At 35.7% G+C, this 72,089-nt stretch overlaps 1 protein-coding gene and 1 long non-coding RNA gene across 3 annotated transcripts; both read right to left on the bottom strand.

Annotated features, from left to right (window-relative positions):
• Positions 1 to 42,815: 42,815 nt before the first annotated feature.
• Positions 42,816 to 63,914, bottom strand: LOC131078556 (GTP-binding nuclear protein Ran1A). Its single transcript, XM_058016281.2, has 8 exons — positions 63,757 to 63,914; positions 60,168 to 60,234; positions 48,968 to 49,024; positions 48,252 to 48,369; positions 43,791 to 43,880; positions 43,504 to 43,683; positions 43,295 to 43,372; positions 42,816 to 43,208 (listed from the first exon to the last, which is right to left on the bottom strand). The coding sequence occupies exons 1-8, from the start codon at positions 63,757 to 63,759 to the stop codon at positions 43,136 to 43,138; spliced, it is 666 nt and encodes a 221-aa protein (XP_057872264.1). The 5' UTR covers positions 63,760 to 63,914; the 3' UTR covers positions 42,816 to 43,135.
• LOC131078557 (uncharacterized) lies at positions 49,704 to 60,161 on the bottom strand. Of its 2 annotated transcripts, XR_009113797.2 has the most exons (3): positions 51,018 to 54,910; positions 50,238 to 50,918; positions 49,704 to 50,104 (listed from the first exon to the last, which is right to left on the bottom strand). It is a non-coding gene; the product is annotated as an uncharacterized LOC131078557 (long non-coding RNA). The 2 variants fall into 2 exon arrangements; XR_009113796.2 differs by having other exon boundaries at positions 50,238 to 60,161.
• Positions 63,915 to 72,089: the final 8,175 nt, after the last annotated feature.

The raw sequence follows: 72,089 nt of genomic DNA, 5'->3' as shown, positions 1-72,089 counted from the left end.
TGGTTTTTTTATGATTTTTTTGATGTTTTTAATTTTTTGACTTTTTCGTGCATTAGACTGCTCAAGTGTAGTATTTCTTCAAATGGATGTTGTTGGTTGGTTCGTCAAGCACATCTCCTTCCAAAGTTGTTAATTGATAGGCACCTAATCCATAGGTTGATATGATAACATAGGGACCTAACCAGTTAGGTTCAAATTTCCCTTTCTTTTCCTGATCCTGTTGATTTCTGGGATTTTCTTTGAGTACTAGATCTTCGATTTTAAAAATTCTAGGAATGACCTTGTGATTGTAGCTTTGGCACATTTGTTGATGATATTCTTTGAGGTGAGTATATGCATGTTGACTTTTTTCATCTAGGAGTTCTATCTCTTGCAATCAGTTGACTCAATACTCTTCATCCGAAATGAGGCCTTTCAAAGATACTCTAAGAGATGGGATTTCTACCTCCAGGGGTAAAATTGCTTCTGATCCAATGAATATGGTGTTGCTCTTGTAGGTGTGCGGATGCTAGTTCTGTATACCCAAAGTGCTAGATTAAGTTGTACATGTCAATCTTTTCCTACATCATTCATTGTTTTCTTGAGGATTTTCAATATTGTTTTGTTGGATGCTTCGGCTTGACCATTCCCCTATGGGTAGTAAGATGTAAAGAAATGATGTTGGATTTTGAATTGTTCACATAGTTCTCGCACATCTTGGTTTTTGAAAGGTCATCCATTATCTGTGATGATGGAACTTGAAATGCCATATCTACAGATCAGATAATTAAGAATGAAAGAGGCAATTTGTTTTCCAGTCACTATGGTCATGGGGACTGCTTCAATCCATTTGGTAAAGTATTATGTTGCAGTGATAATGAACTTATGCCCATTTGAAGATGAAGGGTGCATTTTGCCAACTAAGTTCAGTCCCCACTGGCAAAAAGGCCATGATGTTGTGAATGGCTACAGTTCCTGTGATGTTGCATGTATAAGATTTCCATGGATTTGGCATTTAGGACATTTCTTTGAAAAATGATAAGAATCTCTTTCCATTATCGGCCAGTAATATCCCATTCTTAGAAGTTTTTTAGCAAGAGTAGGACCACTTTAATGTGTGCCACAAATATCTTCGTGAAGCTCTTGTAAAGCCGAGTCAGATTCGTTACGATCAAGGCAACAAAGAAGAGTATCATCTAGACCTCGATGGTAAAGAGTGTCAGGAGTGAGGGTATAATAGGCAGCTTGCTGGATAAAGTTACATTTTTGGTTTCGAGATAGGTCAATGGGTAGGATATTGTTTTTAAGATAGTCATATATGGGTCCATATAATGGAGAGTTAGAACCGGTTAAGGCATAGATAACATGGGATGTAGAATGGTCATAGGCTGGGGAGAACAGTTGCTCTACCAGAAACTCATAACGACTCTATTGTTCTGGAATTTGTAGCAGTGAAGCAATAGTAGCCATTGCATCGGCTGCTTTGTTGTCCAACCTCGGTATTTGTTCGAAGGTAATGTGTACAAAATATTATTTGAAATTATCCACCATTCGTTTGTATGGTAGCAATTTGTCATCTTTCATCTAATAGTCATTGTTGATCTGATTTATGACTAGTTGTGAATCTCCATAGACTTTCAATTCTATGATTCTCCATTTTGCGGCCATTTTGATTCCTGTCACCAGTGCCTCATATTCAGCAATGTTATTTGTGCATGGAAACATGAGTCTATATGATCTTGGTATGGTGTGTCCGTCAGGAGTGATGAACAAAATGCCAACACCTGAGCCATGTTGAGTGTAGGATCCATAAAAGTATAGGGTCCATTTCTTGGTGGTCATAGTAAGAACATCCCTATCTGGAAATTCAATCTCCATTGGTTGTTTATCTGATAGTGGTGCATTGGCCAATTGGTCTGCAATCACTTGTCCTTTGATAGCTCGATGCTCTGTGTAGTGGATATCAAATTCGTTGAAAATCATTACCCATTTAGCCAATCTGCCTGTGAGAGCTGCTTTGTTGAGCAAGTATTTGAGAGGGTCTATTTTTGCTACTAGCTTGATTGTGTGAGCTAGCATGTAGTGTCGAAACTTTTGAGAAGCAAATACCACTGTGAGACAAGCCTTCTCAATGAATGTATAATTGAGCTCGTATCCATTCAAAGTTCTACTGATGTAATAGATGGCTCTTTCTTTGCCTTCCTGATTTTCTTGTGCTAACAGTGCCCCCAGTGATATGTTTGTTGTTGATATGTAGAGAATAAGTGGCTTCCCTACTATTGGTGGTACTAGAACTGGTGGGTTCATTAGATATTGCTTGATTTGATAGAATGATTCTACACATTTAGCTTCCCATCTGAAGGGTACATTCTTATGTAGCAAATGATTGAATGGTAGACTTTTATCTGCTAGTTGAGCGATGAATCATCTGATTGATTGGAGCCATCCTTGCAATGATCTAAGTTGGTTGATGTTTTTAGGTGGTGGCATCTCCATGATGGCTTGTACCTTTGTTGGATCTACTTCAATGCCCTTTTCTAAGACTATGTAGCCTAATAACTTGCCTAATGTTACCCCGAAGACACACTTCTTAGGGTTGAGCTTGACTTGAAATTTTTCCAATCTGTCAAAAATTTTCTCTAAGATGCCCAGATGTTCTGCTCGAGTAAATGATTTAGCTAGTAAATCATCCACATAGTCCTCTATGAAGGTATGCATTATGTCATGAAATATTTTTGTCATCACTCGTTGATAAGTTGCCCCAGCATTCTTTAAGCCAAACCACATGATGTTCCAACAATACGTTCCCCAAGGACAGGTAAATGTTGTTTTATCTTGATCCTCTGGAGCTATCTTGATTTGATTATAGCCAGAAAAACCATCCATTAGTGATAACATTGCATGGCTTGCTATGAGGTCTACAATTATGTCGATATTGGGCAAAGGAAATTCATCCTTTGGACAGGCTTTGTTGACATCTCTAAAATCGATGCATATCTTGATACTAAGATCTAGTTTTGAAACTAGCACAATGTTGGAAATCCATTCAGCATAGTCTATAGGTCGAATAAATCCGACGTCTAATAGTTTCTTTAGCTCAGCCATGACCATAAGTGCCACATGTGGATTCATTTTTCTCAGTTTTTGCTTAACTGGCTTGGTTGCTAGAGCAATAGACAAGTGATGCATGATTAGATGTGGATCAATCCAGGGCATATATGCGTATGACCAAGAAAACTTGATTTTCTTTGCTTTGAAGAATTTAATAAACTCTTGTTTTTCTTCTTCTATCAGAGATCCTGCTAGGTGTATGTTTTTGGATGTTTATGTTCTACCGATGTTGATTGATTGAGTGGGCTCAATCAATATGGGTGACCGCTCTTGATAATGTTCAGGAAGAGTGTCAAGTATCTCATCTTTAGGTGCCTCAAGAAGGTTTTCACCTACAGATGCGTCCTTTGTTTTTTACTTTTTTGTGATCTAGTGCCGCCATTGACTAGTTTTCAGTAGTGGATCCTTTATTTCTTTCATTTTTGTGACTGAAAGACTTGGTACTCCCCTGATTGCAGATGTCATTACTTTATTCACTGGTAGTCTTTTTTTGGGTTAATGGTACATAAGTAATGGACAATGGACTCATCATTTGGGAATATTGGTATGTCATGTTTTTCAAGTTCATCCCAATCTATGAGGTCAGGAAAGATGAGTGGTAAAGAGTCATTAGGTGGGTCAAGTTCAGCCAATGTAAGTGTCGGGATGGAGGTATCATCGAGGTTGGTCGGGACATTGAATAATTTAATGATGTTGTCAAGGTCTTCGATGGTATCATCTTCCGTGTAAACTTGTTCATAATGTCGTTGCTCGTTTTCCTTGGCATCATAGATATTTTGTGGACCAAATTCAAGTAGTCTTGGTTCTGTGCCTTGTCCTTCTTGAGAAAGGGGTATATGACTAGTGTTTTCAGCAATATCCTCAGTAACGTTGGAACAACTACCCCATTCATATTCATTTGAATCAGTTTCTGAGGTATTATCGCAGATACTTTTAGTGTTGTGGACTAGTATGTTGTAGGGTGAAAACAGGTCCTTGATGATTGATACTAGGGTGAACTCACAAAGTTGGTTCCCACTTTTTGGTACATCCTGATTTTTGCTGAAATCATACATTTTTTGGAAAATATAATTATTTAAGCTTTAAGAGGTCCCATTTGAAGTAATTAATTGAAGAGAGTTAGATCAAAGGCTCTTAGATCAAAATTTCTTGGATAGAACCTCTCTACTTCTAAATCATACTTGCAATGGAGTCTCCTTTGCATCTATCAAATGCTGATAAAAAACCAACTTTACATTAGCTTTTGAGGGGTCAAACGAATTCATTTAGAAGTTTTATTTTCTTGAGGATTTAGTCCTTATTATAAGCTTTCCAAATAGTATAATTTTTAATATATTTAAGTTTATTAATATATTTTTATTTTATTTTTTATGAATGTACGTTTTTCACCGAACATGAACTTCTTTGTTCAATGCATTGGGAAAAATAGCAAACTAATTCAAACAAATTCTGAAAAATATCTACGCTTGAGGTATTGATGTCTTCTTTCTAACAAAAAAAATAAAACTCAATTTTGATATATATAGAGCAAGTTACGTGTTCAAACGTACACCTATATCTAAATTATAATTAGCCGGACTTCAAAACTTAATAAAATAAAAAATATTCAACATATCACTATCAAACCAACTGCATGCCCTGGGTATTGATGTTACAAACCAAAATTTAAAAGAGATAAGTTTTTATCATTTATAGAAAAAAATTTATACGTTTCGGGATGCACATCACTCTTAAAAAATGTTGTTTTCTGTAAAAAACTACTTTTGAGGGAGATGGAAAAATCAATAAAATTTTATTCAGAAAAATTTGAAAAAAATATATTTAGAATCTACAAAAAGGATGTTACAAATCACTAGTTTACATCATCTTCAAATTCTTAACGATTTAAAAGTTATAGGTGTCGGAAAGTGAAGGTTTTTTGCAAAATGTTCATCTAAGTGTCAAAGTTGGTCAAAAAGTGGGAACCAGTATTGTGAGTTCACCCACTAGTATGACAGTCTTCTTAGATTCGGTATCAGATCCTACTTCTACTCATTGCATCTGCTCATATACTATCTCTCCTTGGGGAGTCATGATATTGTTCGAGGGTGATTCTTCTTTGTTTGAAATAGGTTCCTAAACATGATGTACCTCTGCACAAGGTGCTTCTGCCTTTTGAATGACTACTTTCTCTTGGTGTTTCTCTTTTTCTTGGGATTCACGTTCCTTTCAGATTGTTTCTGTTGATTCAAATAATGCCTCCTGCCATGAGTTTTCCTTGTATTTATTCTTTGCCTTCCACTAAGGTTTCTGGTATTTGCTTGGTGTCTTCTTTGGTGGTAGAGTGTGTTCATAGCCCAATCTTGTTTTGTCTTTACAAAATTGTGAAGGAGGATCCAATGGTTCTTTGACACCTTCTTGACACTTGTCGATAGGTCCTTTGCCATTGTATCCCATTTATTGCATCATTAGGTAGCCTTTTCCATATATTTGTGTTAGTATAGCCACCTCCATTAAAGCTTCTTTGCCTTCTTATTCATCTTTGTACAGCCAACTAAGGATGTCCTTCTCTTCTGATTCATGTGCTAATATGCCTAGTTGAATAAACTTGTCACCAAACTTGGTGATGGGTTGTGTTGTTTGATGTGTTGATGTTGTAGGTATCCCATGAAATTTAGGTGACACTGGTAAGTTGACTAAACACAAGGGTTCCAAAGAGTACTCTCCCATGCCTTGTTCTTTGATTTTCATCTTCTGTTTGAAATCCATAGATAAAGACTTAGGCTTTTCTTGTCAAGGATTTGATGCTAAAGAGATTTGTTTTTCTCTGTTATGTGGAACCAAACTGTCTTGGGTTTCCCCCATAGCATTACAATGTTGAAAAGGGTTAAAATCTGCTGAAATAGAGATTTCTTATCCATTGTATGGGAACTTAACACACTGGTGATAAGTTGAAGGTACTGCTTGCATCTCATGTATCCAAGGTCGGCCTAATAAGATATTGTATGTGAGGTCTATGTCTAAGACTTGGCACATAGTGTCCTTTTGTATTGGTCCCACTTGAATCGGCAACACCACTGTTCCTTTGGATGATCTTTCCTCATCATCATATGCCTTGATAGTGATCTTTTTACATGGATCAATAGACTCCTCAGAGAAGCCTAATGCAGGGATAAGTTTTAAGGTACATATATTGAGTCCAACTCCTCCATCTATTAATACTCTTTTGACTCAATGTTTGTAGACCAAGACTTTAATGTGGAGTGGAGTATTGTGTGGATGGCTCAATGAAATATTATCATGCTCAGAAAAGGTGAGATTATGAGGCCCCGTCATGTGAGCCACCATGGCTTCGAATTTGTCAGCATCTAGATCTTGAGGTACATTTGTTTCTAATAGCGCCTGTTCCAAGATATCTTTGTGCTTTGGTGAAAGTTTCAGCAACTTGAGTATACATATTTGAGTAGGAGTTTTGCGCAGTTGACTGACCAGATCATATTGAATTTTGGGTATGGGGTTTGGTGTTGATGTATGTCTCTTCAGGACATATTTTGAGCTCTTGTGGTTACATTGACTGATTCATAGTTGCATTTATAATTGATTGTAATAACATTTACTTGATTTTCATCAGTTGATATATGATTGATGGTGCTATTATATATGTGATTGATACGAGCTCCCCGTGTATCTTTTGAGGTGGAAGCTCCATCCTTGTTGTAGTTTGGAAGAGGATTCTTGAAGACTCCATGGTCACCATTTGTCTTGAGACCATCAACTGCTAAATCGCCTCTATCAATCATGTCTTGAACAATGTTTTTCAATCTCATGCAATCATTTGTTTGATGTTCTCTGTTTCGGTGAAAATCACAAAAGTGTGAGTCATTCCACCAAGGTGGTTTGACCTGTGGTTCAAAGTTGTTGACTGCTGGTAAGGATATAATTTTGTTTGCTAGTAGCTCTCTGAATGCGAACTCCAATGATTGCCCTAATGGTGTGTAATTTCATTTAGGAGAATTGTTGGTGTTACCTTGTGAGTTTGTGTTGGGTCCTCGATTGGTGTTATTGTTTTGAGCATTGTTAGTGTTGTTTGTGTTAAGATTATCTTGATTGGTATTGGGTACATAAGGGTTAGTGACTCGGTTAGCACCCTTTTGATACTTGGTAGTCTGAGGATTACCTGATAAAGCCAACACTGGTCATTTGGACTTTATATCATTAGCTTTGTTGCATGAATTTGTTCCTTCTTTGAATAATTTCAATGTTCCTTTCTTGACACATGCCTCCTCTACTTGGATGCCATTTTCAATTAATTTGGCAAAAGATGGTATGCATTAGAGTTTGAGTATGTAACTCATCTCACTATTCAAATTATCGATGAAAATTTCTATCTTTTCCTTTTCAGGCACATCTTGAGGATATCTCAAAACCATTCATCACCAACGTTGAAGGAATACCATGAATGTTTCGTTGTTCTTTTATTTGGTATTGCAGACATCTACCATGGTGATGGCATGTTGAATGTTGTAGGAATATTGAGTGATAAATTTGTTGACTAACTCGTCAAAAGATCTGATAGGAGGTGTTATTTTGGACAACCATTCCATTATTTGCCCTCCCAAGCTTCTTGGGAATAATCTCATTAAATAGGTGTCATCATGAGCAAATTCCAGGCTCATGGTATAAAATTCTTGAACATGATCACGTGGATCACTTTTCCCATCATACTTGTTGAATTTGGGAATGTCTGAATTTGGGGGAAAAGGCACCATGTTTAGCCTTTTGTCAAAAGGATAAGGACAAATTTCATTCAAGGAATACCGTACTGTTGACCCTTGTTGCATGTCTTGCATTTGTTTTTGTAGTAGTTGTATTTGCTGTGTGAGAGCAACCAAGGGTTCTTTTGTTTGTCGAGGGAAGAGTTCTTCCTTCTCATTGTGTCTAGTTTGAAATGGCGTGTGTAGCAGTATGCTTTGTTCAGGGATGTTTTGCTCAGGTATGTTTTGCTCCAGTATGTTTTGTTCAAGGTCACATGTGTCTTCTTCTCTTTGTTATTCTTGATAAGTATAGAGTTGAGAACTTGTTCTAAATGTGTTTAAATCAAAATCTTCGGGGATCCTTACTCCTTTGCTTGCAAGCATGAGTAGATATTATTCTTTGTCAACCTCTATGAGTCTTTCCATGAGTCTTCGGAATGAGGCACTTTCTTGGCATTCCTGAAGGAGTTCTTCAGTGATCTCTGTTTCTTTCAGATTTGGATGGTCGAAGGGGTTGATAATCATCACCCCATATTGGATTCAAGTTGTGTTTCTCTTTGTTTGTTGTGTTGAGAGCGAGTGATAGCGGGCATCTAATAGAAACTTTCTGGTGACGAAGGGAATGAATTCCTCTTTTGTGTCTTGTTCAGGTGTTGGTGGCTCTACTTGAGGTGTGTTGTAGGTGATGCAAACTTCTGGGAAGAAAGCCAAATTGATTTTTCCTTTGTGATTCAAGCGTTGGATTAATGTCGCCTTTTGACAGAATGCTCTACTCTTCAATGGTTCCTTGTCAAACTCGTTTGTTTTGTCTTGAAGATACAAACACATATGACGGAGGAATGTTCGATGAGATTTGAAGAGTTGGTGATTGATGTACAAAAACCTATTCCTTTTGGCAAGTTTCAGAGAACTGGGTTGTTGTTTCCTCCACTTAGTGTTATGATAAATACTCTTTCTTCTTAGAATATGAGGATTAGTCATGCACAAGCGACCAATGGTTTCCTTTGATTTGTTTTAGATTTAGATATATTGCTTGAAAACTTATGTTTTACTTTTATCAAATGAAGGTTTAGATGCCCCCTCACAACAAAGTGCGTCAAATGTTATGGAATAAGAGTTTTCCCGATATGGAAACTTGATTTGATAACTTTGAGTTTAAAACAAGTATGTTTTGGGATGAAATATGTGTGATTTGAAAGACCTTTTGATACTAGCAATGGGGTTACCTGATTCTAATAGGAGAGATGTGTTTTATCTTTTGACTAGTTTTTAGATTCTGACAACTTTGTTTCAAGGAGAAATTGTCATGGGAGCAGTTTTGATACTCTGATTTTTGATTTTTTGTTTGATGGAGTTCAAGTGAGAAAAAAGGGGTTTCCTAAACTGTTTTTAGAATTTTCAAAAATAGCTCCTGTTTTGCCCCCTGTTTTCTTAGTTTCGGCTATGCGCTAAGCCAGAAACCCAATGTGCTACCAAATATTCACAATGCGCTAGAAAATGGTCTCCACATGCTAAGCTACCTTTCTGACGCACTAACTTGGACTGTTTGACTTTGGTTTGGTTTGAAAATGTTGCGCCAATATGTCCTATAAATGTGCTAACTGATGACTTCAACGCGCTAATGTTTGATCTTCACACGCTAAGTTGTTGCTTCTATGTGCTAGGTTGTTTTCAGAAAGCGCTAAGGTTTGAACTGCTAATTTGGGGATTGATTATACACTAAAGTTCAGAAGCAATGTGCTATGTTGAAGCTTGCATGCGCTAGATGATGGTACCAAAGCACTAAGATGTTGCTCTTACGTGCTAAACTACCCTGGTAGTTTTGACTTGGTGGTTTTCTTGTGATTTTTAAATTTTTGTCTTAATGATGATGGATTATTTTTTGAAGTAATAAATGAAAGCACAGCACCAAAGAGATAACCATTTTGCCTAGTCTAAACAATGAGTGTATATTCTACGAGGATGTGTTCAAATCCCCAGTGTTTCAACAGATTTTGATACAAATAAAACAATTCAATCAGACTCTTTATTCAAGGGTCATTGACAATACCATATCTCACTAATCTCGACACTCCATCAGCTCAAACAGCCTTGTCACCCCCTAAAGGGTGCCCATTTTTTTGCCTTTTGCCAGAAATTAACTCAAAGTGAATTGCTCCACAATTAAGTAGTTATCTTGGGAGATATATGGTGAGTAATCTTGGGGGTGGATTCTTCCCCACCCTTGCACTATGATACTACAAATGTTTGGATACTGACTTGGCTCAAGGTTTCTAATGCTAAAGTTCGTAATCAGGCTTCCTATTCGCCCGTCAATGATAAACTCTTTTAGGAGGCTTCCCAACCTTTAGAACAAAGGCTTTACCTATCGTAAAGATACTGGGGGAAGGCTAATCGCTGCGCACAACCGTTGAAAAAGAGTTTTTTTGCTTTCCACTTTTGATTATAGTGGGTTGGAACACTTGGCTTCAAAGTCGTTCCCCACTTAGGTCATTCCCCTCACACTGGCCAAAGAATGGCTTTAAGAGTTGTTCAACTCCTCGGGAGGGCAGGCCTACTAAAGGATTTAATGCTATAAACACTGAAAGCATAAGAGTGGTCTAGCTTTTTGATCACCCAATTAAGGGGAGAGCATATACTTTTCACTTTCACAGCAAAGCAAACAAGTGTTCTTTTTAACCTTTTATCACAATGATTTGGTAAAGCCTACGTGGAGATATTTCTCCACATAAACATGGTGTTTATTTTATTTCCTCAAATCAGTGATTGCTTATTCTAGTAAAGAAACCTAGTCAACAAAGCAAAACTTCGATTTTGGTCAACAAAATAAATCGACAAAGGGGAAGAACTTCCCTCTTTAACTTTGAATAAATTGGACAAGTGTGGATCTTTTACCTTGCAAAAATTAAAGTTGATCCTTTTAGACACCAAAGGATGGTGAGGTTGTTTTTAAAGCCTTTTGCAAAATGAAAGATGGTTTGGTTCTTTTTGGATGCCTCAAATGGAAATTTTCTCCTAAGCAAGAAAATATTTTTGTTGTGGTTCTTTTTAATTGCCCAAAATAAGGTGTGAGTTCAATTTTAATTTAAACAAGAAATGAAAGAAATTTAAAATTTTAACTAACTTAGCTAAGTTAGTAAAAACTTCAAACTACTTTAAATCTAGCTTTAATAAAAATAAGCTCCAAACCTACAATTAAATTGTCAGTTTACCTGTAAAACAACAATTAAATCAGTTAGCAAAATACTGGTTTTGTGGACTTTCACAAGTCTAATTCTGATCTTGGTTGCAAATTATTTTTTGTTCTCTATCTATGATGCACTACAGAATATGTTGTATGCGCTACAGAATGCCCCGGATGTGCTATCAGACAAACCCTATGCGCTAAACTGATTTCCAAAAGCACTAGACTATTAAATTCCCATGCTGAAAGCTACAGAAAAAAAAATTTAAAATTTTATGCACTAAGGGAGGGTTTCTACGCACTAGGAAATGAGTTCAATGCGCCGAACAGTATACCGGATGCACCAAGACAGATTCCCTACGTGTCGATTCTCGTTTCCCGCATACCTGCAAAGTTTATTAGATTCAAAAACTGATTTGATTAATGGGGTTATGCCCCACGGTGGGCACCAGAAATGTATGCAGGAAAAGCGGTTCAATGAAACTTAAAATACAAAAATATTCAGAGACTTGCCCACACACCCATGGAACTCTTGGTGCAAGTTATGGAGCTATAAGGAATATCTCAACTCCCCAGGGTGTGTTATGTGGTTCTCTATCTCACAAGGTCCCTCAAGCTAATGTCTTTGCTCTCAAATCATTGAGCAAAGTGACTTAGGGATGACAAATGCAAGAATGAGGGATGTTTTTGATTAAGTTTAGCATGAATGCATCCTATTTATGCATGATTCTAACAAATGAGTTAAACTAGATGATAAGATGACAAGGTTAGTAAAAATACTATCCTAACATGATATACTAGGCTAAGATAATAGAAATACTCTAAAATGTTTATTAGATTAATTCCTATAGCAAAGAGAGGCTAAATGCTTGCTAAAATTGAGTATAAGTATGATGCTAAAGACTTGTATCATAAAAATGAGGGAATGAGGGCTCTATTTATAGAAGAAACAGGGCAATGGATGGTCAGGATTGAAGGATTTTATTAAGGGTCAAGATTGAAAGATATCAATCCATGTTTGCAATTCTCACCAATGAAATGGTCACAATTATCAACATATGACTGGTTGAGAGGGGGTGTAAGAAGCATTAAATGCTTGATAAGACCTCAGGGTTACTTTAGGAGGTAAGGGTTAAGGTTACGTTAAGGTTATCCATTGGATAAAGCTTTTACCCAAAGGATAAACTCTTGTGTAAGGGTTAAAGGGATAACCATGGTCAAAGCAATGAATGCTTGATGAGACCCCTAGGTTAGATGAGGGTTGAGTTAGGCAAAATGTCTCTAACCATAACACAAAGGGTTAGTTAACCATTAATGGTTTGAAGACTTTGGGGACAAATTTGTAAGAGTCCTTCCAAATTTGGGGGTATTCAACAAGTTAGCTTGTTGAAGGCATAAAGGCTTTAATGCCTTTGGAAGACTTTATTCCAAATTTGAGAAGTGACCTCCTCAAATTTAGGGAAAAGGAATAAATGAAGTGTTTAGCTTAATTGATTAGGATTAGATGGATTCTAGAAGAATTTAGAAAGGGGTTAGGAGGCAAGTGGGAGATGTAGGAAAATGCAAGTGGGTGAGGGATAATAGGATTTAATTAAAATAAATTGTTTTATTTCAATTTGGTTCCAAGTTGGGGATTTAAATAAATTAGATTTATTTAATTGGGGTGAACTATTTAATTAAATGTAAATTTAATTAAAAGTAGAGAGAAGGGATTTAATTAAATAAAATGATTTATTCAATTAAATGATATAAAGGGCTTAAGTGAATTTAAATAAATAAATTGAATAATTTATTTAATTAAATAGAAGAATGTGGATTATTTAATTAAATTTGATTTAACTAAATAGAGGATTGAGAATAAAATGAACATTAAATATTTATTTAGGAATATGGTCATTTTTATACGTCTACAGTATCCTTTCACCCCAACTCCATAGCCAATGAAGATACATTTCACAACTTTGTTATCCAACTTAGATCTATTAACATCAGGCACATGAGCATATGCCTCTGCACCAAAAACATGAAGGTGTCTTAAAGAAGGTTTCTTACCAGACCATGCTTCCATAGGTGTTTTGTCAACCAATGTTGAAGTAGGAGAGCGATTCAGTAGGTAACATGTTGTAGCAACTGCTTCAGCCCAGAATTTTTGTTCCAGCCCAGCTCCGCTCAACATGCTTCTTTCTTTCTCCATTAGAGATCAATTCAGCCTTTCAGCAACTCCATTTTTTTGTGGAGTGTAAGGTATAGTCTTATGTCTCTTAATTCCATGATCAACACAGTACTTGTCGAAATCTACACTACAGTATTCACCATCATTGTCTGTTCTTAAACATTTAATCCTTCTCCCAGTCTGATTTTCAACAAGGTTCTTAAACTCCTTAAATCGACTGAACACTTCTGATTTACTTTTAAGAAAGTACACAAATGTCCTTCTTGAATAATCATCTACAAAAGATACATAGTACTTAGACTTAGATAGAGAAGGAATATCCACTAGACAAAACACATCAGAGTGAACATAATCCAGAATATTAGAAGATTTATGAGAACTGGAATAAAACTGAACACGGTTATGTTTTCCATATATGCAGTGTTCGTAGAAATCGAACTCAAAACTACAATCATCTAGACCTTCAACCAGATTCTTATTCTTCAAATCTTTTAAACCTTTTTCACCTATGTGGCATAACCTATTATGCCAGAGCATTGTTTTCTCAGCATGAAGTTTAGCTTCCAATGAATTAGCATTATGCATCATTACAGTTGTCTTAACAGACTTTTCAGAGTTTACATTACAATATATAGGTTTAGTATTTAACTTATACAATGTACCAATGTGATCACCCTTTGCCAATACAATGGAACCCCTATTCATCTTGCAACCACCATATACAAAAGTAACTTGTACTCAAGCATCATTAAGTTTACTTACAGACAGAAGGTTTCTTGCCAAACTTGGTATATAAGAACTCCATTGATCCCCTTCACTCTACCATCTGGGAATTGAATTTTAATTTTGCCTCTCCCTACAATCTCTAACATAGAATCACTATCCAAGTATACCTTTCCACCAACATACGGTTCATACTTTAAGAACCACTCCTTGTGGGAGGTCATGTGAAAAGATGCGCCAGAATCTACTAGCCAGGTGTCATTTGAGGTAGGCACTATCAGGGTTGCTACAAATGCATCTGCATCACTCTGAGAAGATTCGGTGTCAAAATACTTCTTCTTCTTCTTCTCATCCTTGCAATCCTTTCAGATATGCCCTTTCTGCGCACAGTTCCAGCACTTCACCTTTGACTTCTTGCCTAGAGATTTTGATCTCTCTTGAGACTTGGACTTGGACTTCTTTCCTTTCTTCTTGTCTTTGTCCTTTGGTCTACCTCGAACAGAGAGTGCATCTTTTATCATCTCAGAAGACTTCTTTCTCATTTCTTCTGACAAAAGAGTATTAACCATAGTATTCATCTTAAACTGGGTTGTAGTACTACCGATATCCATCACTAAGTGATTCCAAGAGTCAGGCAATGAACATAATAGCAGCATGCAACATTCTTCCTCCTGAATGGACACACCAATAGAAGTCAACTATGCAAGAACCATGTTGAATGAATTCAAGTGGTTTGTCAATGGTGTTCCTGCATCCATCTTCAAAGAGTACAACTTCTTCCTCAAGAAAAGTTTATTCACCAAGGACTTGCCTTGATAAATATCTCCCAACTTATTCTAGAGAAGATGTGTAGTTTTATCTTCATGGATGTTTAAAAGAATAGAATCAGCAAGACATAGCCTGATTACACCCCTTACCTTCCGGATGACTAATTCCCAATCCTCTTGCTTCATGCCTGTAGGTTTCTGCCAAGACATAACAATCCAAAGGTCTTGGTCGACCAACAAGTCTTCCATCTTGAGTTTCCATAGTTTGAAATTGGAACCATTAAATTTCTCCATGTCTATTTGCCCTGAGGTACTTGCCATCTTAACCTATAAAACAAACAAGTAGACACTTTGCAAGACTCCCACTGAAACAAAACTGACACAAAAAACCAACCCTACCCAACAAGGATAACAAAAAGGACCAAGCTCTAATACCACTTGTAAGGAAAGCACAGTGCGGAAGCGCCTTCCTAATGTCAATTAACAGGGAAGATCATGCAAGAAATGCAGTTTAAAACTTTTACAGGACATTAAGAACAACATAGATAAAACACATAGAATCAACATAGAGACAGAACACCAAGAATTACGTGGGAAAACCCTTTCAGGAAAAAACCCACCACCAATAGTTTGACACTTTATTTCCAGTAAATAAATTTACAATAAAGTTTCAGCCTGCAACTATAGGTATTCATTCTCAGATTCACGAATTGGACACTACAATCGGCTACCAGATATCAGTCACCCACCATAGTTATCCAATGGCTACATATAACAGATTGTCGACAGTTCATTTGAGCAACTTCATCAACGGTTTGAAGTCTAACCCTCTACGTCAGTTTGCATTCATGATGGTTCGTATTCACATACACCAACAAGACCATCTTTAATGTCCAAGTGTTCAGCTTTTAGACTTTGATTTGATGATATCAAACCCGATCGCCAAAGGCGACCTCATCAGGCATCGGCATAGAAAACAAATAGTTCTTCTGATCTCCAATGACACTTCGATCTCTCTCTGCGCTCTGCCACATGACACCACCTGATTGGTTTTGGGGCCTCTACCCTGGCATCTTAGCACGGCCTCACTAACCGCCCAGAATTCTTCTTTGTCGCTAGGTTGCGATGGAAAGTCTAACGAGCAATTTCCCATCACGACCTAGCAACCACCATTTGACTTTCTATGATCTTGTCAGCCTTTAACTCACCATAGCCGCTCTCCTGTCGGGTCCCACCACTTGGTCACCATGTCACGAGGGATATACTAATGATCAGTTTCCCATCGCGACCTAATGACTACCATTGGATCAACTTTGATCTGCGCGGTCTTTAACTCGCCTTAGCCACTCTCCTGTTGGGTCCCACCACTTGGTCGCCATGTCACGACGGATATACTTACGAGCAGTTTCCCATCGCAACGTAACGACCACCATTGGATCAACCTTTATCTGCTCGGTCTTTAACTCGCTTCCTTTTGCATGTGCTTTGTCGCCAAGCCATGGGGAATAACTTTCGATCATCTTCCCATCGCGGTATAGCGACAACCGTTGGATCTTTTCGCTCGACCGTCAGATCTACTCAACTTGCTCATCTGATAGCTGATCACAAGAAGAGGGCTTCTTCGGGATAGGTTACTCTGATCAGTCTAAAATACAAGTCAAGTTAATTTGAGGCACATTTCCAACAGACACAATGTTTACCCAATGAATCTTGAGTGTGCTAGGCGATGCTTGATGATACTTGATAATGCTCTATAATGCTTGATAGCACTTCATAATGCATTCTAATTAATGATGAATGTGTTGATTCATATATTTGGAGGAGAATTTGATGAATGGTTAGGATTAAATCTTGGTCCTTGAATATAATCCATGATTTTGGATGGTTAATCAAGAGATGTGGCATATTACATAGGAGAGTTGCATAGTATATTAATTTTTAATTAAAATAATTAACTCAATGTAACTAGATCTAATTAAGGAGTTAACTAAGTGCATGAGAGAATCAAGGGGAGTTGATTGTTGCATGGATGAGTGGAAGTGAATTTCGTTGATGAGTGGGACTAGAAGCGATGACTTGAGTTCAACTAGATGACTCAAAATTAATTAATTAATTATATTGATTATACAAATAAGGTAAAAAGTAATATTAAATTAATTTATTAATGGATAATGTTTGGATATTTTTAATTAAGTGAATAAGTAATAATTATGAATAACTAAGTTATTAAATCAATGAATAGTATCAATTAAATAACTTGGTAATTATTTAATTAAATTAGTAACTGTTAGCAACCCTAGGTGATAAGCTGATGGCATGTGTGTATTGGGTGATAAATGATTAAATTAGATGATTAAATGAAACAAATACCTAGGTAATTAGGTAACAATGTGGTTAAATGGATGATAAGAGGACCTAGGAGATGATTGGATGAATTGTGTGATATATGTGAAGTGGATGAAACAAGTGATAAGGTGAAATTTTTAAATGTATATTTTGCCCCTAATTGAAATCATGTTTGAAGTAACATCATCTTGAAGAAAAGAAAAGTAGCTAAGATTAGGTAGATTAGGTATGAAGTAATAATGTATATCTTGTAGGGGGAATGATGAGATGATGATACCCCTCATGCCAAAAGTTGCACAAGCAGGCACTTGAATGATAAATGATGAAAAATATGAGCAAATAAATGCAAGAAAAAAGAGTAGATGAAATGGATACAATAAATGATCCATCATGTTGGCATATGAAGAGAAACATTTTTTTTATATTGGCATATGAAGAGCAGCCTAGTTTTGATGTAGCAATAGATTTTATGGGCTAGGGTATTCTCTATCTAAAGACTTATTATGTATGCAAAAAAATTGTATAGTTTAACATTTGCCTTATTTGGATTTGGCCTACAATCATAAGAGTTTTCCTCTAATATCATTTTTCATTGCAAGGAACACAAAGAGTCTCATATGTTCTACTTTTTATGCACTCTTAAAAAGGTTTTAATTGTTTTACCCTACTGTTGAAACCCCAAAATCTACTAATAATACTTAGTACCCGTGGCATGTCAGTCATCACCAAGATTTTGTATTAGAGATAGTTGAAGATTGAAGCTACAGAATTTCTGTTCTTCCTAGTATAAGATCTCACATACCATATCCAATATGTCCTAAATCCTATGTGAATAACCCATAGTAGACCCAAGAAAGATCAGTAAAATAACTTTCATTAAGCAGCATTTCATGTATATATCGGGATAGCTAACCCGATCCAATAAATCAATACTAAATATGGCTATCGGTATAGTTATACCGAATGTGATAATTGAGACACCTATCAGAATAATCACCAGGGCGGAGTAGCAATACTTTGTAAAGTCGATAGAATAAAGTTATCTCGACACACATTTTGGGATAAATCATGTCGATGCAAATCCTGTCGCAATTATATATAAGATCAGGATAAGTTAAAAAGGCTATCCAGATGGTGTATGGTATCCCGATGAAAGAAAGTATAAATGAATGTATCATGCAAGCTCATCGGAATAGCTTATGAAGTCAGGATAGCACATCAATAGTGTTCCAATCATTAAGACTATCTCGATAATTAATAGATGGAATAATGATGGGAGAACTATCCTGATTATGAACTTACGAATTGAGAAATCAATATCGAGATAACTCGTAGCAAATTCAAAGACCACGCCTTCATCAGGATGACTTATGAAGTCAGGAAGACAGTTTTTAGATATGCCAATAATGAAAGTAATACTGATAAGCATCATCCAAGATGTTTTCGGCATAGGTAACTCGAAGATCAAAATCAAGAGAGTGGTCACTTATTGGTATAACCCAGGCTGAAATGACATGAAAGGAAGACAGATATAAATATCACCATATTTATCCATAGCGAATAAATTGTCAGAAAGGCGCCAAACTTAGAAGCATTGATAGGAAGAGTTAAACCGATGTCACATGTCGTCGGAATAATTTAAATTTTGAAAAGCTTCCCCAATTGATTTATAGATTGGAACATTTATTATTGCACGAATGACATTCTCTAAGAAATACATCCAAGAAATTTTCGCACCAGAATTGCAGACACACAGAGATGACATTGGAGTGGACAAGAGAATATAGTGAAAGTAACAAGTAAGTATCCTGAGCGATTTCCCTATGATTGCTTCAAGAAATTCATTGAATTGCTTGTAAAATGGAGAGTTCTAGTGGTTTTAGGAATAGGCAAAGAGGTGAAACAAGCAAGGGTAAAGGGAAAAAATAAAAAACTGAGGAAACAAGTGCAATAACTTGGGTGGAAGAAACAAAATTAAATCAGGATCTGTTAGACCAATTGCCTGGCTCCACTCCCAAACCCAAGAGGTCTGCAGAATGGAAGTTAGAAGACAACTATGGTGATGTAGGATATGTGTACACAACCACCAGAGGCTATGAGTTATTTATGTTTCATTATCATAGGCATGAAAAGCCTGAACCAATTTGCAACCGGTGGAAATTGAACATGGGAAAACTAGTTGTTCCCAATATATATGTTAATGTGGATCTTCTAAAACTGTTAGCACAAAACTATGACTCCAAAAAGAGGGCAATATGTGACCGGAATGGAAAGCCTTGTTTCTTTATATCAAGAGAGGCAATCTCTGAAGTTTTCAACCTGCTTGGGATTTATGATTATCCCATTGTACTCGTGAATTCGGTTGAAGAATACAAAAGGTTAGATACCACTTATGCAGCATGGAGATTGCCCTTTCACTTGCTTAATCCCGATGCACCATTGGAAACAGGGGAAGGTCTGGCATTTCATGTGAATTTGTTTAAAAAATATTTTAAGTATACATACTACTCGATTGGTCAGGTCTTACGGTTGAATACTCCAAATTTTATGAGAGTAGAATCCATGATCATTGCAGTAGATATTCAGTCTCTGAAAGCCAGCAAATTTGATTATGCTACATTTGTAGCTGGGCAACTTGAGATGGGACTTACGACTATCCAGAAGGATTTGTCCAAAATTCACTTCACACATTACTCTTTGTTGATACATATGGTGTCATTTTATGGCCAAGAATTGGATCTTTGGCCAGATGAAATAAGGATAAGGTGTAATGATGACAACCAGTCTCTGTCGATTCAATTATGGACCTTAATATGGAACTGCAGATTTGTTAGATCCAGTTACATTCATTTTGAAGAATATTTTGTTAAAACTCTGTACAAGTTTTATGATCAAGCTTACAATTTTGCACTCTCAGAGGATGTTAAAAGATTCTTAAGGCCTGTAGACTTAAGAGGGCTTGAAACTGTTAAGCACAACTGGGGTGATTGGTGTAGACACCCAAAATTGTCATGTCTAATTAAATAAATATTTTATTTATTTAATTATCTAAGCTTAATTCTTCTATTAATTAAATAAATCTTTATTTATTTAATTAATTCATTTATCCTCTTCTAGCCTTATTTCTCATTTAAATAAATACATTTATTTATTTAAATTATCATTTTCCTAAATTAAATAAATATTTTTATTTATTTAATTGATCCCACTTCTTCTATTAATTAAATAAATCTTTATTTATTTAATTAATTCATTAGCCTTTTCTACCCATGACACATGTCATTCATCTCTTAATTCATACACTACCTACCCCTCTCATTATTTTTATTATTTCTTTTACCTACCCTCTAATCATAGCCGACCTCATTTTACACCTCTCAATCTTATCCCTCCATTTCATATAGTGTCTTCTATATAAGGAGATACTTCCTTCATTATCAAACCCTAATCATTCTATGCATTCTAATCAATCATCCTAATGACTTGATCAATTGACTACACTACGATCCTACTTGCAACCACATTCCATTCTTTGTTGAGCTCTTGTGCACATAAAATCTGAGAGCAAATATATCAAGGAAGATCAATGGAGATAGGAAGAATGGAGATCAAAACCCTATTGGACATGTGATGGTATAATCTTTGTGATTTCATGTGATTTGCATTGTCTTAGGTAATCTTCATATGTTATGGTGGATCTTTGTTGTTGTTAGGCTAGGGTTTTTATGGTTGGATTCATTTAGCCTTTCAATATTGTTGTTATTGTTATCCATTTTCACCATACACAATTGGTATTACTTTTCTGATATAACCATGATTAGAATTTATGGCTTTGAAGGGTCTTCATTATTGTTTCCCAAGACGGTGTCTGACAGAATAGCATATTTAGAAATCATATGGCAAATGGGGGACTCAAATCATATGCATTTAGGTTCGCATGACAAACAATCCTTTTTGCCTGAGACCTTGTGTTGTAGAATTCATTGTTAATGGGAGACAAGGTCAAGAACTCACATGGAGCAAATTGCTCCATTATAATATGAAGTCGGGAGCCCCAAGGAAGAACTTTGACCCTGAAGGATTATCCATTCAATGAGAAAAAAATAGAAACTTGGTGATTATGAGCATATCTCATACTTGAGAGATGACAAGTAATAAGAAACATGGATGAAAAGGAGGTTGAATTAGCCATCAAAGACCATAACAGCGAGGTTGAGAAAAAGGCAAGGGAGAAGCAAACTATTGATGTATCATCTTCAAACGATGAGGAATCATCAGAAGGGGATGAGGTTTCATCTAAGAAGTTCTCCAAGGTGTTGATTGAAGAGCAAGTGTCACCTGTTAGGGATCCTGATGATGGAATTCTAGTAAAAGAAGATCCGAGGCAATTGGCCTCTAAGGATTTTATATCTAATGATAATTTTATAAAGTCTCCTGAATTCATGTCCTTTTTGTACAAAGTAAAAGGAAAAGCAATTAGAGAAAATGTTGGATAGGTAAATACCTCTAATGAAAAACAATTGTTAGCTACTTTAGAGAATGAAATAGAATAGGAAATGGCTTGAGTGACTCCTGACTGAGGGAGAAAAATACTTGAAGATGCAGGTATTCTAATCCCAGCTGGGATATGAATTCAGCTTTAGTATTTGATAATTTCCTTCATGATATTGATGCAAAGCATAAGCTATCTCTAGAGGGTGTGACCCAAGTGTACATGGGGTCATTATACAACCCTGACAAGCATTCTATGTTGGTCTGGTCATTGTATCCTCCAAATAAGAAACCAATGGTGATTGATACATAGAAGGCCTTTGGACATATCATGACCTTGAAGGTTGGTGAGACAGACCCCATAGTTACAGTCGATTTAGGGGTGAGCATTGCCAAACTAAATAAGGTTCAAATTCATTTTTTATTGAAAGAGAATCAGTCTAGTAAACTTGAAAGTATCAGGTTGAATAAAGAAATTGATCACCTAAAAGAAATGTTAAAGCAAAAGGAGTCGCAAAAATTGTTAATGCAAGGTGAGATCTCACAGCCTCAAACCAAGGCTAGTAAATTAAGAGAAGAGAATTATCAACTCCAAGCCCAATTAAGAAAAGCTAAAAGTGAAACCATGCCAGTGCTTATCTAGAAGAGGTTTACTAATTTGATGACATGGATGGACAAATATTGGGATATATACAATAAAAATCAGACTGTTATCGAAGAGCATGAAAGGCTAGATAAATGACTGCATGAGCGATTCCAAGATTTATAGGGTGGCGATGAAGCAAATCCTGATACAGTGTAGAATTGCGAAAAGATAAGGAAGGCTCAGAAAAGGTATCTGGAAGAATTGAAAGCAAAGGGAGCTAATTTCCTCAATGACAGGTCAAACAACATCCCACCCCTACTCAATAAAGATGGAGAAAAAAAGGAAAAGATGGATTAGATTTGTGAATGCCAACATGGACTCAAGAATGCGATAAAAGTTGTTGAAGATGAAGATGTTGATAAGGTGGCAAATCACATAGAAAGAACGGTGTTGATTGAGGTAGAGACTCAAGATACAATCCATGATTGTGACACCTGATACAATGAGAAATATTTGGGACATTTAACAAGTGTGCATTTATATTTAACTAGATGATTAGTTATAAGTATTTAGTTTATCTCCAAAAGGACTTCTTTCAAAGGGTGTGACCCTCTGATATATTATAAAATACTCAATGTAATCATTTGAAATTCAAGTTATATATAAGTTTCATATAGATAGATACAGTTAGAAGTTTCAAGCAGTTTCTATGTTTCAAAAACAAGACTTTATTTCAGATTAATACAAAGAAATCAATGTTTTTATTTGCGAATGTGTTATGGGTTCTTTAATTTTCAAATCAGTTCTTTGTTATTATTATCTATGGTTGATCATTTCTACTCTAAATCTCTGTGTGAAGAAATTATGTGATGTTGCAAGGTTGGATTATCAAGATACATCTAAGCATCATTTTGTCTGTTGTGTCTTGTTTAATTGGTCTTTCAAAAGGAAAGTTAAATTCAATTAAACTAACTATGAAAAATATCATATAGTTATATAACATTGGAGGTTGGGTAGTTGACAAATCCATCTAGAGGGGGATTTAAAAATTGTCTTTCAGAGTTATACATAAGATTTGCAGCTAGATGACTCTATTGCCGAAAGGAAGTAAGGCACTGGTCTTTTAAAAACATTTATTCAAAAATAAACAACACATTTCACTTTATTTAAAATTACCATAGGAGATAGAAGTAGAGAGTAGGAGTAGGAATTTACTCTACACGAGATTATGACTATACAAAAGGAGCATAATGAATCAGTAATTAAATTTAACAAGAGATTTAATAAAGTTTTGAACAAAATCCCACAACATATGAAGCCAGTGAATGAAGTAAGCATCCTTCATTATATGAATGCATTTGATAGCAAGACTAACTATGAGTTTAGATCAAGGAACCCATCTACCCTACAAGAGGCCCTAAAGATTGAAATCACCATAGAAAATAACAGAAAGGTTGCTAGTAGAATTGGGAAGAGAGATGACACAAGGTTGTATAACCCAAAAGCCCCTAGACAGAACAAGGAGGAAGACAAATTTGATAAATTATTGAGTGCTTTGAAATATTTATCTATGAAATTAGGTAAACCTAATAGACCATAGTTTTATAAACAGGATAGACCAAAGCTCCATGATATGCCTTACAACACAAATTGGAAGGATGGAAAACCAGAAGTTCCAAAACAAAACTCTAATAAGGATTTACCTGTTCCACTTAGCAAGGGAAAATACATGATAGAGGATAATCCTTGGTGTAATGCATGCAATTTACCACATTCTCCATTACAATGGGTTGTGGCTCAAAGTTTGCAAAGTGAAGAAACAGCATATGATCAATATGACACTAATCAATCAATAAATATAGTATTGATTCAACCTTTTAATGGGGTGAATGATTATGACTCATTCGATGATGATTATGAATATAATATAATGATAGAAGGTATAATCATCAATATTGCATGCAACAAGTATTTTCAGATCATGATGAAGAGGAGGTCCTGAGGTTAAGAAAGCCTACGAAAGAAGAACAAGAGGCGTTGACCATCACAGTTGTGGCTCAAGCAAGGAGCAATTACAATCTAAGAAACAGAGTTGTGAATTTAGATCAAAGAAAACCTGCAGGATTGTTTATAAAAGAAGGTAACACGAAAAATAAATCATCAACCACAGCAATAGTCGAGCCACGGGATGGAAATGTGGTCAAAACAAAAGAAAATAGCACTAAATTAGTCAAGCCACCAAAGAATGAACACATTGAGAAGATTGAGTCAAACACTTCATATTTCAACATCTCTAACGTAGTATCACAGATGAAGGTTCCAGTTCCTCTCTTGGAGATGATGAAATTCCCTAAATACAGAGAAAAAACTATGAAGATGATATCTGCAGTTCCCAAAGACTCATATAAGGAACAAAGCCACCAGGGTTAGACAGAGGAGCAAGAAGAAGAGGTTGCACTTGTGGTATACTTGGGAACCACGATAACAAAATATCCTTTGTAAATAGACCCCTTTTATATGACATTGATGATTAACAATAGATTGGTAAGAAATTGTATGCTAGATTCAGGAGCTACTATGAATATTATGCCTTTTGAAATAATAAAAGAATTGGGAATGTGGGTAGATAATACTTATGGAAATTCTTATGTCATGGAAAATAGGTTTATCCCAGTGGTGGGTGTCATGAAGAACATAGAATTCAAAATTGTTGCTTGCCTTGAGGCTTCATACAGAACAGATATAACAGTGGTGGATGTTTCACCTAACTATGGGATGCTATTATCTAGACAACGATCAGGCCTGGTGGGAGGTCATGTTCAATTAGACCTATCATATGATATCATACTAATGAATGTAAAGGAAGTAAGAGTAGAGAGGGAATCAAGATCCTCTTACATTATTGAAAACATAGACCCTAACCAAATAACCTATTTCTGTCACTCATACATGGAAAATTTTACAGTCCAATTAAGAAAGCTTGAGATGAAAAATGCAGACCCCATTAGCTTTGGTGCTCATGAAAGCATGAATCAGATATGGCGGATGTATTTTGATGGAGATTGCAGCAAGGAGGGAAATGGGGTAGGAGTTGTTTTTATTTCACCAAAAGGAAGAACAATAAAATATTCATTCCTTTTATCATTTTATTGCACCAACAATATAGCAGAATATGTGGCTCTTTTGCTAGGACTAAATTTGGCATCCAAATATGGGATAAAGCTCCTTAGTGTTTACGGAGATTCAAAATTGATCATTTCACAGGTCAAATCCAAGTATACCACTAAGAACACCAGACTAAAGAGATATAGGAATGAAGTTTGGGATACTATTGAATGTTTTGATGCCTTTTCAATAGAGTGGGTTGATAGATCCCAAACTATTATGGCAAATTTTCTAGCTAACGTATCCATCAAACAAGATGATATAATGTGTTAGTGTGTATCCAAGGTGGAGGTTAAAACTGATAGTTCTGATACTTAATGTTAAGTACAGATGCCAAGCTAATAAGATGAGAGGGGGGGTGAATCATACAAACTTAATCTTCCATAAAAACATCAGATTTAACCTCGGTAACATATACTTCAGCAATATAACCAAAACTGCTAAACATGCAAACTCAAAAGCATATAAACATCATAATCCTCATAACACCAGATTTAACGTGGAAACCCAAATAGGGAAAAACCACTGTGGGATTTCGGACCCACTAAGAAATACACTCTTCTAGAGTAAGCTCGATTAAAAGCAAATCTTGTTAAAGATTACAAACACATTGCTAGATGTGACCCGGTTAAGGGATTTCCCTCATATCTGTTAGGATCTTCACCTTGTTAGAGGTGACTTTGTTAAAGAATTTCAATCACTCAATCAGAATGTCACCTTGCTAGAGGGTTTTACAAATAAGACTGTTAAGTCCACTTGGTTAAGAGATTTTTTGTCACTTCACAAAATAACAGTAATAAAAATCTATCTGCAACTTCACATCTAAAATGCTAAAGCAGATTCTTATTTGCTCAATACAATAGGACTAATCTTGTCCATCTGTTGGGCTCTATACTCTGTTATTCAAACAAGTCTTCAAGCTTTTGTGCTCGGTAATCACTATGTAGCATCCCTGTGCATACACTTGCCCGCATACATTGTTTATCAACAGTTCCTTATTTATAAACAATTCGCCAACCGCTTAATCTCCTTGATCACATTTCCCATGATCAATCATAGCCATCAGATCTTCAAACTTTGACCAGGTTCAATGTATCCTTCGATCTGAAAATGTTTTACCCCGCCTTGGAACTTGCATACATTTCTTGGAACTTGTGCTAGGGTATTGCGGTTCAATCTAAGTTGTAGATCTTCCTGTCGATTTTCCTTTGCCATAGATTCTTTAACAAACTTCATTCACGGCATACCAATCATTTAATCATAGCCAGCTCATCAACTTCCTTCATTAAATAATACTTTTATTCATTCAATGCATTTTGTTACTCTCAGTTGCAACTCGATAAATACAAACTTCACTCGGTAGACATACCGCCTTCATTAACCGATAGTGATAACCTTAGGGTTTACCGACTAGGTTCCTTAGGGTTTACCGACTAGGTTCTTTGCTCGGTAACATAGTATAGTATTAACCTTACAATCAACAACATATGTATGATATCAAAACATTCTAAACATCATGATCTCATCATTGTCTAACTCGGTAATAGTTGTCCATTGAATAACTTATTTCTCCCCTTATTCATCACATTCTTTCTGTGTCTTTTACCGACATCTTTATACTCATCAAATCATACTTCTCAAGATATGGCAACATCATACTGAATTAGAAAATCAATTTCTTGACATCAATGACAAAATAATAATATTAAGACAATAAACATCCTTAATCAGTTATATCCATAATCATTAACAACCTTCTCAATATCCTTATTGAAATGCCAACAATCTCTCCTTGTCTGTTATAATGCCAACAATCTCCCCCTTTGGCATTGATGGCAAAACCAATTGATTTGACCTAATTGATTCGAATTGCTGTGAGATTTTGAAATGCTGAAATGCTCTCCCCCTGTCATCAGAATTCTCCCCCATAGATTAGTATCCACTCCTTGTCTCCAGTCTTGCTTTTCTTCAGTCTTCTCCCCCTTTGACAACAATGCCAAAAAGTAAAGAACTAAAACATAATTTCTTCCTATATGAAGTGATTTTCTGCTGTTATGCGTCAACTTAGTCTCGATAAGAGCATTTATGTCTTCAATTCTTGTTCCCTGTATTGTTTCCTGCACACCTTTAGAAAACATCTTCAAGTGTGTAAATCAGCATCAACTCCTAAAAGATATTCTGTAGAGTCATCCAATTGATGCTTTCACCGAACTCTGTCAATGAATGGAAGATAGGGGTAGGACCCCTAACTTACTTCTGAGATACTCAAAAGTGTCCCTTGGCAGTGGCTTGGTGAAGATATCTGCTATTTGTTCCTTTGTGCTAACATACTCCAACACCACTTTCTTCTCTTGAGCTTCTTCTCTAAGATAATGATATTTGATAGAGATGTGCTTTGTCTTAGAGTGCATAACAGGATTCTTTGAAATGTTAATGGCACTAGTATTGTCACAGAATATAGTTACTGGCTCGGTAACTTTCTCATTTATACCTTCCAATAGTTGTTTGATCCATGCTATGTTGGTACAATTCAATGTTGCAGCAACGTATTCAGCTTCTATTGTTGACTGTGAAACACATCCTTGTTTCTTGCTAAGCCAACTCACTAGTCTTTCTCCTAAAAAGAAAACTCCTCCACTTGTGCTTTTCCTGTCATCAATGTTGCCTGCCCAATCAGCATCAGTATAAACTTTTAAATCAAAGTCATTTCCTTTCTGATATACTAAGCCATAATCCTCAGTGCCTTTCAAGTATCTAAAAATTATCTTGATTGTTGTCATGTGTGTTTCCTTAGGATCTGCAAAGAATCTTGCAACTATACCTACTACATGTGTTATGTCTAGCCTGTTGTGAACAACATATTGCAGCTTTCCAATCATGGATCGGTAAAGTATCTCATCAACAGATGCAGATTCATCATTCTTTGATAGCTTACAGTTGGTAGTCATAGGAGTACTTACTGGTTTTGAATCCTCCATTCCAAATTTCTTCAAGATTTCCTTTATGTACTTGGATTGAGTAATGAAAATCTCATTTTTCATTTGCAGTATCTGTAAACCTTTAAAATACTTTATCTCACCGATTAATGACATCTCAAATTCTTTGCTCATTTCATTTCCAAAGTTCTTGCATAAAGAGTCATTTCCACAAAATATAATATCATCAACAAATATGGCTGAGATCAGTATTCCATTTTCATCATTCTTCATGTACATATTGTTGTTTTCACTTGTCCTTATAAAACCAATCTTGATCAAATAAGAGTGCAGTCTTTCATACCATGCTCTAGGTGCTTGTTTCAGACCATATAAAGCTTTGTTCAATTTACATACCTGATCTTAATTATTGTCTTCAGAAAATCCTTCAGGTTGTTCAATAAAAACTTCTTCTTCTAATATACCATTCAGAAATGCAGATTTGACATCCATTTGATATACCTTGAAATTTTTGAAAGCAACATATTCCAACAGTATTCTTACTCCTTCAAGTCTTGCCACAGGTGCAAAAGTCTCACCATAATCAATTCCTTCTCCTTGAACATAACCTTTGCAAACTAGTCTTGCTTTATTTTGAATGACCTCACTTTTTTCATTCAGCTTGTTTCTGAAAATCCACTTGGTACCGATTACATTTTTGTCCTTCGATCTTGGGACCAATGTCCATGTGTCATTCTTCTTGATTTGATCAATCTCTTCTATCATAGCATTTATCCAGTCTTCACTATTAAATGCCTCTTTCACTATTCTCGGCTCAAATTCAGATATTAAACATGTGTTCTGTCTCAGTTTGTTCCTTGTCATTACTGGATCATCTTTATCTCCTATAATCTGACTTGATGCATGATGTCTTCTGACATACTTCGCTAATGCAGGCTCGGTAGGCTCTATATGATCTTCTTCATCACTCGGTAACTGGATATTCTCTTCATTTCCTTCTGCAGTTTTCTCGGTAGGACTTGTCGATTGAACATAGACAAATTCATCATAATATTTTGGTTCTTTGGAATTTCCTTCATCATTTCTTTCTGCAAATTCATCAATTTTTATGTTTGCACTTTCTACTATTTTGTTAGATGATTTGATCAGACATTTAAATGCTTTACTTCTAGAAGAATAACCAAGAAATGTTCCTTCTTCACTTTTCTGATCAAACTTGCCATTTCTATCATCTTTGTGTACATAGCATCTACTTCCAAAGATTTTGAAGTAACTTACATTAGGTTTCGTGTCATACCAGATTTCATATGGTGTCTTCAAAGTTCCTTTCTACAGTTGTACTCGGTTCAAGGTGTAAATTGTTCTGCTTATTGCTTCTCTCCAAAATGTTTGTGCCACTTTCTTTTCAATCATCAGGGTTCTGGCACAATCCACAATAGATCTGTTTCTTCTCTCAGCTATCCCATTTTGCTGTGGAGTTATCGGTGCAGAGACTTGTCTTTTAATACCATGATCATTGCAGAATAAGTTGAACTCATCAGATGTGAACTCTCCTCCTCTATCTGATCTAAGACATTTCAGTTGTCTTCCTGTTTCATTTTCAACTCTTGCCTTGTACCATTTAAACATTTGAAAGGCTTCTGATTTTTCTTTTAAAAACATAACTGACATCATCCTTGAATAATCATCCACAAATAATATGAAATATTTATCACCATAATAACTTTGAACTTTCATAAGACCACAAAGATCAGTGTGCACAAGATCTAAAATTCCCTTAGAAGTGTAGGACTTACTTGTAAAGCTTGATCTTGTCATTTTACCCATCTGGCATCCTCGGCACATAGCATTCTCAGGTTTCTCAAGACTCGGTAGACCTCTTACTCGGTGCTTCTTGCTTATTTTGATCAGATTATCAAAATTTACATGACAAAACCTTTTATGCCATAACCAGGTATCATCTATCTTTGCATACAGGCATTTATTCCGAGTTGAGTAAAGGTGAAATGTGTTACCTCTTGTTTGTGTCCCGGTAGCAGCTAACTTTCCATTCTTGTCATGAACTTTGACAATTCCTTTCTGAAATTCTATTCGGTATCCTGTATTGTTTAGTTGTGCTACACTCAACAAATTGTATTTCAAACCTTCAACCCAATAAACATCATTGCATCTTGCATTGTCAAGAAGTGTTATGGATCCTTTACCTTTTACCGGACATGGTGCATCATTACCAAATCTTACATAGTCTCCATCATAGTCTTCTAACATAACAAACTTGTGTTTATCACCTGTCATGTGATGTGAGCATCCACTATCTATGATCCAAGAATCATTAGTATTTATGTGAGATATTAGGGCTTTTTCTTCATACCTTTCTTCATCTGATCCATCTTTGATAGCCACATAAACTACCTCCTTTATATCAGTTGCATCTGATTTATCATCATTGGATTCCTCATCGGCTATTAAGCATGACTTTCTATCTCTTCTTCTGAAGTCTCGGTGTCCTCTGTAATGATTTTCTTTCTGTCTATCATCTCGGTAATCTCTCTTTTCAGTAGAATCTTTGTCTGGACAGTTAGAAGTCATATGTCCTATCTTATCACAATTGAAACATTTCAAAGGTAGTTTTCCTTTATACTTACCTTTGCCTCTCGGTAACCTTCTGGCTAATAGTGCTTCAAACTCTTCTCGCTTTTTGATTTCCTCATACAGTTTGTGTACTTGCTCCACTGTGATCCCCTTTAGTGTACTTACTCATTCTATCATTGTAATCATCAAATTCACCAATATGAAAAGAACTAAATGCAGATTCAACTTTATTTACCGATGACCCACTGTTATCAAAGTTACTTAACTCAAATGCATGTAGCTTACCAATAGTAGCATCTAAAGAAATTGGCATATTTGGTACAGACCTCAATTCATTGATTATAGAGACTCGGATTGCATAAGTTGGTAGAAGGGTTCTTAACAACTTACTTGTTATATCCTTTTCTTCAATGGTTACACTGGCTCCTTTGATTTGATTGACAATCTCCTTTAGTCTTGTACTGTACTGGGTTATGTTCTCATCTTCATTCATCCTCATAGATTCAAGTTGCCCTCTTAGACTGTCCACTTTTGCTCTTTGAACATGTTCGTCACCGCCATACACAGATATGAGCTTGTCCCACATTGCCTTTGCATCATTACAGCCTTCTAGATCATTAAACTCTGAATCAGTCAATGCAGATGTTATTTCAATCATTGCTTGGATATGTTCTTGCTTTGCCTTTATCTCTTCCATTGTCAATGGATAGGTGCTCAGTGTGATAAAATCATTCTCCAGATAATATACAGCATATTCTCCAACTCTTGATAGGTGTAGCTTCATCCTTTTCTGCCATGTAGAGAAACTTGACTTGTTCAGCTTCGGTGCATCCCTCTTATACATCTTTGGATCTTTGCCTCAAGTACCTTTAAACTTTTCTTCCGGAGTCCAATGCTCTGATACCAATTGATATTTCTGATACTTAATGTTAAGTATAGATGCCAAGCTAATAAGATGAGAGGGGGGGTGAATCATACAAATGTAATCTTCCATAAAAACATCAGATTCAACCTCGGTAACATATACTTCAGCAATATAACCAAAACTGCTAAACATGCAAACTCAAAAGCATATAAACATCATAATCCTCATAACACTAGATTTAACGTGGAAACCCAAATAGGGAAAAACCACTGTGGGATTTCGGACCCACTAAGAAATATACTCTTCTAGAGTATGCTCGGTTAAAAGCAAATCCTGTTAAAGGTTACAAACACATTGCTAGATGTGACCCGGTTAAGGGATTTCCCTCAGATCTATTAGCATCTTCACCTTGTTAGAGGTGACCTTGTTAAAGGATTTCAAACACTCAATCAGAATGTCACCTTGCTAGAGGGTTTTACAAATAAGACTGTTAAGTCCACTCGATTAAGAGATTTTCTGTCACTTCACATCTAAAATCTATCTATCTACAACTTCACATCTAAAATGCTAAAGCAGATTCTTATTTGCTCAATACAATAGGACTAATCGTGTCCATCTGTTGGGCTCTATACTCTGTTATTCAAACGGGTCTTCAAGCTTTTGTGCTCAGTAATCACTATGTAGCATCCCTGTCCATACACTTGCCCGCATACATTGTTTATCAACAGTTCCTTATTTATAAACAATTCGCCAACCGCTTAATCTCCTTGATCACATTTCCCATGATCAATCATAGCCATCAGATCTTCAAACTTTGACCAAGTTCAATGTATCATTCAATCTGAAAACGTTTTACCCCGCCTTGGAACTTGCATACATTTCTTGGAGCTTGTGCTAGGGTATTGCGGTTCAATCTAAGCTGTAGATCTTCCAGCCAATTTTCCTTTGCCATAGATTCTTTAACAAACTTCATTCACGGCATACCAATCATTTAATCATAGCCAGCTCATCAGCTTCCTTCATTAAATAATACTTTTATTCATTCAATGCATTATGTTACTACTCGGTTGCAACTCGGTAAATACTAAACTTCACTCGGTAGACATACCGCCTTCATTAACCGATAGCGATAACCTTAGGGTTTACCGACTAGGTTCTTTGCTCGGTAACATAGTATAGTATTAACCTTACAATCAACAACATGTGTATGATATCAAAACAATCTAAACATCATGATCTCATCATTGTCTAACTCGGTAGTAGTTGCCCATTGAATAACTTATTTCTCCCCTTATTCATCACATTCTTTCTGTGTCTTTTACCGACATCTTTATACTCATCAAATCATACTTCTCAAGATATGGCAACATCATACTGAATTAGAATATCAATTTCTTGACATCAATGACAAAATAATAATATTAAGACAGTAAAGATCCTTAATCAGTTATATCCATAATCATCAACAACCTTCTCAATATCCTTATTGAAATGCCAACAATCTCTCCTTGTCTGTTATAATGCCAACAAAAACTAGACCTTTTGTCCTGGATAACATATACAGTTGGCAAGTCTTTGAAAATGATGAGGATTTACTAAACTTCCTACGTTGTGTGGATAAATATGAATCCGAGCAGATTGATTTCAACACTTATGTCGAAGAAATTGATGGGAAAGAGACCATATTTGGGAAGGAAATGGTCCAGCTCAAAACAAATAAGATCCCTAAAGGTCTTGTTGCATTGGAGAGGATCTTTGGCAAAGATGACAGAATAGAAACAAAGGCAGCACCAATTAAAGATGAGGATGTTGAAGAGATAAATCTTGGAATAGAGAATTCCCCAAAAATCATGGTCATTGGGAAAAGGATTTCACCAAAGATGAGGGAAGGTTTAATAGCATTGCTAAGGAAATACAGGCATGTATTTTCCTGGTCGTATGATGACTTAAAAGCATATAGGGAGGACTTATTTTAGCATGAGATCCCACTAAAGCATGGTGCAAAACCATTTAGACAAAAGCAAAGACCTATCAATCCCACCGTGTTGCCTAAAATGCATGAAGAGATATTAAAAATGAAGGAAGCAGGGATAATCAAGCCAATTAGATACTCAACGTGGGTTTCAAATCTTGTGCTAGTACGCAAGAAGAATGGAGACATTAGACTATGTGTTGATTTCAAAAATCTGAACATATCCTCCTTAAAAGATAATTACCCACTGCCAAACATGGATGCACTATTGTAGATTGTAACAGGATGTGAGCTATTGTCAATGATGGATGGCTTTTCTGGTTATAACCAGGTAAAATTCAAAGAATCGTAACAGTTTAAAACTGCATTTACCACCCCATGGGGAACATATGTGTACACTAAAATGCCTTTTGGTTTGACAAACACAGGGGCTACGTTCCAAAGAGCTATGGATGTAGCATTTGCAGAATTGATCAATGTGATCATGATATTACATCAAGATGATCTGACTGCATACTCAAAGAAAGTTGAAAATCATTGTAGCCACCTTGAAAAAATATGCTTAAAAGCTCTAGAATATGGTATCTCTTTAAACCCCAAGAAGTTCCATTTTGGTGTCACGGAAGGGAAACTACTGGGACATATAGTTTCAAAGGAAGGAGTGAAAATTGATCCAGAGAGAGTTGCTACCATTTATATAATTCCCATTCCCAAAATAGTCAAAGCCATACAGTCATTTTTTGGACAGATAAACTTTGTGAGGAGATTTACATATTTTGCATAGATTGTGAAACCCATATCTAAGATGTTAAAGAAGGGCACAAAGTTGGATTGGAACAATGAAGCTAAGGATGACTTTGCAGGTATTAAGAAATAAATTAAGGAAGCTCTTGTGCTAAAGTCTCCTGGTTTCTCCAAGCCATTCCAAATATTCTCTTTTGCCTCTTATCACACCATTGCTGATGTTATGTTACAGAAGAATGACGAGGGTCGTGAGAAGCCTATTGCATTCTTTAGCAAAGCCTTGCAGGAAGCTGAATTGAAGTATGACATCAATGAAAAACAACCTTATGCATTGGCTAAATTAGTGAAAACTTTCAGATCATATCTGGTAGGGGCGGAAGTGGTGGCATATGTCCCTAATGCGACAGTCAAAGACATATTCAGACAATCAAAGGTGACTGGCAGGAGATGTAGATGGATAAATCAAATACAAGAATTCAATATAAACATCCAAATAACCAAACTAGTAAGGGGACAAGGGTTAGCCAATTTGATGGTTGAATCAAATCTGGAAGCTTCCCAAGTTAATAATGTCAGCCTAGAAGACATTGTTATGAGTATAGAATGGGTTCCTTGGTACTCAAATATCGTCTACTACTTGAAGCATATGAAATGTCTTGAAGGTTTAGACGAAAACCAAAAAAGATCACTCAAATTACAAGCAGTTAAGTATGTTTTGATGAACGGGGACTTGTATTGGAGAAATGTAGATGGTGTGTTGTTATTTTGTTTAGACCAACATCAATCACAAGTAGTGCTAAAATCATGATGGAGTGTGTGGAGGACATTTATCCGCTAAAGTTATTGCCTACAATATTTTGAAGGTTGGTGATTATTGGCCTAGTATCTTTAAAGATGCATACACATATGTAAGGAAATGTGAAGCATGTCAAAAAAATTTAGGAAAATTGAAATATCAAGGAGCCTTACCATTAAGACCAATGCATGTTGAAGAGCCTTTTCAGCAATGGGGAATTGATTTCATAGGAGAGATTGTTGACAAGTCAGGTGAAGATCATAGATGGATCCTATTCGCCGCTGATTATTTTACTAAATCGGTAGAAGTTATCCCTACTAGACAGGCAACCAGCAAGGTGGTGATCAAATTCTTGATGAAGAATATATTGACTAGGTTTGGTGTCCTTGCTAGATTTATAACAGATAATGGCATGTGTTTTAGATCTATTGAATTCAATCTTTTTCGTGAGGAGTATGGCATTGCAGTCTCTTATGCTTCATGATGCAGCCATAATTGGTAAAACCCTCAAAAGAGAATTAACTGACTTATGCAACAAGAGTAACACAATGAAAGCAACAAGAAAACATAGCAAGATCACAAAACCAGATCATTTATTGTCTTAGAACCTCCGGTAACCAACTGGTTATCAACATACAATCATCACAAAACATCTGGTAGTTAACCGGTTATATGCAGGCTACAAGCTAGATACAATCCAATCGAGACTCTCATAATCAACCAGATCACTAATTACCAATCTCAATCCTTATTTTGATTTCTACCTCCTCTCCCTTACAAATGATTACATAATACCCTATTCCGGAATATATCTAGGTCGGCCTCAAAAGATTACATTTACCAATGCAGGAAAATGAAATGTGTAACTAGGTTTGCCCTAAGAATGAAAGAAATCCTCTTGAAAAATGACAACCAAGAAGATCGAATCAATGGGAAGGTCGGCCACATGCCTAAGAACATCAGACAACCCCAAAATAGATCCACATGCCAAGAACCGCTCCGGTAATGAAGGAAGACTAACCGGTAAGCACTAGAACTATCCCGGAACCCAGAAACAGTCAAACCGAGAGCAATAACTAGTCGAAAAAAAATCCAAATGGACTGAAAATCTAGAACTAAGCACATGAACTAGCCTAGAAACCGAAAATAGGATCTGCAATGAAAAGCAAACAACTATCGGTACCTACCAATAGGAACACAGAAAACTACACACTGAACTGAACAAGAACTAAATTGAAAGGAAATATTTTTGGTTGATGCAAGATTGCTCATAGATCGAGGATGCTCCTACATCACTTCACCATATCACCCCCAAGGAAACGGTCAAGTTGAATCAAGTAACAAGAATATTTTTAAAATCATAAGAAGGATGCTTGATAACAACAAAATGGCTTGGGATTCCAAGTTGAACTTAGCTCTTTGGGTAAACAAAGTTCCACAGGAAAATCCCCATTTGAGTTGGTATATGGGAAACGAGTTGTACTTCCATTGGAAAAACTATTATGTCTACAAATTTGTGAATAAGGAGGACCTTTTTTATCCAATGGAGGAAAGGTTTATACAATTGGCAGAATTAGATGAGATGAGGCGAAAAGCACAAAAGCAAAATCTTAAAGCCCAAGCATAGATGAAAGTTATTCATGATAGAAAATCAAATGATAGGAAGTTCCATGAAGGAAAATGAGTTCTTATGTGGAATGCTAGATAGCGGGACAAAGGAAAACATGGAAAATTTGAAGCATTGTGGGTTGGACCATACATTGTCACAGGCAAAGGAGGTGAAGATTCATATTTCTTACAAAACACATCAGGAGAGCGACAAGAATTTCTAGTACATGGACAATTCTTAAAGCACTTCTTTTCTTTAAAAAAGGAGTTATTAACCATGCATAGTAAATTAGGATTCATTCCACCATTCCATCTATACATACCCCATCCCATCAATAAGAGAATATATGTAACATACTACTTGCTCTGCTTTTCCCATAGATTGACCTAGATTCTTGTAGGTGTTCTTGAACACCTCATCATCAGACAGAGCCACTGTTCAAACCCCAAAATATAGTAATAATACTTAGTACCCCTAGCATGTCAGTCATCACCAAGCTTTTGTATTTGAGATAGTGGAAGGTTGAAGCTACAGAATTTCTCTTCTGCCTAGTATAAGATCTCACATACTATATCCAATATGTCCTAAATCCTATGTGAGTAACCCCTAGTAGACCCAAGAAAAATCAGTAAAATAACTTTCATTAAGCAGCATTTCATGTATATATCGGGATAGCTAACCCGATCCAATAAATCAGTACTAAAAATGGCTATCAGTATAGTTATACCGAACGCGATAATTGAGACGCCTATCGAAATAATCACCAAAGGCGAAGTAGCAATACTTTGTAATGTCAATAGAGTAAAGTTATCCCAACAAATATTTCGGGATAAATCATGCCGATGCAAATCCTATCGGAATTATATATAAGATCGGGGTAGGTACAAAAGGCTATCCAGATGGTGTATGGTATCCCGATGAAAGAAGGTATAAACGAATGTATAATGCAAGCACATCGGAATAGCTTATGAAGTCGGGATAACACATCAATAGTGTTATGGTCATTAAGACTATCCCGATAATTAATAGATGGAATAATGTCGAGAGAACTATCTCGATTATGAACTTATGAATTGAGAAATCAATATCGGGATAACTCACAGTGAATTCAAAGACCAGGCCTTCATTGGGATGACTTATGAAGTCGGGAAGACAATTTTTAGATATGTCGATAATGAAAGTAATACTGATAGGCATCATCCAAGATGTTTTCAACATAGGTAATCAGAAGATCAAAATCAAGTTGGGGGTCACTTATCTGTATAACCCAGGTCGAAATGACGTGAAAGGAAGACAGTTACAAATATCACCATATTTATCCATAGCGAATAAATTGTCAGAAAGGCACCAAACTTAGAAGCATTGACAAGAAGAGTTAAAACGATGTCACATGTCGTCAGAATAATTCAAATTTCGAAAAAGATTGCCCCATTGATTTATAGATTGGAACATTTATTGTTGCACAAATGACATTCTCCGAGAAATACATCCAAGAAATTTTCGCACCAGAATTGCAGACACACAAAGACGACATTGGAGTGGACAAGAGAATACAGTGAAAGTAACAAGTATCCTGAGCGATTTCCCTATGATTGCTTCAAGAAATTCTTTGAATTGCTTGTAAAACAGAGAGTTCTAGTGGTTCTAGGAATAAGCAAAGAGGGGAAACAAGCAAGGGTAAAGGGAAAAAATAAAAAACTGAGGAAACAAGTGCAAAAACCCGGGTGGAAGAAACAAAATTAAATCAGGATCTGTTAGACCAATTGCCTGGCTCCACTCCCAAACCCAAGAGGTCTGCAGAATGGAAGTTAGAAGACAACTATGGTGATGTAGGAGATGTGTACACAACCACCAGAGGCTATGAGTTATTTATGTTTCATTATCATAGGCATGAAAAGCCTGAACCAATTTGCAACTCGTGGAAATTGAACTTGGGAAAACTAGTTGTTCCCAATAAATATGTTAATGTGGATCTTCTAAAACTGTTAGCACAAAACTATGACCCCAAAAAGAGGGCAATATGTGACCGGGATGGAAAGCCCTGTTTCTTTATATCAAGAGAGGCAATCTCTGAAGTTTTCAACCTGCTTGGGATTTATGATTATCCCATTGTACTCGTGAATTCGCTTGAAGAATACTGAAGCTTAGATACCACTTATGCAGCATGGAGATTGCCCTTTCACTTGCTTAATCCTGATGCACCATTGGAAACAGGGGAAGGTCTGGCATTTCATGTGAATTTGTTTAAAAATTATTTTAAGTATACATACTACTCGATTGGTCAAGTCTTAGGGTTGAATACTCCAGATTTTATTTTAGTAGAATCCATGATCATTGTAGCAGATATCCAGTCTCTGAAAGCCAGAGAATTTGATTATGCTACATTTGTAGTTGGGCAACTTGAGATGGGATTTACGGCTATCCAAAAGGATCGGTCAAAAATTCACTACGCACATTACTCTTTGTTGATGCATATGGTGTTATTTTATGGCCAAGAATTGGGTCTTTAGCCTGATGAAATGAGGATAAGAAGGTGTAAAGTTGACAACCAGCCTCTGTCGGTCCAATTATGGACCTCAATAGGGCACTAAAGATTTGTTAGATCCAATTACATTCATTTTGAAGAATATTTTGTTAAAACTCTGTACAAGTTTTATGATCACCCTTGCAATTTTGCACTCTCAGAGGATGTTAAAAGATTCTTAAGGTCTGTTGACTTTAGAGGGCCTGAAACTGTTAAGCACAACTGGGGTGATTGGTATTGCTTTCCTGATATAACTATGATTAGAATTTATGGCTTTGAAGGGTCTCTGTTATTGTTGCCCAAGACGATGCCTGACAGAATAGCATATTTAGAAATCATAAGGCAAATGGGGGACTCAAATCATATGCATTTAGGTTCGCATGACAAACAATCCTTTTTGCATGGGACCTTGTGTGTTGGAGAATTCGTTGTTAATGGGAGAAAAGGGAAAGAACTCACATGGAGCAAATTGCTCCATTATAATATGAAGTCGAGATCCCCAAGGAAGAACTTTGACCCTGAAGGGTATATCCATTCAGTGAGAAAGAAACAGAAATTTGGTGATTATGAGCATATCACATACTTGAGAGATGACTTCAGAAGAAACATGGATGAAAAGGAGGCTAAATTAGCCATCGATGACCATAACAGGGAGGTTGAGCAAAAGGCAAGGGTGAAGCAAACTATTGATGTATCATCTTCATAAGATGAGGAGTCATCAGAAGGGGATGAGGTTTCATCTAAGCAGTTCTCCAAGGTGTTGATTGAAGAGCAAGTGTCACTTGTTAGGGATCCTGATGAGGGAATTCCAGTAGAAGAAGATCCAAGGCAATTGGCCTCTTAAGGAAAAGCAATTAGAGAACGTGTTGGAGAGGTAAATACCTCTAATGAAAAACAATTGTCAACTACTTTAAAGAATGAAATAGAACAGGAAATGGGTCGAATGAATCCTAACAGTGGGAGAAAACTACTTGAAGATGCAAGTGTTCTAATCTTTCCTAGCTGGGATATGAATTCAGCTTTAGTATTTGATAATTTCCTTCATGATATTGATGCAAAGCATAAGCAATCTCCAAAGGGTGTGACCCAAGTATACTTGGGGTCATTATACAACCCTGACAAGCATTCTATGTTGATCTGGTCATTGTATCCTCCAAACAAGAAACCCATCGTGATTGATACACAAAAAGCCTTTGGACACATCATGACCTTGAAGGTTGGTGAGACATACCCCATAGTTATAGTCGATTTAGAGATGAACATTGCCAAACTAAATAAGGCTCAAATTCATTTTTTTATTGAAAGAGAATTAGTCTAGTAAACTTGAAAGTATCAGGTTGGATAAAGAAATTGATCACCTAAAAGAAATGTTGAAGTAGGAGCTCCAAAAATTGTTAATGCCGGGTGAGAGCTCACAACCTCAAACCAAGGCTAGTAAATTAATAGAAGAGAATTATCAACTCCACACCCAATTAATAAAAGCTAAAAGTGAAACCATGCCAGTGCTTATCCAGAAGAGGTTTACTAATTTAATGACATGGATGAACAAATACTCGGATATATACAATAAAAATCAAACTGTTATCAAAGAGCATGAAAGGCGGGATAAACGACTGCATGAGCGATTCCAAGAGTTACAGGGTGGAGATGAAGCAAATCCTGATACGGTGTAGAATTGTGAAAAGCTAATGAAGGCTCATAAAAGTATCTGGAAGAATTGAAAGCAAAGGGAGCTAATTTCCTCAATGACAGGTCAAACAACATCCCACCCCTACTCAATAAAGATGGAGAACAAAAGGAAAAGATGGATTGGATTTGTGAATGCCAACATGCACTCAAAAATGCGATGAAAGCTGCTGAAGACGAAGATGTTGATAAGGTGGCAGATCACATAGAAAGCATGGTGTTGATAGAGGTAGAGGCTCGAGATACAATCCATAATTGTGACACCCGATACAATGAGAAATATTGGGCACATTTAACTAGTATGCATTCATGTTTAACTAGATGATTAGTTATAAGTATTTAGTTTATCTCCAAAAGGACTTCTTTCAAAGGGTGTATCCCTCTGATATATTATAAAATAATCAATGTAATCATTTGAAAGACAAATTATATAAAGTTTTATATAGATAGATACAGTTAGAAGTTTCAAGCAGTTTCTATGTTTCAAAAACAAGACTTTATTTCAGATTAATACAAAGAAATCAGTGTTTTTATTTGAGAATGTGTTGTGGGTTCTTTAATATAAAAAATCAGTTCTCTGTTATTATTATCTATGGTTGATAATTGCTGGTCTAAATCTCTATGTGAAGAAATTATGTTATGTTGCATGGTTGGATCATCAAGATACATCTGAGAATCGTTTTGCCTTTTGTGTCTTGTTTAATTGGTCTTTCAAAAGGAAAGTTAAATTCAATTAAACTAACTGTGAAAAATATCATATATTTATATAACATTAGAAGTTGGGTAGTTGACAGATCCATCTAGAGGGGGATTTATATAACATAAGATTTGCATATTTATATAACATAAGATTTGCAGCTGGATGACTCTATTGCCTAAAAATCATAACCGTGTTATTATTGACAAGTAAAAATCGTAACCGTGTTATTGACAAGTAAAAATCGTAACCGTGTTTATTGACAAGTAAAAATCAATGGTGTATAATGTGTGTTAACCTTCGTGTTATTGACTTCGTACTACGGTTTTGGAGCCAGAATAGCTGTAGCCCAAGTGTTAGTAGCTAGTAAAGTGAGCAGTAGGTACATAAATTATTTCCTTGATTGTTTTTTTTGTTGTGGGAGAACATACTATGAATGAATTGAGTGGCTAAATATGAAATGTTGGGGAGAACATACCATGAATGAATATGAAATGTGTAGTTAATTGCTAACAAGAAGAATACTGGCAGTGAGAGAGTCGTGACCATTCCCATCAAACCTCTCTGGACTGGAGATGGTCAAATCAGCCATAATCACCTCTTAATACATCGAATATAGACATTTTTTCCATAAATTTCAATAAACAAAAAAAAAAAAGATAACAAAATACTCAACGAAACGCCTATATACGGAGACAAGTGTAGTTTTCTTAGGACTAAACGAAGCACAACGCTGACAAGAACAGCACACATCAAAACATTCAATGTCTCAACATCAACTGATAACTTCAGTCGCTAGACCAACTCCAAAATAAATTACAGGTCACAGGAACATGTACTAACCAAACATTTGGTTGCAATAAATCTGGAGGCCATCTTCAAGATAATCAGAGAGTTTGTGTTTTAATATAACAATTTGTTCCCACAAAGATGCTTTCCACTCAAAACAAACAGCCACAATAGCTCCTACACATTATATGATCCCTAACTCCACTTGAAATTAAGTCATTACTCTTGAAATTAAGCATGCATTAATTATTAAACCTTTGCAACAAAAAGTTACTACTAAAGCTATTGAAACTTGACAAAAGAACGATTTGCAACGCCGTTCATTCCTTGATCATGAGAACAAAAACTTAAGCACTGAAGACACATATATTTTCAAGAGCCATTCTTACACGTAAGTTGTTCAGTTCCTGCATATAATATGATTATTATGCCATCTATTGATGAGCACTAAAAAAACTTAAATATAGACATCTCTCAAATTCAAGAGTCTAAAAAAATAATTGCATATTGCGAGTAAAGAGGTAACCAAGTTTCTAGAGAAACTATCATGACTAACATATATTTAGTGTAGACTATCGATTACAGTGAAAAATAGTCCAAACGATCCAACTGTCAGACCATCCACACCACAACCTTGCCACAGTGTATGTGTTAAGTAGAAAATCATCTAGCTGTCAAAAGCATCATCATCGTCATCGGGAAGAGGCTGTGCTGCAGCTTGAGCCAATTCTTGTTCATACCTGAAAAAGTTACAAAAATGCAATTCAATGTCAGAAACATTAACAATACAATAACGTGTGCAAAAGCTCCTTACAAAATCACTTACTGGTGCTGTGTGGCCATATCAATTTGAACTTCTGGTGGAGCAAGGGCAGGTGACTCAACGAAATGAAGGTTAGGATCCCTGTAGATAACACATGTCAGTAAGGCTGGTTTGATCACAAATATCCATATCTTTACAATCAAAAGTTTAAACTTTGAACCCTGTAAGTCATCTCCAATGCTCAAAAATATGAATTTCTCAAAAGCGCTCACCCAGAAATCTTTCTTGCAAGATAGAGAAAAGGCTTCTCAAAATTGTAGTTACTTTTAGCAGATATTTCATAATACTGAAGATTTTTCTTTCTGTGAAAAGTAACTTGCTTGGCTTTCACTTGGCGGTTCTTTACATCAACCTTGTTACCACAAAGAACAATTGGGATATTTTCACAGACCCTGCCAAGAATAACATTAGTAATACACAAAATTAATTCAAGTAAAACAAATGGAAATATAACCAGTACAAGTTTAAGTCGGGAATATTAAAATAAGCATTTACTCACCGACAGAGATCTCTATGCCATGTTGGAACATTCTTGTATGTCAACCGTGCAGTGACATCAAACATAATAATAGCACATTGGCCGTGAATGCTGGAAACAAAAGCTAATTAGTAACAGGATAATATCACTTACAAGTTTGGGTCAATGAAGATAAGGCACAAATTACAACAAATTTTTGATACTGAAGAAATTAAAAAGATGCATTATAAGTTCCAACCTTGCATCAATGCAAATTATTTGTCACATACAAAATCTAAGCTGTTAGCATCTTAGAGATCGTGTTGACTTGACTAAATTTATGATTAAACCAATATATTGTAGCACGCAGGACAAGAATAACTTATCAAGACCATAATTTCAAACATAAAAATTTAAGAGCTGTAGAAGCTAAAGAATAAAACAAAATGGACCAAAGAACAATTTGCAATGTCTTCAAAGAGAAGCCACGCCAAAAGGAAAATAAATATGTTCAATCCTATTAAATATCCAGCCATATGTTTTATATGGTTGGGACTCTCGCTGAGGACTAAATTGTTTTAGGAAACTTCAAAGAATGCAAGTATACAAATAAAGTTCTATCCAGCCCGCTATTCAAGGAACCTCAATATCCAAGAAGCAACTTGTAATATATGGAAGAATGGCTTCTAACCAAGTAAAAACTATCCTTCATAAATATATATATATATATATATATAGTCATCACTTAGCATCTGAGATTCAGTACACCTCAAAGGATCAAATAACGTTCTAGATAGAGCGCTATTCAAGGAACCTCAATATCCAAGAAGCAACTTGTAATATATGGAAGAATGGCTTCTAACCAATTAAAAACTGTCCTTGATAAAAAATATATATATATATAGTCATTACTTAGCATCTGAGATTCAGTACACCTGGCATATATATGGAACCCCTATCTCCTTTCTGGCAAATGTCCCACCTATAGATCTTCCCAAAAATAGCTGTGTTCTGAGACAAGATGAGGATTCTGAGGGATGCCAAAACAACAGAATGTTATTTGCAAAATTATTATTCTGTATTAAAATTACAAATTTTTAGTAGCACATGAACAGAGGATCATGTGCCTAACTTCTAAAATTTGTATCATCGCCTTTCAATGATTATTTCTTCCACTGAAAATATGAAGACAAGAACAACCATTCCTGAGTTCAGGAACCTATTGAGAGAATTTGAAGCATACAATGGGGACAATGAGATGTCATGAAGGATGCAGAAAGACACTTCTTACAAGAGATGATGTACTGGAAGTAAGCTTCAAGCCACAAAAGAGGTTGGTGGTGATCTGAGTTGTGAGCCCCAAATCCCTAAGGTATGGTAATCTCTCAGTGTCAGGGGTGTCAAACCTGAGAAGATACCACAAACCTGTCTTTAGGCTCGGCAGCTAAGGACCAATAATTAAATTGGGTAAGACCTACTTCACTTTTGGTCGGCAAGACAAAGGGCTACACTTTTGGTTCGGCAAGACCAAGTGGGGTGTCCCTGAGATGCTGGATTAATGATAAATGTATTAAACACTCCCTTGATGCAAACTACACCTGAAGCACAGTGTATGCAAATACTGGAGTCACAATATACCTATGTGCTAGTTTGGAAATATAAGGATTGGATTGAACATATATCCTGCCATACGAGTATCTGAAAATGCATTTTATGAAGACCCCTTAAGCTGTTCTGCATATTCAAATCATGGAAGCAAAACACACTAAACTAATGGAAGTGAAAAATGTGGGTTGAATTTTTAAGTGTGTTGAGAACAGTGAGAGATAGAGAGAAAGAAAACAAGTAACAGAGCGGTGTGTACATCCAAATGAGCAACAGAGTCTCTGGACCGACACAAAACATATAACAACTGAAACCAAGGTGAATCTTAATCAAGATATCACAAAAGACAAGGTTGTTCTCAACATACAAGCAAGCTAGGCTCTAAACAGGAAAGCAATAGATAGTTACAAAATATTAAGTGAATCTAATTAATAATCCTTGAACATTTAAATAGATTTCCTTATTATGTTGAAAAGATACTATACAATATCATTGCATGGATTTTACAAAATCTGGCTGAGAAAATAATCAACATACATCAGATATACAATTGCATATTCAAGGAAACATTCAACCAGGTTGATTCTGCACGATTGTCAAGAAGAATCAGGGCACATGAAACAATCAAGAAATCTCAACCTCTGCATGATCCAATCATGCGAAGACAGCTGGACACACATTTCAAGTTTTGGCAATCAAAAAACGCACAACCAGAAGCCTCTGCAAGTTGATCACATCTGGCAATGAAGGCTCCTAAGTTTGAGTGCCCTACAAGGAAAAATCATCCGCACAATCAGTGCCCTGGAGAATGTATCAAACGGGCAGGTCTCTATAGACATTGAATGTAGCAAGGGCGCTGTTTTATTCTTGGAAGCCCTAGCAAAATCATCTAAATCCCCTCTGCAATGTTCTGGATTCAAAATCTTGATGTTGGGAGGAGTAGCTAAGCATTGATGTTGATCTTAGTGTTCATCAAGGTGGAAGGCACATCCTCAAACAAAAAGAACAGCAATACAAATCAGCATTCTTGAAAGAAGTTGCACCTGTCGGGGTCGGGTATCAAACATACACCATACAGTCTATCGATAGAATGGAGAAAATGGATCATGGGAAGCCTGACAGGCCGAGACATCCATACTTAGTAAATATTTTTACAATTTTAGCAATAAAGAAACTTGACCAAGGCATGAAGGATAGCAGAACATATAGCAGGGAGTCCATATAAGATTTCTCAGATCGATTATTATTGATGGACCACTGATTATTATTGATGGACCACCACTAGGGGCAAGGTGAACAACGCTATGGTGCACAAAATAAAAAGTGTCAACAAACATAAAATTAAGTGCCAAAAGACGTAAATCAATGATTCAAAAGAAATGAACAGGCCAGGTCTATGTCTGCTTGAAGGCACCAATTTTCTAAAACGGAGGTCATTTGAGGAAGGTTCTTCGAAGGAATCTCATGAGGTTGAATAATTATATATTAACCCTATCTTTACAAGATACAAGAAGTATGTGTACAATGCTGTAGTGAGATTATTGAGCATTCTGTCAAAATAATAGACACACCGCTTCAGCTAACAGAGCAATAGAATCCAGTTAATTTTTCATTCAAAGTTGAGGTTCTGAGATAACAAATAGCTTCTCTGGCATTATAGTCACACTTTTAGTTTGGAGTCAATAAAATACGTGACAAATGTTTTGGATTGTTTAAAGCATCTCAGGGAAAAAGAGTGCACCAACAAAAGGAGTCAAACTCTAGCTTCCACCATCAAAAAAGAAAGATGGCCCTTATGCTTGTCATGGAATAAATTTAGGTTCTTATTGTCCTCAGGTTATGACTTGATTTCCACAAACTTACATTCCTTGCCCATCACTACATGATTTAATACCATGGACAATATTATGGATAGAGGTTTAGTGCCACTACAAATTAGTTTTTATATCATTTGATATATTTAGGTTTCCTATAATGTTGTGCCTTCTACTGAAAACACTACTATAATTCCATGTAAGCCAAAATCAGTCTCCATCATTAGGAATATTGTTTGCTTGAATATGACCACCACCACCCCAGACCAAAAAGGTGGAGGTCTAAAGATTTGTATCAGATTGTTCATCTGTTGTTAGGCAAATTCTGCCTACTCTTGTCGGGGATGGCTCTCCACTGCGCCTTTGAATGAAGATATAATAGGCTATATTTCTATTAGATACAATATATGCCTCTTTATGTACCTAGGCAAAAAGCAGAGTCCTGGACCATCTTAAAGACTTGACATAACCTAGTATATCTCTACTAGAAAAACAATGTGTGACTATTTTATGGCTAACAAAAGGAAGTCTCATATCACGTTAAACAAGGAAATTATAATTGACAGTCTTATCAATTTGCTTATTGAAACTACGGTAGAAAGTTCTAGCCAAATGCTGCAATAAAAAATGTAGCTTTTTTGTAAATTTTGGATTGCAGCACAAATAAGTATATCTCAAAGTTTTGAATGTTGAAACACAAAAGTACACCCCATTCTAGTCATTTACAATTTTACACAATTCAAATGAAAGCTAGAATACAATATTGGCCTAAGGTAGATTTATTTTATTGAATCATGTACGCAGACACTGCAGAATCTGCTGATGCTTTGAAAGAAGTTCAGAAAACTAATATAATTTACCAAAAAAAGTGACTACCCACACTAATTTCTCAAACAAATCCTTCTTTGAGCCTACATTCTAACCATAAAGTTGACATACTTCTGAGGGACACCTTGCTATCCAGTTAAAAGTTAAATTTCAGGCCTGCCACTCTACAAATCAAAACTGGAAAAATAAACAACTCAACTTAATTTACAATATGCAAGGAAGACCTATATAGATAGAACTTGAGAATTAAACTCACTAGTAGCCATCTCTGAGTCCACCAAATTTCTCTTGTCCTGCAGTGTCCCAGCAATAAAATCTTATCTTCCCACAGTTGGTAAAGAAATCGAGAGGATGGACTTCAACACCAATCGTTGCTGAAAAGTTTTCAAAATAACTTTCTTAGTACATTTATAGTACATCAAAACCAAAATTACTAAAAAATATACTAGCTGCCTAAAGTGCTGTAGTGTTGTACTCTAATGATAATGAAAAGCAATCGAAAGAAGACAACCCAGGTTCAAAAGGGTTGTATTTTAATGATAATGAGGCACAATTCAGATCTCCCTCAGTAGAGGAAGGTGGTGCATAATTCTAGTGGAAACAGGGCAATGTTATAGGATGCACTCTAACATGAGATGATTAAAAACTAATTATTGCAATCTAGAATAATGCTCAACTGCATTTAATGCTGCACACAACCTCATCAAAAGCTTGCCAAGAATACAATTTATATATAGCAACCAAAAGAATCAATAAATACAATGATAAAAGCCTTTCAGACCAAACTGATCTATAGGACCTGTGGATGTATATTAAGCTAATTTCAACTATAGCATTGTTGCCCAAGGCATTCTTTGTATTCTATTTTATATTATATTTACTATTTTAATGCTTTATAACTCAACTCACAAAACTACAATTCTTAAGAGTTTTGTGATACACTATAATCAAATCAGGGAAAGACAAACTAACGCTCATATTTTTTCTCGAACTCTCCAGTAAGATGCCGTTTCACAAAAGTTGTCTTCCCTGCAGTTCAAAAATGCATCAATGTAAGCAAATCAATGACAGATAACATTAAAAAAAAAAACATTCTCAGGAGGTTTTAAAATTTAACATTAGCTTCCAGACATAAATATATTTTTGGAAGTACCTTATTGGCCTAAATCAAGCCTGGACTAAATATAAAATCATTGCAACATGCAAAATCATATTAGAAAAGTGAAAAACATTTTTTTCCATTACAAAATACAAGGTAAAAATTGGCCTTACTTGCATGGGCCCTGATTTACCAAGTCACAGAATAACATAGAAACAAATTATAACAGAACTAAAACATACTCCCAAAGGTATATTTATATTACTTTATTGTTGAATTGAACCAATACTCTCAAATGACTTAATAATCTGCAACCAAGTTTTCCAGCAGTAAACATGGAGCTGTCCAATGGTTGGTATCACTTCTAAAAGCTAAGTTGCCGAATCTGGTATAGTATGTGTGTATGATATGCTGGTACGGCAGAATTTTTTTTGTGTGGGGGGGTGCTGGGTACATTTTGGCTACATCTATACAAAAATAAAATAAAATATACATATACAGCTTAAAAACAGAATTAAGTTTGGAATGCATATGCTTAAACAAAACCATTACAAATTTCAAAATTTGAAAGATAATATACTAATTCAAATTCAATTTTCAACATCAAAAGGATCAAACTTGAGTGTCATAATAGATGATAACTGTTTAACATTTAAATAATACAATCAGCAATAAGTTCACTAATCAGGATCATATGAGTCATCATCAAGACCAAATTCATTATCAACATTAACATTAGATGATGGAACCCCACTGCCACTTGGACTAAAAGTATGTTGGCTACTCAAACTGAAGATTGTGCAACAAAGGAAAGATCCAATACAGTTCTCTGGTTCTACATCACACAACTTTGTTGCCCCTTCCTTGTACTCATCTTTGTGAGTAAGAAGATGTAAGTTGGAATGCACATAAACTAGGTCCTTTGTTTTGCTCGATGCCAACCAGTTGCACTTTACTTAGTGAATGGAGTATATACTCCAATTCTGTTCAACTGAATAAGAGCTAGCAACCTATCGAAGCAAAGGGGGCTCTTATTAGAGTTGTTAAATTAACAATTTTGTAAATCAAATTTTAAATTTGAAAATACTAACTTTTAAATGATAATACCAAAATTAGAGAGTGAGTAAAACTTCATAAACTTACTTGTGATAAATCATCGATTGCAAAAACTTGGAGGTGTGGCAATCTGTGTCCATTGAGCTACCACCAAGAGTGAGCATCCTTCTTATACTTGTCACGGAGAGCAGAAACACTTTGACTAGTGGAGGTTATGAAATCAGCAAGTTCATTGCATCTTACATATAACAATCAAGGAAAGGGTTAGTAAACCCTTCGTTGACTTATACATCGCGGTATGGTGGAACCCTTGTTGGCATAGTAAGGATCTCTTCATTATAATATTTGGGAGTCAATACAATGGCAAAAAGATGAAGTTGGGTGGTCATTTTGTTCCTCCACTGCTGAACACAAATTGACAGCACCTCTTTGAAGAAGGTTTCTTCAAAATCTTGCTCTTTAGCTTTTATAACGGAGTTCATCTTCTCAATCATTGAGTTGATGCTATCATAAACCCTCTCAAGCATGGCCTATCCATCTCAGTGAAATGGATCATACTCATGATGGGCTTGGTGAAACTAAGAAGATATCCCACGTGAACCCACCAAGTGTCCTCTAGAATCATTTGATTTACATTTGCTGCCCTCTCATGTTGGATTGCCTCCATGTGAACCATGACCAGCTAATGACCATACCAATAAGTACCTCTCACACCTTCACAAGTTATCTCAAGACAATTGTGTTGGATGCAATTCACGACTCAACAACCTATTTGAAAATTAAAAATTAAAAATAATTAGTGTGTTTGTTTTTTTTAATTAATTACTAAAGTAACATAAAATAAAAAAATTGCATTGTTTACATTACCTTCACTAGCTCTAGTCACAAGAATGATCTACAAAAGACCTGCAACATGTGGTGGTTTGTGATGAACATTAGGATCTCTTGAACCTCAACATAGACTTGTTTCATCAAATTTATTTTTATTCCCAACTTCTATAGCATGAGGTTAAGTGACTGCACAGCACAAGGTGTCCAAAATATATGTGGAAACAGTGTCTCAACTAACATACCAACCACTATACAATTCTTTGCATTGTCTACCATAACTTGGACAACATTTTCAAGACCCACTTCATTAATGCACTGCATAATGATGTCAGCAATAAATTGTGCATCCTTCACCTATCCCTCACAATCCACAATTTTCGGAAACATTGCCCCTTTAAGGCACATTGTAATCACATTCCTTGTTGACCTAGTTTTTGCATCCTTCCATCCATCGAAAATAATAAAAACACTAGTTTCTTTCCATGAGGACTTAAATGGGAGCTAATGAAGTTTCTATATGCTTGAACTCCTTTGGCTTTGACAAAAAGTGCTTTGCACTTTCTCATAACCTAGGCCCATGTACCCATTTGGAGCTATTGCAAAAATTATTAGAACACAATATAAACACTTGCCACTGAGGTTGCTTTATTACAACTATAAGCCTTATCTTTCAATAATTTAATATTATTCTAATACCCCCAAGCTTACTTCACTCAAAACAAAACTTCGTAAGCTTTTCTTTGAAAACAAAGCATACACCAAGTAGAACTCCATCAAGTTGCCTCATGTTGTTGAATAGCTTTGGTCAATATCCTTCAGTGCCGACAATATATCTAATTTGCCTAATTGGCCTATCGTCCTTAGACTAATTAAATGGTATCGTTGAAATTGAGAAAGCAAAACACGATTAATATATATATCAAAATGTATCCATTCCTTATGTGCCGATTTATTCAAATTCTGCCAACCTTAAGAAACGTGATTAATGTAACCAATTCTTAAACAATATAACCGATGCACTATTATAACGTGTTGATTGGAAGACAACCCTTGGAGGAGTTGCGTTGGTTAAAGTCACATCCAAACAGGTATATATATGAAGCTTTGTATCCCTCTCAAAAGCATATCGAAGAACACAATCACATAACAGTCCGTAGACATTCTGCAGATATTCGTTTTCTTCAGCAGTTCGTTGAGATTGTACAGCAGATAGAAGTCTATCTACAACAGGTTAAGCATCAACTAAAGAATTCTGATTCCTTATTGTAGATCACATATTATTTATATGAATTGTTGTCATATATATATAGCTTCAAGAGTGAAGCAAATTCTTTGTAAAGTACCTTGACATAATTAAGATAATAAAGTCATATTTCATTGCTGGGTTTTTCACCTTCAAGAGGAAGGTTTTCCCAGGGTAATATCTGTGCATTTGTGTGAATTATTGTGTTACCTAATCTGATCATAAAATTTAACACCTCGAACCTTTGTAAAAGTGTAGCTCCCAAACTGAATTTGTGAGTTCCCAGATCACTACCTTCCCAAACTCCCAAATAACAGATCTCTCAAACTGTTGAACAACAATCCATATTGAGCTACTTCACTAAGTTCCATAAAATTGTCTCATAACCCTCGTAAGTGTATGACTCCCAAGCTAACTAACCAACCATCCATTTTGAGCTTATCTATATTGGATTCATTCCTATCTTCAAAGTGTGGGCTTCTTAAAATACATGCAATTCATCATTCATAGTAATCCTTCTACACTCTCCTGAAATGCATCTTGAGGATCTTCAACTGGCAACAAAGTGTATCGTCATTGACTTCAAAAAGTACCTCAGCACATTTTTCTTCATAATATTTAAAGGCAAAGTTAAGGTGAGCAAACTTGTAATGTTGTGTAGGCTATTTCTACACTTTTAGCATATGCAACAAAGCGATCTTCCTTGCATTGTCAAGACCCAAGAACAAAATCTTGGCCTCCTTTTTTCACAATCCTATTGTGGACCACTCAAACAAAAACATATTCATTTTCTTTTCAAACCCTAACACATGTAAATTTTGGAAAAATAAAACCTTTAATCACTGTATGCCACAGAACCTTCACACACCAACAAACAAATCTGTATTCTTCATGCCTTCAAAACCCTAGCACATGATTTCAACACTTACAAATTTCTTAAGAAAAATCATAAAAACAATTAGGAGTAAACCTTAGCCACAATAGAAAAAAAGGTCCAAAAACCTACAAAAATCTAGAAAAATTTCCTGCCCTAGCAGCTTAGAAAGTCAACAATATTGTAAAAAAAATTGTTGAAAAACAGCTGGTAAGAAAACACAGACAACTCCAAACACACAAATCAAAACACTTACGAAATCCCATTGTCATTGGATCTGCCCTAGCTATGAAATATTTAAAAAAGGTTGGTGCGATTTTGACATTGCATAAAAAATCCTAAACACAAGGGAAAACCCAATTGCGCCTTTAAAAAATCATGAATACAAGGCTCGAATTCATCTGAAAATGGACACAATTTTGACCAAAAACATCACACAATTTTCAGATGAAAATCTCCACAATTTTTTCCAGAAAGTGACGCAATTCCTGCCATCAATGAACTTGCAATTATAAAAAAATAAATCCACAATTTTTGAATAAAAACTGTGAGATTTCAGCAGAAAGAAAATGTCAACATCAAAACCTTGAACCTTGCAATTTCCTAAAAATAGGCCATGAATTTTATCAAGCAACTAGTAAATTCACGTAACCCCCTACTCTGATACCATATTGCAAAAATTAATACAATATTTTTTACTTCTATTACTTGATAGGATACATTTACAAAGAGTTCCATCTCCCTATATACAGATTGGAGAAGAAACCACCCAGACGGATACACATTACATGACTCACTAAAAACTAAAAAGTGAATCTAGAAAAAAATGGAAAGAGAACACCGGCCTAATTTTTTAATAATTTAATATTCTAATAGGAGCTTCATTTATTTTTCTTACCACATCTTCGCAATAGGGTGATCAAACAACATCGAAGGACAAACCATTTGCATATTGGCATCTTACAATGATTTGGTCAACAATATTTCTAGCATCATTATTAAATGCCCTCACAACATCGAAGGACAAACCATTTGCATATTGGCATCTTACAATGATTTGGTCAACAATATTTCTAGCATCAATATTAAATGCCCTCTCTAGTGGTCCATTTTCCTCTTCAAATTACTGGCCTCATCTTCATTCGTACCCAAAAATGGATGGCTTTCTACTACAATATCAAGGATGACACACCGTTTATGAGATGGACAAATAGTAGGCCTCCAGGAACCCTCTCTCTCCTAAATGGATGCCCTATTCTATTTGCAACACTTGCATCTGCTTTCTCTTGCTCCTTAATATGTTCTACTATTTTACAAAGTAGTATAGGTACATCGTTTTGCCTTGGACAAGCTTTGATTCCCAATTCAAGAATTACACAAAATGGCCTTTCACCTGGCAGTTGGAACATGAATACCACTTATCACACCCACTACATATCCAAACATATGTCCCCCCACCTAGTAGTTCTAAATGCCTGCATAGCATGAACTCAAGCCAATTTTGAATGAAGGTATGCCAACAGAACAATACTAACTTCCATCATAACAAAATCTGCGTGCAACACACATAAAAAGTTTGAACAATAAAATATTAAAAAAACAAACAAAACTCAAAAGTTTATTAAAGATCTAAAATTCTAGTTTTATGATTCATAAAAATTACAAATAAATTTTGCAGTAATAAGTAATATATTATTAGATTATATATTTAAATTTTTCACAAAAATTGATGTATTCTAGTTTCTACATTTCTATTGACTTCAATTTTGCATTTTAAATTTAATAATTTTACTGTTTTAATTTAAAATTTTAATCATACAAATAAAATCTTAAAAATAAATTTGAAATTATTAATATAATGTTTAAATACACAATTTATTAATTAAATTATTTAATAATGAAAATTATATTAATATAATACGTTGCATTGTGATTTAATATTTATGTAAATATTAACATTAAATATAGTATAAAATTGCTTTATACTTTGCACCGAAATGTCCTCTGTGCGCTAACAAACCCTAACCCATAATGCACTAGTGCTCAAGAGCCTCTATGGCTGAATGGCTGATGGGATCCAAGCTTCTGGCCACTTCGGTTTGTATTGTTCATCGCCTAGGCCCCCTACTTTGGACTCTCTCTCTCTACTACTACCACACCTCCAACAAATAGCTTTATAGGCAGCCCTCCCTTCCAGTTTGACACTCTAATCATGTACCTCAAGTTCACTTGGGCAAGATTATTCACAATCGGGGGAACTATTTACTCAATCATGTCCTCATATGTAGATATACAAAAACATGGCCGAAGATGTGCAACCTACACTCATGGATCTCAAAAAATGGAAAGAATACATGGACGAAGAAATTTGTAATTATCTCTACGCCTAGGGCTTCTTCACTCTCAAATTTGACTCTGTGAAAGACAAGGATGTGGGGCTAAAAAGTGGTCCATGGATATTCAATGGACATTTCTTGTGCTTAAAACCTTGGTTCATAGACTTCAACCCCTAAAGGAAGGTTTTTTCTTAAACATTCTTATGGGCAAGGTTACCATATCTTACATTATAGCTTTGGGAATTAGATAGTTTGTGAGCCATTGATAATGGCTTGGGTAAGTACCACTACACTTCAAAAGAAATTATAAATTGAGTTTCACTTGTGCATGCTTGTGTTGAAATGGATCAATCTAAAGGTCTTCCTGCACAGATATCCCTGATAGTGAGAAACAAATATGGGAGACAACCAATAGATATTAAAAAATTGTTTTTAGATGCAGGAAATGTTTCTCAACGGAACATCTTACTTCCCAATGCCAAAAGAAACAGCCAAATGTGCATGGTGTACAAGCTCCAAATTATAAGGCTAGCTAGGGGATTGGGGCAAAGTCTTACCATTGTGTTATTCCCCCAAGAACTCCAACAGAGTTGCTCTGCTCTTAGGTTCTTCCAGAAGGCTTGCTGAAGCCAATCACTCCCTCTTCAGCAAACCCACATGATCCAATTATTGGGGTAAATCTTGTGGCCTATATTGCTGGAGATTCTTCAAAGGTCTCATCAATCTCTCCAAAATAAAAGAAAACACTACGATTGCTGATTCTTTTGTGAACACATCGATGGAGTCTTCACGGAATGATGTTCCAAAAGGTATAGTAGCCCACTCAAAAGAGGAGTTTAATCAAAATATTGTGCCTATTAAATATCTTGAGTGGACAGATGTAAGAGGAAGGACTCGACTGCAAATCTCAAGCACCAAATGAAGCTTAGATCATCAACAAAGGAAAAAATCTTCAAGCAACTTGTAAAATTGAAGCAACCTCGTTAAAGGGTTGATGCATTGTTTATTGTTAGTTTTGGTTTAATATTTATGGTAGTGGATCACATGTCCACAATTTACCTATCCTTTAATAAATATAGTATACTATTTATATATTAATTTTAAACATTCAAATACGATAATTAATATTAAATGCATTAACATAATAATATCTACATATAATATAAGGATAAATAATTATAATATACAACAAAATTACAAAGTTAATAATATTTTTTAAATATATATATTAAATTCGTATGTATAACAATAAATATTATTGGCACTACTTAATATTTGAATTAAGTTGCAATCTAAAAAACCGTCACTAAATCGAAAAGCAAATAGAAAAAAAAAGTCATCAAACTAGCCTCCAAGATTTTGAACTTTCAAGAAAATGCAAAAAACAAAACTGAAAAATGATAAAAATTCTAAAATTAACATGGTTCTCATGTGCAAATGAGGAACAAGAAAATATCCCTTTCTAGAAACAATTCTGAACCTTGGAAGCCTCCTCCTAAGGGCTTCATCATTTTGAATTTTCATGGAGCATCTTTGTATCCTTCCTTATTTTTAGGGAATAAAACAAACAGTAGAGTTGAATAGGAGGTTGTGGCTGCTAGTATGGTGTTATCCTCATCTAATGGTATGCAGAATTTTGTGGCAGAAGGGGATTCACAAATAGTAACTAATGCATTGAATAAAGGTAGTTCTACAAATCGAAAGCTAAGTGGATACTTAGATGAGGTGTGTTCCCTCAGATCACGCTTCAAAAAGGTCCTTTTTACTCATTATCAGCGAATTGTAAGGTCAGAAGCTGAATTCCTTGCCAATTGTGGCACCAATCAAGATCCCTTAAGAGCTATGTACAGATGTCACCATGTCAGCCTTCCTCTTGGGCTGAACCTGATAAGGATATTTGTTTTAAAACTACTAGTGGTGTTTTAAAAGGCCATTTTTAGTGTCTTATGAGAGGCAGCCTTTAGTTCATGTGGCTCATGCAGATTATTCTCAATTAATGAAGCTGACCATAATTCATTTGACAAGCTGTTATTTTAAGTGCTGAGGTGGCTATATCTCTCCATGTTGCAGCACAAGAAGTTCCCTGTTCGTACATTTATCACAAGGGGAATGTTTCCAACCAGCAGTTGGAATCCATTTTCTTGTGTCCAAAGTTCAAACCAGACTGAGCTAAGGTTTATCAAAGCAATTTGAGGGGAGACAATGGATATGAGATGTGCTCCTCAGTCTAAGAACTCCATACACAATGGCTTCATCTCAATGCTTGTGGTGGCTCTGCCAAATGTGCAATTGAGGCTCTAGCTGATAAGGCTCTTTCTGCCAGTTCAATTTGGGATGGAGCTGCTCTTTTACAAAGGTGTTGGATACTAAGGTGCTGGAAAAGACATCAGCTCAGGTGGTGAAAGATGGAGTTGTAGTAGAAAGGAAGTCTGATTATGGACGTGAAATGTGTGAGAAGGGAGTTGCAGCTGCTGCAGGGCTTTTACAACAATATAGGGAAAGTCCTAAAAGGGCGTAAGCTAACCCATTCAAAAAGGCACCTCATCCTGCAACTTTAGAATTCAGTTCTGTGCTGACACTATTCATGATCCCGGAAGTACAAGGAGTTTCACAATGTGTTTCCCTTCACTTAATGAGTCTGCACCGAATCCTATAATGGAAGTAAAAACGTCAGTAAGGAAGCCTCATCTGGAATGAAGCCATGGGAATCCTTCTAATTCCCGTTTGATTGTTTTTTTGGTTCATGGTTTTGTTATAGTTTTTCTTAGCTTTAAGTCAGTCCTCTTTGGCTCTCCGTAGATGGCTGTGTTACAGTTGTTTTATGTAGGTTGATAATGTATGTTTTTGTATGCTTATCACAGTGACCATTATGCTCATATCGCAAAATTAGATATTAGACTGTTTGTCTTTATCCTTCTGGAAAAGTGCCTTAATAGATACACTCAACTAATTACTTTAAAAAAAAAAACTATTGGGTACATCTGAATATGACCCTATGCTATCCCAAGCTTACAGTACATAACAGCAGATAGCCTCAACCATGACTTACAAAGCAAATATATAATGTCACTAATATAGAACTGCATATATCCAGTTTTAATCTAAAAATGAAAGATTAAAAATATGTTCAAGTTTGCCCAAGGATGCACATACGAAAACTTTTTAGGCATTATAACTATGTCAAAATTTCAGGTCATGTGGTGTAATGTTGATAGTAGAATTGATTAATATAGGGTTGCAGTATGGTGTGCAAGGCAGCACATAACTTCACCTAATAGTAAGGTTACAAAGTAAAACAATAATTGAGATGATTGAAAACAATTCAAAAGCACATTATTAAACTAAAAGGCCAAAACAAACCTATGTTAGATGTGCCAATGAAGCAACTTACAAGGGGCAAATCCAGGTTTCCAGAATCGCATTGGAATAAGGTGGCCCTTAACCATGACAGACATTTATCTAGGACACCACATATTCTAGGCATAAGTACTATGTCAAAAGTCTTAAGTATTCATGACACAATGTTGAGTGGAATACTTATTAAACAATAATTATGCTAAAAACAAACCTCAAGAGAACATTAATGAACTAAATAGTAAGACTAAATTATGTTAAATTTCATAAAGGATCAATACGTAGCACATTTTACAACAAATAATAACTAAGTCAAAAGTGGTCGTGGGGAAACGCTTTTGACAACACTAAGAAGGGGAAAACCTGGGCTTCAAGAACTACTCAGGAATAAGGTACCCATAACCACTTAAAGGCAAGTTCACCATATTTAAATTGTACCAATCCTGGTTCTGCTTGGTGGTTCTGGTTCACCAATTAAGGTTGGCTTCATCTTGGTTTCATCCATACAAAATTGAAAAACATTTAAAAATCATAAATATATATACATATTTACAGTATAAAATTAAAAATTAATTTAGAATACCACATAGCACATATAGTATTAATATATAATTAACAAATCACCATAAAAATTAAATTCATAATTTATGTATAAATCAAATAATATTTAAATATTAGACATATCTGAGATTCTATTAGTATAAATTAAACATAATAAAATTTAAATATAATTGTAATAAATATTAAAAATTAAAATTTAATTTAAAACTCAAGCAACTAAACCTACTATGAAGAATATAAAAATGTTAAAATTCCACATTAGGGCACAAGCTAGAATAAAACCGATCGACTGTAATATAATCTGGTTGACCATGGCACCAAGTTATACAGAGCTAATATATATTTGATAAACAATTATAAGCTAATATAAAACAAGGAAAATTGATAATGACGCCAATCTGCTAGATGATGCCCCCAGTCAGTTAGAGAATGGCCCAGGAAAGGCACACAATTCACATTTGCAGGACATTATTTGAATTTAAAATTCTTTAAAAAAATTATTAGTGGGTTCTTTACAGGTTTGTTCAGGTTCATCCAAAACAAACTGACAGTGATCCAAATGCATCATGACAGAATCCACTGGCAAATCGGTCCCAAATCCGGGCAAGGTATGCACCAGACCCAGATCTGGGCATAGCAAGGGGAGAACTGGTAACATACTTTAATCAACCCCCAATGCAGTCTAAACTTACCATAACCTAAGCCAAGATTCACCACCAAAAAGAATATGATATATTATACATACACAAAAAAACTATGTTAAAAAGGAACAATGATCTTCATTCAATTTTTTTTTTAAAATTAGTTAGACCTCTTACCTGTGCCTCCATCACCAACAATGACAAGCTTGAAACTTGGACAATCAGCATGCTGACCAGGAAGAGCCTGGACAAGTAAAACATTAACCAAAAGTATTTGTCATTGGCAAATAGAAAAGGGGAAAAGAACAATCCATTGAATTTAGCAATAATGCTTTAAAATCTATTAGTTGACAATATATAAAAGTAAAATTGTGATTGAACAATGCAGGACAGAACTTTAGCAAAAAAAGGCTTTTGACGTCTATCAAACAAAAAGAAGTTTTCATACTGAAGCCTTAAGTACAAAAGCAGGGGAGAGAAGTCAAAAGTTGAAATTGGATAAAGACCACAGTAAACTTTTAGTTAGGCATATCTTGTAGTCAACAAATGCACAAGTCTTGGTAAATTTGACAGAAGAAATGACGACCCTCAGTTGAATATAAGGGTTTATGATTCAAACATTACACAATTATGTTTCAAAATTATACAACAGCCATTGCAAGTGTATTTCAGACAAACAATAAATTTGAAAGAGAAAAGTAAACAGAGAAATTGAAAAATTAATTTGTAGAGTGCAAGGAGATATGGCCATGCTATCAGAAATTCTTATTAGGGCGCAACCTCAGTTCTAACCAACTCACCAAATCTTTGTGCTTCATTAATGCATGCTATAACTCCATAACTAGAGAGATCTACGTTTATGGATAACAATGTGGAATTATTATAACAGCATATCATTATACAGTACATTTGAATTTGGAGCATGTTTATAAAAATCAGGAATGTCCAAAACAGGATAGGCTCGAGTGGCAAAAGTATTGAGGCTTCAATAGAATTGCCCCAAAGTCAAAACATCAGGAGACATGAAGTGTCACAATTGGTTAGAATACCAAACAAGGCTGCTTATGAATCTGGCGGACCTTGATACAGGATATACCCTTCAGACATGGCTTCTAAGCCAAATGTTACCAATTCACAGGAGCCATAATAAAAAAATTGAAATTGGATAGAATACCAGACATGCTGGTGCAAATCTGATCGATATTCAAAAAGGAGATACTCTTCAGATGTGACATCTACACTAATGAACACTCAGAAAAAGAAGAATTTTATCATTTCAAAAGAAACATAATGCGTCAGAAAACATATTAACATGCATAGTGTAAAAAAATGGAGCAAAAAGAAAGCTTAAACCATTCATTTATGAGGGATTGCAATGCATTACCTGAAAGTCGAATTATAAGCGATTATGATGGGAATGACACCACAATTCATAAATGCATTAAAGATAAAATATTTAAGTTGTGACAAAAGAAATTAACCATATAAAAAACAAATGCAAACCAGTAAATGGATTTATAGCTGGATATATTTTTGTATCATGAACTGAATCAATTCAGGGTATGACCAAACAGATAAGGCAAGCATGATAATTATAAAATGCTGAAATGGTAAGGACTTGGATGAATTCAACTTTAGAGATGCTCCTAAGCTCTGGTATTTACCCAAAAAAAGTGAAACTTAACCAATCAGAACAACTATATACTGCAACTGAGCCAATCAGAACAACTATATACTGCAACTGAGCAACAGATAGACACAATGCCAAGGAACGGGAACATATATCAAGACATATGTAATATGTCGATTTAAAGTGTTTGTTATTTAAATATAGCAAGCTGTCACCAGCATCATGACTGCAGCACAGGCAAGTCTTTCTGAGACGTAAAAACAATAAACACTTTATTAATACAAATGCAAAATGTCAAAATTGACTTATAAACAATATGGTTTAGTGTAGATTTTATAATTTGTTATTCTAAATTACATATATTAATAGTTATGCTCCCAATTCAAGCATTGCAAAGCCGCCACCATCACCATGAATGCGATAAAGACAAAATATTGAATTAAACAAATATATTATAGCTCAATGTAAAACCAACCAATAAACAATAGAGTTTATGGTAGGTTTATAATTTGTCATTTAAAAATGTCTATATAAGAAATAAAGATGTAAAAGTTGCAGAGCCACCAGAGGTGAAATGAATGGCATTACAGAGAAATTCTTTAAGATCAAAAAAATAAAGCTGGATAAATTTTCAACTCCCAATGGAAAAATCTGAGGACAAATCCCATCTGATTTTGGCTAAAAGGACAAAATGTCCAACGCAAAGGTGTGATGATTATAGGGTAAAAATATAGGGGACAATTCATCATGGTGCTTATTTACAAATCTTCAGAATGTGTCAAATAGAATGATTTCAAGTAGTCAAAACGTTGGGTTTTTTATGACCAATATTAGGGCTTCAATGCCCGACATTCAAACCCCAGGAAACATGTTAAGAGTATTGAAAGTGGAGAAGTAAAGAGATTAAGTATTGAAATTGGTCAAGATACCACATCCAACAAGCTAGATTCAGTCCATCCTAACAGCTCAGGCTGAGGGCGAGACCAGTCACAACCCCGAATATCCTTGATGGTTGGATAAAATCTTTGAAAAACATCCAATAGTCAAAATCAGTCTACCTCAACAATGAAGACATGTCAGATGCAAGTCCTCGATAAATTTGACAGAAGAGATATAATGCTGAAATTGGATAAACTTTTCGCAATTGGTAAAATAATATTGCATTAAACATGCTGGATTAAATTTGCTCTACCCCGACAGGCAAAGATGTTTGGGGCTAGATGCAAATCCATAATGCTCCTAATCTAATAAGTCATGGCATCCAAGTACAAAAGTTGGACAAACAACATAACAAAGATTTACCAAATCTTAAAAAAACAGCAACTGACAAAAATAGTAGCATCACAAAGAAGAAAAAAAGACAAAAAAAATGGTTGAGTTAGTAGGGTTTGTCATGAACGGGCTAAACACCCAGAAAAAAAATTAAAAAATCTGAATGCTATGGTGTTTGTAATGCGGCACAGGCATCATATATGCATTATACAAATTAATTATGTTCCAACGGGCAGAGAAGAAAATCAAAAGAACTTGAGGCCAAAATCATCCGATTATACATAGGCTTTACATACAAATAAACAAATCAATTAATTATAGTTGTCGTGCATAAGATGAAATTGTCCATTAACCTCCAAGATAGTTAACAGTTTAAAAAACTCAATGCAGTAGAATGCGGTACAGGCACCGTGAATCTATTGAACACAATTTAACTTACTCCAATCGAAAACTAAATACAAATTCTTAAAAAAATGAAGCCAAAAAGCATCTGAATACATACCCATATGATGCCTTACAGACAATTTAATTACGTTCCAACTGATAAATATATGAAAAAAAAGGAATTTAAAAAGAATAAAAAATAAAAAATAAAAACTGAAAGCGAAAATATACTCTCAAGGCATCTCATTGAACTCTAGGGTTTATGATGTGGTTTATACATTGGAAGCTGAAAATGAAAATATAAACAGTTTTCACAAAACACGGACAAAATCAGTATGAAACTCGGAAAACAAGAAAAAAAAACACACACAAATGCCAAGATCAATCAAGCGAGTAAGTCTTCACAGTTTTAACAATCAAAAACGTCCTATTAAAATATACTTAATTTTTCCAAAAAACACAGAGAAATAAAAACATTACCATGGAGACGTCGTCGCTCCTGTACAGGAAATTGCAATGCAGCAGCAAAAGGAAGAGCTAATGGTAAAAAGGAGTTTCCAGAGTGTTGTTATATGTGCGCGCAGAATGTTTTAATAGGAATTTTCCTGTTGTGAGATTGGTTGGTCGGAATATATATGGCAGGGTGAGTTTTTTTGGGTATATATTTTGGCTTTCAATCAACGCGACACTCTGGACCGTCCGATTGGGCATCTCTGTTGACACGTGGAGGTATGGTGTTCAAGTTAACGCGAGATAATGCGAGTTCGAGGAGCTCGAGTGTTTAAAGGTTCGGTATTGTAGATTTAGTTTTAAAGGTTTTTTTAAATAATTAATGTGTTTCTGGATGTAATTTATTTTATTTATTTAATCCTTTATTATATAAAATCAAGAAATTGAGGAACAATCCAATCCGATTTTATAATTTATTAAAAAAATATTTGATAATTTTGAATATTAGATTTATTTATTTTTTCATAGTTCATGTTAGAAATAATTAATGGATAAAAAAAATATTATTTAGATTTTATTACATTTTCAATGTATTAAATTGTTGTGTTATATTTTATTTATCATTTATATTTTACCATGCTATTATAATTGTAAACTAACAATTCAAATTGAACAAGTGTCATGTAGTGGCGAGTACTTGACTTATAGTATTGTAATAAAAACATTTGTTGTAATTCTTAATTTTTATAATTTTGAACTATTATTATTTTAAAGTTATATTATTTTAATTGTATTTGTATAATGTTTCCTATAACTCTTACTTTAATAAAATAATATAAATAATTACTAGCAATTGCACCTTGGTGTGCAATGGGTATGTCGAAGAGGTGTGGAAGGTCAATTAGGAAAAAAACAGTTTATTTTTTTGTATAAATTTGTGTATTAAATGAGATCAATTGGTAGGCCATTTAGAAAATGATGTTGTTTATGCAACAAAGGTCTCAATGGAGAAGTAATAGCTTCAAATCAACTATGCATCTAGTTACAAGGATTCAATCATAAATGAAATAAAACCTTTGAATTAATAAAATAATCAAGCTCCATTACCAACAAGTTTGTGTTATGTTTGCAATAGGGTGAGAAGGAGGGAGATGTAGAAATAGGAAAAGAAAGACGACGAGATAGAGGGGGGAAGAGCTAGAGAGAGAACGGTAAAAAGATATAGATAGAGATATAGATATAGATAGAGATGGAGATGGAGATGGAGATGGAGATGGAGATAGAGAGGAGAAAGATGTAGAGAGATGAAAATAGAGAATAGAGGAGTAAAGATGAAAGAAGAAATATGGAGAGATAGATATAAAGAGGAAAACAGATACAGATATAAAGGTCTAAAAAGAGGGAGAGGGAGAGGGAGAGGGAGAGGGAGAGAGAGAGAGAGGGAGAGAGATGGATGAATAGATAGAGATAGGTATATCGATAGAGGGGGAGAGATGAAGATAGAGGTAGAGATGAAGATAGAGTAGGAGAGGAAGAAGGGACAAATAGATAGAGATTGAGAGAGAGAGAGAGAGAGAGAGAGAGAGAGAGAGAGAGAGAGAGAGAGAGAGAGAGAGGGAGGGAGATGGAGAGAAAGATATAAAAAAGAAGAGATAGAGAGATCTATAAAGGAAGAGGGAGAGATAGAGAGAGATATAGATGGTAAGATATAGTGATTAGGAGATATAGAGATGGGTCACTGTACATAGCATCCCTTCATATTTATGGCACTTTATCCCTAAGTCCATAGATAACTTAGGGAATGTGCTAAGAATGGATGATTCCCCTACTCTATTGTCGCACTTAGATGCAAGGCCCTTGATTTCCATTAACCCTAGGTGGGACTTGCTTAAAGAGCTTGTCTTTGATCTCGGTGATGAATATATTTTGTGCCATGTGAAATACTTGGGAGGCATCAACGCATCTTTTCTTTGTAGAATGGAGGGTCATATGAGGAAAAATTGCCCTCTATTAAAGAATAAGAAACATATTGCTTCTCCCACTCTTGAAGGCTCTGTCGCCTTGCCTCCAATTTATCATCTTCTTCTAGTGCCTCTAGAGCCCCCATCTTGTCTATTGATGGGTAGAATTCTCTTGCTGTTGTAACTCTTACCATTTTGACTATTTCTCCCCCCTCATATACCCTTTCCAGTCATCATGTTCCTTCAACTGTTGCTACTCGCTCCACTCATCACACCTTGAATGCCTGACAACTTTCCTTGTAGAAGATCAATAATATTGTTGCCATCAAGAAATGGATTGATATATTATTGCACAATGGTGCAGATTTCAATCATGAATGGGTTGTCAATCCCAAAAATGGTAATACAACTAATGAGGTTGAAATAGTGAAAAACCCTAACTCGGATAGTAGTTCCAGCATGGATGGGGGTGGAGCCACGGATAACATGGCCTCCAATATTCATAGAGCTGAGGTGATGCTTGTAAGGGGGGTTGGAGGTAGAGAGAATGAAATGAACTCTTGTAGTATATTTCATTGTATGAAAGACTATAATGAGGACATGCTTGTGATCAAGAAAGCCTATAATCTTGAGACCCCTCTTATTGATGTTATTATATCCGCTAAACCCTTAGATACTCCCCCTTTTAGGTACCCCCTAAGATCCAAATGTACTGTAAACCCTGGCATCAGTGACTACACCCTCACCCATTATGGGATTGTTGAGGACGCGGTGCTTGAAGATAATATGGAGAAGGTGGTTGGTTCAGAGGGGGACAATTTCCAGGAATGGATGAGATGGGTTACTGTCCCATATAAGGGTTTTGACTCAAGCTATATACTTGAGGAATCCATGAATGAATTTGGTTTCAGGAAGGCCAAGGCTAAAAAGAAGAAAAATGGTAAGAAAGACAAAAAAACTTATACCCTCACCCTTGGGGGCCGATTAAGTCTTTGAATTTAAAAGAAAAAGGGGTAGGCCTAACAAGTCTGTTACCAAAAAGCAAGATAAGTTGACATAAAAGGGTCAATTTCCCAAATGTTATAAAACATTTAAGACACTAATGGACACTACCCTGTAACTTTTTTGATGGATCTAAAGTGTGCTTCTTAAGATGTTAGGGGTTTGGAGTCCCTGGACAAGAAATATGTAATTAAGAGATTCTTAAAAATGAAAAAGAATCTTGACATTCTCCTCCTTCAAGAGATCAAAGTAGTCATGTCTCTTTAGACAAAAACCTAAAACATATCAAATGGAGAGATTTTGAACATTTTTTCACATAACACTCAAAAGGGAAAGGTGGCGTAGCCATCATAATCTGTAAAAAAATGGGCCAAATTTTTGGCCAAATGGGGATGTTCTCCATGTAATAGAATTGTGTGGATCATTTTATAATACAAGGAATAAGAATTTGGGATAGTTTCCATCTATGCTCTCGATGATCACATGGATAGGATTGAGTTACGGAAGTGAGTTGCACACTGATGGAGGATATCCCTTGGATCCTGGGAGGAGAATTCAATATGGTAGAACATCCACAAGACAAGGGAGGTGGCAACAAATTTGAGTGGAATCCTAATGAGAAGTTTTTTTGGTCTTGAATGATTCACAAACTTAGGCTTCTTGACCCTTTGGTGGGTTAAAAATGTGAACACGGGGAAATTTGGTACACTTGGTGCAATTTTTTGGCAAGGGTGCAAGAGGATCTACAATAGATTAGATGGGTTTTACTTCAACAATGACCTATTTTCTGTATCTAGGGACATGGATGGATGTAGTGTGAGAGTGGTCACTTATACTCTTTCAGACCACCATCTTATTCTAACTACCTTTTGTCTCAATCATTCCCCTTCTCACCCTCTAGTTCGAAGAGATTCCTTTGCCCTTAATACCAATTTGTTGGAGGAGTATGATGTTGTGTTTGCTTCTTACATTATAAGGGAAAACAACTCCTAGGGTCCCAGTCAGGATAGTGTTATTGCTAAGTGGATTCAGTGCATAAGGAGTTGGAAGACTTTATTTCAGGTTGTGGGTAGGAAAAAATCCAAGGATGCTGGAAAAATGGAGATTGAGTTGCACAACAATCTTGTCAAAGTTGAAGATGTTTTCCAACTGAAGCTTGATAACTTAGAATCTATAGATGCTCTCATAATAGCCAAGGATGGTCTGAGAAAAGTTCATAATTTGAAGATCCAAGGTGCTAAAATTAGAGCTAGGATCAATTGGGTTGAGCATGGAGATGAAGATTCAAAGTTTTTCTTCTAGAGCCTCAGGAAAAAGGAAGCTAGAGAAAGAATTGAGAACATTCATGAAAGAAGGGGTTAATATTTCAAATTAAGAAGAGGTCCTAAGAGCCTTCACTCAATTCTACCATAAACTTTTCTCCTCTGAATATTTTGGATCTTGTAAAGAGCTTACCAAAAGGCAGGTTGGCAGTATTATCCCCAAAAAGATTAATGAAGAAGACACTAATGTATTGGATAAAAAATAGTCGATGGAGGAAATGAAAAGGGCTATAGAATCACTTAAGAATGACAAGGCACTAGGCCCTAATGGGCTGCTAGCAGAGTTCTATAGGAAGAATGTTAATTGGATAAGTGAAGATCTTTTACTCTATAAAGAAGTCATTGATGTTGGTTCATTGGGCAAAAATATTAATAGTGGTGTGATTAAACTCATCCCCAAAGATGTTGATAAATCCCTTATCAAGAACTGGAGACCTATTACCTTACTAAATGTCTCCTATAAAATTTTCACTAAAATCTCGGCTAAGAGGATTGAGAGGATCCTACCAAGGATAGTGAATAGTACCCAAACAAACTTTGTTAAAGGAAGATACATTCTGGAGAACTTGCTCATCTGCTGAGAGGCTATGAAATGGACTAAAGACTAATAAAAAAGGGACTTTGTTGCTAATTGATTTTGAAAAAGCTTATAATAGAATTGAGTGGAGTTTTATTTTGATGATGCTAGAGGCTCTAGGTTTTCCTAAGCTCTTTTTCCAAATGGTGAAAATTCTCATGAATGATGTCATGGCGTGTGTAGATGTCAATGGATGCAGATAAAAGAGCTTTCAGCTATTCAGATCAATTAGGCAGGGTTGCCCTCTAGCCCTGACTATATTCGTTATTGCAGCAAATGCATTATTCTACCTTTTGAGGGATGGTTCCTTATCTACCAAAATTCAAGGTATCAATTTACCTAATGGAGAAGATCTATTAAATATATAATTTGCAGATGATACAACAATCATGTTAGAATTGGAGGAAGACAACCTATCTGCTCTTGTGGACAAATTGGATATATTTTGTGAGGCTTTTGGCAATAAGATCTTCGTTTCAAAGTCTATTATGCTAGGTTGGGACTTCGACCCACCTTCTTGGTTCAATAGATTCCCTTTAATGTGGGGAGGTCCCAACCATTAGGTTAGATATCTAGGCATACCTTTTGCTATCAACCCAAACCTTAAGGAGATGTGGGAATGGGTTAAGGTCAAAATTGATAAGGAATCAAGGAATTGGAATAGGTTGTATTTATCACTGGCTGGAAGATTTCATTCTTGCCAGAAGGTATTATCTTCCTACAACATATATTACACTTTGGCCTAGCTTTTCAGTAATTACCAATTTACTTATATTCAAAAGTTAATCAGGGAGTTCTTGTGGTCAGATGGTAAAGGTGGCAGGAAAAGATATGTAGTCAAATGGAGTTGATGTGCCATGAGTAAATCTAGAGGGTGTAGGTTTAAAGGACTTACGACTTCAAGGGATTTCACTTGCAGCCAAATGGATTTTCAAGGCCCTTTAGGGTGAGGAGCAGTGGAAGATTTTTGTGAGTCATAATATTTCTAGTTCAGTTCCTAAGAGAGGTCCCTCTTGGAAAGGATTGCCCTTTTGTGACTTGATTGTTGGTTGATTTTTTGTCGTTCCAATAGGTTTTTTTTTTCTTTCGAATGAATATGGAAGGTGTGGGACAACGTGAGACACCTAATTGCAAATAATGATTTCATTAATGGGGACAAGAAGATTTGGGGTCAAAGGTCAATTTGGTGGAATTTGGCACATAAGGGCAAGTCGTTGACCTTGGTTCAAGGATGCTCTGCTCAAGCTTGGGTAGGGAGAGGTCTCCAGGTGTTTGACAACATCATTGTGGGTGATACAGGAGCATCCCCGGTTCTTGGCAATCTTGCATCAACTAAAAATATTTCTTTTCAGTTTGTTTTCTATTTCAACATTTCTTTTTGCATTTTCTTGCATTTGCTCACTGGATCTTGCAGAGCTATATTTTTCTTGTGAACATGATTATCTTCCTTATCCCTGAGCCACAGGATGTTTGTATCTTTTTTCGACAAGTTATCACTTCCAGATTTTGAGACAGTTTTCTGGCTTAGAACATCGGGACCGCTTGGGCCTATTTGTTGTTGGTGAATCTTGTGAATCCTTTACTTAGCTTGTGGAGCCCAAGATCATTGGTTCCAATGTTCCTTGGCTTGTGGCCGACCTTCCCTCTAAACCACACTTCTTCCTTTGGATTTTCTAGAGGATTTTATTGGCAAAGGTCGACCTGGTGGTGTTACATGTTTGATCTTGTTCTTCGGCATTTGATCCCTCTTGGACCCACCTGGATCTCTTTAGACCATATAAATCAATGTATTTGAGCATCATGACTTATCAAAGAGAATATAAAAGATATATCTTAAGATTTAGAGGTCCAGTGTTGACCGACTGTGATTGAGCATGTATGTAGCGGGCTAGTAAATCGAATCTTGTAGCTCGGATGTTATCGGTTATATGTAATCTATTTTCATGATCTAATTCATTCAGTTATGCATTGCCTCCATCATATTGTCTTGCTTTCATTGTGTTTACTCTTGTTGCACGGTCCAGATAGAGCTCATTGAGGTCCCTCCTAACCGTGACTACACCAAGTGGTATCAGAGTGAGATTTTGTTCTGGCTATTGCGTTGTCCTAAAGATTTTGTTGTGGGGTGGCAGACTATGGATCCGACCTGCAGCTGTAGAGGGCTGGCATGGAGATGATGCGAAGAGGAAATTGGAATGGTGGAGTGCATGGGAATGCGGACCCTACTTTGATGAAAATGTTGGGAGGAAATGCAACCCAATTAGAAGTCATTGAGACAACCCAGAGAAGTGGGCAACATATTGAAGATGTGAGTGAAGATGAAAAAGAAGAAGCACTGGCAGAACAAGAAGCAAATCCACTGGCGATTGATCTAAATGAAGAGAGGGTTTTGAGGGTTTTGAGTGGGGCAAACACTAAACCACATTTTACCCCACTGGAGTATGATGGAAAGTTGGATTCGGATGAATTAATGGATTGGATCTTGGAGATGGAGAAGTACTTTGATTTTGAGAACACCGCGGAAGAAAGAAAGGTGAAATATGTTTGTACTCGGTTGAAAGGTCACACATCTCTTTGGTGGGAACATTTGTAGGTTGATAGATAGAGGAGAGGTGAGGAGAAGATCAATTCATGGGAGTGGATGGTATCCAAGTTGAAATCAAAGTTCATGCCAGCTGATTACCAAGTAAATTTGTTTTGGAAGTTACAGAACTTGAAGCAAAAATAATCAAGTGTGAAGGAGCATACTAAAGCATTCTACAAGTTGAATATCATATCTGGACATGTCGATGATGAGATAGAACAAGTTGCGAGATATTTGAATGAATTGTGGATGTCTATACAAGATGAACTCAGTTTGATCAAGTTGCAGAGTGTCGAAGAAGCTTACCAATATGTTCTGAAAGTAGAAGAGGAGTTGAACAAAAGACATGAGCAAGGACAAACAGGTAGAGGTGGAAGGTTTTTTGGAGGAAGATTTCAAGGAGGAAGAGGAACCTGTACAGATCATAACAAGGACAAGGAAGTAAGCAAAGAAGGTAATTCATACCGGAAGGATGACAAAAATTTCTATCAGAGAAGAGAACCTGGTGGTTACCGGAATGAGGGTTTTGGAAAAGATGATAGAAGACAAGAGAAGAGAGTGTTTATAGGAACTTTCTTTAAGTATGGAGGAGAAGGACATCATGCTTTCGAATGTAAGAAGACAGAGAAAACTGGGAGAACAACATTGGTAGAAGAAAGCCCCACCGGATCAACTAACAAACCAAAAGATGGAGAATTGTTGATGATGAGGAGAGATTTGTGTCTTTTCAGAGAGGATGAAGATCCCTTGCAAAGGAGAGATTTGTTCAAGACCAGATGTAAGGTATCTAGTAAGTGTTGTAAAGTAGTTATTGATAGTGGTATTTCAGATAACCTTGCTTTAGAAGAGATGGTGAATAAACTAAAGTTGGAAAGATTTAAACACCCTAAGCCTTATCAAATAGCATGGATTCAAGA

Source organism: Cryptomeria japonica, chromosome 8, assembly GCF_030272615.1.
Source record: "Cryptomeria japonica chromosome 8, Sugi_1.0, whole genome shotgun sequence".
NCBI lineage: Eukaryota > Viridiplantae > Streptophyta > Pinopsida > Cupressales > Cupressaceae > Cryptomeria > Cryptomeria japonica.
This window is presented reverse-complemented; position numbering and strand designations above follow the sequence as displayed.

What these genes read in the sequence shown, in the direction of transcription:
- LOC131078556 (XM_058016281.2), bottom strand. An exon ending in TGTTGGTGATGGAGGCACAG is followed by an intron (nt 49,025 to 60,167) that starts GTAAGAGGTCTA and finishes TTTGAACTGCAG; the next exon opens with GGAAGACAACTTTTGTGAAA. An exon ending in TGGCATAGAGATCTCTGTCG is followed by an intron (nt 43,684 to 43,790) that starts GTGAGTAAATGC and finishes TATTCTTGGCAG; the next exon opens with GGTCTGTGAAAATATCCCAA.